At 34.6% G+C, this 72,089-nt stretch overlaps 1 long non-coding RNA gene across 4 annotated transcripts; it reads left to right on the top strand.

Annotated features, from left to right (window-relative positions):
* Positions 1-12,786: 12,786 nt before the first annotated feature.
* LOC140700872 (uncharacterized) lies at positions 12,787-65,248 on the top strand. Of its 4 annotated transcripts, XR_012079596.1 has the most exons (6): positions 12,787-12,890; positions 45,050-45,143; positions 47,803-47,961; positions 48,149-48,390; positions 49,568-49,659; positions 65,032-65,248. It is a non-coding gene; the product is annotated as an uncharacterized lncRNA (long non-coding RNA). The 4 variants fall into 4 exon arrangements; XR_012079593.1 differs by lacking the exon at positions 65,032-65,248 and having other exon boundaries at positions 49,568-49,820; XR_012079594.1 differs by lacking the exon at positions 65,032-65,248 and having other exon boundaries at positions 49,514-49,820.
* Positions 65,249-72,089: the final 6,841 nt, after the last annotated feature.

The following is a 72,089-nucleotide window of genomic DNA, read 5'->3' as shown; positions in this document are numbered from 1 at the left end:
CAAGAACAAATGGGACCTAATGAAACTTACAAGCTTCTGCAGAGCAAAGGAAACCAGAAGTAAAACAAGAAGAAAACCTATGGAATGGGAGAACATTTTTGCAAGTGAAACCGACAAAGGCTTGATCTCCAGAATATGTAAGCAGCTCATACAATTCAACAAGAAAAAAATAAACAACCCAATCCAAAAATGGGCAGAAGACCTAAACAAGCAACTCTCCAAGGAAGACATACAAATGATCAAAAAGCACATGAAAAAATGCTCAATATCACTAATTATCAGAGAAATGCAAATCAAAACTACAATGAGGTATCACCTCACACCAGTCAGAATGGCCGTCATTCAAAAATCCACAAATGACAAATGCTGGAGAGGCTGTGGAGAAAGGGGAACCCTCCTACACTGCTGGTGGGAATGCAGTTTGGTGCAGCCACTATGGAAAACAGTGTGGAGATTCCTCAAAAGACTAGGAATAGACTTACCATATGACCCAGGAATCCCACTCCTGGGCTTGTACCCAGAAGGAAATCTACTTCAGGATGACACCTGCACCCCAATGTTCATAGCAGCACTATTTACAATAGCCAAAACATGGAAACAGCCTAAATGTCCATCAACAGGTGACTGGATAAAGAAGAGGTGGTATATTTATACAATGGAATACTACTCAGCCATAAAACCCGACAACATAATGCCATTTGCAGCAACATGGATGATCCTAGAGAATGTCATTCTAAGTGAAGTAAGCCAGAAAGAAAAAGAGAAAGAAAAATACCATATGAGATCGCTCATATGTGGAATCTAAAAAACAAAAACAAACAAACAAACAAAAACAAAGCATAAATACAGGACAGAAATAGACTCATGGACAGAGAATACAGACTTGTGGTTACCGGAGGGGGGGTAGAGGGTGGGAAGGGATAGACTGGGATTTCAAAGTTGTAGAATAGATAAACAAGATTACACTGTATAGCACAGGGAAATACACACAAAATGTTATGATAAATCGCAGAGAAAAAAATGTGCAAAAAAAAAAAAAAAAGAACAAGACAAGGATGACCACTTTTTCTACTTTGATTCAACATAGTATTGGAAATCCTAGGCACTATTAAAGTTCATCAATAAATTTGGTAAATTTGCAGGATACAAAATTAATATACAGAAATTATTGTATTTCTACACACGTTAGAAATGAATGAACTAGGATACTTGAACTAATAGTGAAATCTCAAATATTTTGAGTGGAAAAGTGAATTGCATTAGACAACTGAGTACAATGAGCTATATTCTGTTCAAATATAAAATTTTAAAGATCTGGTGTAGGGGACATTGTTAAGACAGTTGAATACAGTTATTACAATTAAATATCAATTGTGTATTAGATAATTAAGTGATACATAGTTAAACTGTTTGTTGTTACACAGAAGAATTCACTTTTTCTTTAGAGACAACAGTGTTGAGGTATGAAATTGTCAAGTTCATATTGTCCAAACTAAAGCTTCTTAAAGAGATAAGTAAATTTTATTAAAATGATTATCATAACAGAGCATTTGAACATGACTGTATCAAAAAGAGATAATTACATAAAAGACTATATATTCTATAAGCAGAGAATACAGATGTATCAATCCATCCTTGGAATAGTTTCTCAAAACTGGTCATTCATTTGGTCCAAAATCAAAGCACAATTTATTCCAAAAATATATCTTATAAGTGGAATTCTCTAAACATAATCCAATGAAGAATAACATCAGTAACAACAAAAACAAATAATTATTTAAAAATCAACTAACTAAATCAAATTTAAAGAGAGTCTTCTAATGAAACGTCTTAAGGAGCAAATGAATATAACTATTATTTCATAAATATATACATATTTCTAAAGGAATATACACAACCCAAGAGGTAGAGGAATGGGGGTAAATAGTAACTATTTAAAAAGCGTGAAACATATCTGTAAATCTTGTGAAAATGTGGAAGCCTACCTAGCCATTTGGGGAAAATAAATAAGGCTTTCTGAAAACCTTACAGCAAGGCAAAAAATATGAATGATGAAGAATTTCATACTTTTTATTTTACTTTCTTTTTGCTAGTCACATTCTTAAAAATTAAAATGTAGGATTTTGCATTTTAAAACTAATATCAAAAAACTGCCTGGCAAGGTAGAATTGACCGGAAGTTTAGAAAAATATTACCCAATTGTATTATAGTTTACAAGTATAGAAAAATGATCTCTAGGTGTTACATACACCGTATAGTTTAATCAATTATTTTTCAAGTTGAAAGATTAACTATGTAACAATTGATCAAAAATGTATCAAACTTGTAGAATGCTATTAAACTGATGTCATAATTTATTCATGAGTCCAAGAAACTGACATAGGTATAGTCAGAAAAAAATACATAGAAATGTCTCATAAACTTAAAATTTAGAAGAACATGTACAAAATATGGAAGAAAATATATATATTGAAGGGCAAGCCAAAAACTAAGAAAATAAGCTAACAACAGAGGAAGGAAAGTACTTTAGGAAACAAGCAAAACTCATAGTTATGTTTGAGGTGAAAAGAAAAAAGGAAATGAGGAAAAGTTAGACATTATTTCTAAGTGAAATAATATAATATTAGCAGATGACAGGGAGAAAACAAAGCTGTTCTGCTTCTTTCTTCTCTATCAAAGAAGACAATTTTAAAATTGGTAAGAGTTGGACAAAAATTGTTTGAGTGGACTTTGAAAAACCTAAGGTAACCATTCACACCTGTACCCTACGCATTTCCCGTGGTTTTCTTTCTTTTTATAGCAGTGATGAATTACCAATAGCCATCCATCTTCTCTCATCTACTTCCCATTTTGACCAATGACACTTATTTTTGAGGTGGTTATCTAGAAAAGAATTTGTTTTATATGTGTGCAACACATTTATTGAAAAGTTTAAATTTGTTGAGGAAACAAGGAGGAAACGACTTTTCTGCAACCTCTGCCTTCAGGTGTTCTTGATTTGCTCTCTGTCCTACGACGGCATCCCGAAAAAAATCCCAGAGCTTTCAAGCAAGGTTCCAGTATTAAAACTGCTGGCCGTGTCCACATTGAAGGTGCATTATGCATAATGTGCATCTGATAGTTCTCACTCCTCCACTCCTCCTCTTTACTACCCTAGCTAGTGTCTGAGTCATGGCTTAGGGATCTTCTGTAAATAGGAAAGCTTGATCCATCTTCTTCTAGTTCTGGTTCTTTCAGGATAGAATCGAGTCATGAGAGGAAGCATACAGAGAAAGGGGCAAAAGACATTCTTGATCGGTATTCCATAGGAGCAGTATAGAAATTTTACCTACCACAGGGTACAGCTGCAGTTCTTTTAGAAAACCCCAGGGAATGGTCATAGTTGATGATTCTGTAATTGAGCTATGAATCCTTATTATTATTATTTTTTTCTTTTTGAGAAACTACCAAACTGTTTTCCACAGCACCTGCACCATTTTACATTCCCACCAACAGTACAAAAGGGTTCCAATTTCTTCATATCTTTATCAGTAACTTATTTTCTGTTTTTGTTTGTTTTTAAAATGTCTTTAATTAAAAATATCTTATCATGCTTTTTTGGGGGCAGGTAGTTAGGTAGGTTGGTTGGTTGGTTTGTTTTTAATAGAGGGACTGGGACTGACCCCAGGACCTTGCGCGTGCCGAGCATGCACTCTACCACTGAGCTACACCCTCCCCCCCACAAACCCTCATGACTGCTGCCCCCTGCAGTGCACACTCTACAGAAGCTTACTGCTAGAATTCCTAGGCCCAGTAGTAGATTTTCTTGGGTGCAGTACCATTCAAGATGGCTTTAATCACCTGTCTTCTTGAGTGGCCGTTTTGTACAAGCGGAGAAACCCGTGCATCCGTGTCATGTCAAAGGAAGTTTAGCTCGCTCCTCTACTGCCGTTCTTCCTTAGAACCTAAACTTGTGAGCTGTGGCCGCCAGCCTCCCAGCTGTCCCGAATTACTTAGTTGAGAGGCATGCACCAGTCTCTTCTCACATGTGCTCCAGACTCCAGGGACCAAGCACGGTTTTCTCTAGGAGTTTATGCAGCCCTCCACTCCGGTGCACTGCCATTAGCTCATCAGTTTCTGCAGTTTAGCAAACATCCATTGTGGGGTGGGTAACAAATCTCTTTCTATAGAAAACATTCCCAATGTTTATGAATGGGTCTCTGGAATCTGACTTAGCTGGGGGAGGCTGGCACTCTACCTTACGGAGAGAAGACCAAAAATTACAAAGCATTTTCTTGTAGGCCTACAACTCCACTATGTCAGTTACCCCTTCTGTTTTCCTGTATTGTCCTATATGTGCTTGTAGGGAGCAGTGAGTCTGACAGGCACAGGACAGTGCTGTGATATCTTTTAAGGCATTCTGGACAACAACAACAAAAAAGAGTCTGCAGTTAAGTGTCATCCTCAGAATTTTAGTGCACTTATTTTCTGTTGTCCTTAAAAAAACAAAGACAAATTAATTGCATGCAACATTTCATTGCTGCCTGTGTATCTACATCTACACCGATTTACTTATATCTCTTTCGATATCAAGATGGGAATTGAATTTGTGGTACTAATTGAATGAATACAGAATTCAGTCCGTTTGAACTACTCAATGATAAATTAAAATATGAAAAACTGTAGAGGGACTATAATTTCTTGGTCATTGGATGGCTCTACTTGCCTCTAAAATTAGCTTCTTTTTAATGTTAGGTCTCTAATTTACATGAATATATCAAAAGTTATAAACATTAGAGTTAAGCTAAGCTTTGGACATTCATAAAAATTTCTGGATTTCAATGACTCTTAACTTTGAGCAAAATCCTTTTGGCTATTTTTAAGCCAGAAGCAGGGAATAGGAGCAGTTTTCCAATTTTGTGTTCAATTTAAACTTAGTGTGCTTCAATAATTCAGAAACCAATGAACTTTAAAAACTGAAGATTTCCATGAGTTCCAATTCCTTTCCAGCTAAGATTAGTTCAGAAATTTAGGCAAGGTATTTTTAATTATTTGAAAGCAGTAAGTTATGAAAATATTGATTTGGGATTTGTTTAGTATAAAACCGGGTGATTATATTTTAAATATAGAATATAATATTAAGTAAAGCTTAGGTATTTTACAATACTGTATGAGAAGAAGGGGTTGGACATATATATTCATGATATTAAGATATGGAAAAGTGAGGGTATTTATATTGATTTAGTCAAAATCCTCTAAAAATTAGGTAAGTAATTAGCATAAAATTAGAGCATGCTGATAAATTGTTTTATTATAAACTAATATTACACTGATTTTATCTTATACGTTATTTGTAAATATTTAGAGTTCTTAAAAGATTTTGCATTGAATAAGGTATACATGTTTCATTTTGAAGACTGTAACTCTAGAACATCATGGTCCGATGAACTTTCATTGCAGGAAAGTCTGATATCTGCACTGTTCAGTACAGCAGGTCCTAGCCACATGTGACTGCTGAGAACTTAAATGAGACTGGTGCAGTCGAATAACAGAATGTTTATTTTTATCTAATTTTAGTTCATTGAAAGATTTATTTAGACACATGTGGCTAGTGGTATATTGGACAGCTAAGCTCTAGAATGAAATTATTCTTAACATTCTCCTAATATGTGCTTTTGTATTCTTGAAAATTATATTAACTTTAATACTTTATAATCTTTAAATGCACAATTAGGAGACTCAAAAATTACTTAACAGATACACATATGTATGTTTGTGTGTATAGATATATATATATCCCCGAATAGCGAATACACATTTTTTAAAGTATACATGGAAAGTATAAAAAAAGAACAAATAAATAAACCTAAATGCCTCCCCCCAACAATTTTTAAAAAATTACTATTTCATTATTATCAAAATGGAATTTTATGAAAGTAAATTAATACTGTTTATCAAAGGGCAACATATATCATTCACATCTCTGCTACCAATTATCACTATAAAATAACACTATCACTCCAAGCAATATAAGTTTTTCAGACTTCTTTAATTTCTAAATAAAAACGTACAGGTCAGATGTTTGTCATATGAACCAATTATTTCAAACTGCAAAAATGCAGTCTTTGATATTTTCATTTCACCATTTTCATCTCCCCAACTCTTCATAAATTTCTTTGTGTGTTTTTATATGTCTATAGCTTATTAAATTAGGAAAATAGTAAGGCAGAAAAATTCTAAGATTTGGGAAAATGTAAACAGCTTGTTTCTTCCATGACACATGTGTTCCCCACAAGGGAACTTTGTAGTGCCGACTTGCAAAAGATTCCATAACCAATCTGTCTGGGTCTGTCTGTCCCAGTCTTATTTTTAAAGATGAATGTTTTCTGTAGTCTGCCAAACAGCACAAAGACTGGATTCATTCAAGGACAAATTATTTAAAAGCATACTTTACATACTTCCTTTCAGGGGTAAGACTTTGTTTTTTTCTGTTTTCTTTTTTGGTTCTTGTGTTGTATTCTATAGTGATTTCTGGGATAAAAACTACAAAAACAAATATGAATAGCATTTTTGTTTGTGTTTTTTTGTTTGTTTGTTTTGTTTTGGGTGTGGGTTGTTTTTTTTTTTTTGGTAGGGGGAGAAGGTAATTAGATTTATTTAGTTATTTTAAAGGAGGTGCTGGGGACTGAACCCATGACCTTGTGCATGCTAAGCATGTACTCTAACCACTGAGCTATACCATCCCCCCAATAATAGCATTTTAAGTATTTTATTTAATAATATCTATTAGAAAAGTGTGAAACAAAATTCAATCCATTTTTTTTTAGAATTAATAATAGCAATATTGTCTTTATAGGATTGTCAGTATTAAATAAACTCATAAATTAAGCATTAATAATAGTATATGGCACATACAATTACTACCAATTTTTCATTTGAGGAAAAATTCTTACATACTCACTATTAGATTTTAATCTGAGGAAATTACTAGAAATGAATTAGGACCTTTCCCACAATGTTGTACAGATAATATTTCAAAGGAGAAGTAGTACTTTTCAGAAATGCATAATTTTGTTATAAAAAATCTAAATAACAAAAATTAGTATTCTGTCCGTCATATGCTCAAATAATCTTAGGAAGCCTCCATCACGGGAGTCAGTGCTTTAAGCTGTTTCTCTAATAAGGGAAATGGATTTGCCCTGGTCCACCCACATTTGCCTGCCCAGTCAATGTCATGGTTTTGCAACAGTGCTGACTAGCGTCACGAGAGCATACCCACCCCCAGTAATAATTAACTCCGGTGTCATGGTCAGTTGGCCTAAGTCATTTCAGTCCCCTTCTATCTTTCAGTCCAGGTAGATTGAGAAATCATGACAGGTTTTTAAAATTCTGGTTATTTCTTTTGGTTGGCAAGCTATCTATTGTTTTTCAACTCTTTCTCATGAAACTTTCTTAATTTTAGTAAAGAAATATGTTAAGAGAATAATATTTCTACCTTATAAACTAAAAGAATTCTTGTAGTAATATTCTCATATGACTTACTATTCAAACAAAATTTAAGAGGAAACTGACTGAGTACTTTGCATTTTTAGAATGAATATGGAAGTGCTATTGTAGTAGTTTCTATTTTACCCAAAAGTAAGGTGTTAATTTTTGAAAATAATATATTAATTAACAGTGAAGTAACATTTTCAGAAAGTCAGCTGTTCTAGGACATCTTGGGGAAGTAAAATAATTTTTAAAATCTTTATTTCATTCAAGGAACTTAAAATTACAGTGATACTCAAAAATATTCACAGAAAATACTAAATACAATGTTTTGTGCAATAAGCATCAGTTTCTTGCTTCACAGAGTAAGTACAAAAGAGATAGGACTTTATCTGGGTGGTAAAAGAATCTGAAAACGTGTGTGCAAGAGTAAAGTCAACAGAATTTTATAGCAACAAAATAGTAACAAAAATACCACATTTGGTATACATGCAAAGCAGGGATTTTGTCAGGAAAAAGCATATGTAAGGAAAGCAGACTGGTGTCTTATTACAGGGAGTCTTAAATATCAGTTCTAGGAATTATGGTAAGAAATGGGGAGATGTTGAAATTTAAAATTGGGATTATCTTTAGAAAATCAGTCAGATGGTTAAATGCAGGATGTATTTGACTAGGGAGACACAAAGCAGGGAGACAAGTTAGAATTTGGCAGTGGCCATGGTAGTCATAGTAGTGTGGTCCTAATAGTGTAATAGTGGTAGTAACCATTGTATTTCACTTTAAAGTTATTTGACAGAATTCCTTTACACACTATCTCATGTGATTGAAGCAGGACTGATGAGTGTTCTTGCTTAGAGTTGAAGTAACAGGCACATGAGAGAAGAGATAAGTAGAAGTTTAAAAAAATAGCAAAGACAAAGCATGGCAGCACTGCGATGTGGGAGTAAGCTAGGTACCAGAGATAGCTATGGTAAGAGAAACAGCAAAGGGAAGCAGGAGCTCGTTTGGCAATGACTCCTGTTAGGTTTTTTGAGAGTGTTGAGTTTGAAGTGACAGCAAAACATTAAGATACACATGCTTAGTAAGTAGTTAAAACCTAGCAATGTCTTACATAGTAGAAAGGTCAAGGCAAGGGTTGAAAGTGAGTAATTCTTTACAAATATCTTGAGGAAACAAAGAGTATAGAGAGTTATTTACTTTCAGGACAGGACGAGTGAGAGAATTTGGAAAACCAGGAAAATTTAGTGTCATAGATATAATGAAACAAAAGCTTTAAACAAAGAGAACATGACTAATAACCTGGTCAAAATTTCAAAGATTCTGAATTTCCATCACTGAAAAAGGGCTTTGGGACTGGGGAGATCTTAATGCGTGAGTTTTCAGGTCCCAGTGTGCTGTAAAGATTAAGTGAAGGATGGTAAGAATATTGTGTTAGATGATATCAGAATAAAGACAAAAATAATAAAGAACTAATACACTGGCTTTATGGAGGTGAGAAGGTTTAAAGGCAAAGGGATGAGAGATGAAGATGAGATTCAACATGCTAGGAATAGGGAAACAGATACAGGGTCCTTAAGAGGGCAGAGAAACCAGTTCAAAATCAGAGGGAAGAAGTGCCTTTTTGTCTCACTCACACATTCTTGATACAATTTCCTAATTAAAGCTCATTGCAAGTACAGTACTAATCAAAACTTTTTTTAGGCAGTCACTTCATACAATAATAATGAGTTTTAAAATCATTAACTTTATTGATAATATTTGAACAATATGAAAAAAGGAAAAGGTTGAGCTTCAGTCCTCCTAGAAAAGACATGCTTTCGTAGTGATGAGTTGCACAGTCATTCGTATTTCCACATAGCATCACAGATCCCAAAAGGGAGTTCAAAGGTCAAGTATTCAAACCAGTGGTAAGGAAAATCCAGTTCAAAGGATTCCCATATTAGTAAGTCATTTTTTTTTATGTTCGCATCCGATTTTTACAGCTTATAAAATTGCCTTTTTCAGATAACACACATGAGTGGAATTTATGCTGTTTTGTTCTTAATACAAACCATGCTCTCTGCTTTTACTGGTTCTGTCCCACATTTGTGGCAGTAGTCACTTCGTTTCCTTCTTACCACATAAAGTGAAAAGTCCTTGTAAGGAAGAATGGAAAGGAATACTTAATACAAGTAGAACAAAAAGGTTCTGTGTATCTCAGAAAATAGAAGAATAACTTCTTTAACCTGTAGTAGTTTTCTATCACAGTTAGCTGTATGGTATTCATTTTCCAATATGTTCACACCAGTTTTGTTTCTAAGTAAAACAGCATTGGCAATATTAATAACCTGTTAAGATAGAAAAGTCTGTTTAGAAACAATGAGGTGAGCTTTTATAAGCCAGTAAAATCAAGTTCACTGTTCCAAAAGAAGGCTTAAATAATAGTCAAGGTTGAATTTACCATCTCAGCTTCCCTAGTACCAAAGTCCTTGGAAGATCAATTTTTTAGTCTCTTAGACCAAATTGCCTGTAAGCTAGTCTTTCGTCTTATTCAGAGCTAGATTAGCTAGAGCTCTGGCATGAAAATATAGTTCTTAACTTGCCTTCAAGTCTTCAGGACAATGAGTGTTTACAGGAAAGTGATATTTGTTTTCTTTCCAACAAAGTGTAAAGCATATAATACTGATTTTAAAATGCTGTCTACCCTTACCCAACTAGGATCCACCCACTTATTTTCCCAAGAAACACGAGTCATTCTGTCAATTCATCGTTATTAGAGACACATTTTTCCAGCAAGATTGCTATTACTGGTCATTTTTAGCTCTGGTCTCTAGAACTAAGTAAACGACAAACTTCTCTCAGATTTAACTACATTTAAATACTTTGTTTTGATTTAGTAGCATTGGCAAAACATTGGAACTATGTGCCAGCCCATTTTTCAGAGCTAAAAACAATTCTATGTATTTCACCTACAGTTTGACTAGTACAATAACTTTCAAGAATTACTTGGAAAATAAAGAGAAGGATTGTATTTATGGGCCATTCTTAGTCATAAAGTAATACTTTACTTTTCAGCTTGAAAGGCCTTTGTTTATACCACTATCCTGTGGCAAAATCTTAGTTTCAGTTCAACTGAAAGACCATTAATATTCCACAAAATGATTCAAAAGATGGACAGTGCTTGGCACACAGTAGGTGCTGACTTAGATAGTACTACATTTGAAAAAGAAATTTCAAAGTGATGTCACTTTTCTAGCCTAATCAAATAAAAAACTTTCATTCAATGTTAAGAGATACTGGTCTGAGAGAAAGAATAATTCATAGTATCTACTAAAATTCTACAAAGCAGATATTTTAGATATAATTTTAAGATGGATAATTTTAGATAAAATATACCTTAGGAAAAATAGAATATAACTTCATTCCCTGTTAATTTTGATGAGACATTTGGCTTTTGTCTTTTTAGTATGGAATTACTATAGTAAGGAAGCAAACAATGTAAGAATACACACTCTATGAAACGAACCTGAATAAAATATACTTGATTTCTGTTAAAAATCTGACCAGTTACAACTGACTAAACAGTTAAGAAGCATCCTTATATATGGATTTTCTGTTGATGTAGTTTGTCATTGAAAACATTAAAATGTCAACTGAATGTACCTGGGATCACATAACAGCCCATCTTTGTGCTGAGACTTACAGCCCAAGAAATAAAAATTAATAAATCTAATTAAAATTACACTTGCACTCACAGGACGTAGTGCTAGATACTGTAGATCCTCTACTCTTATTTATTTCCATTTCAATATATTGGTGGCAGCTACTTGTTCCCAATATTTTAATTTTAATGTCATTTCTCCTCATTCTCAGCAGCCAATCCAAATCTTTGTGGAAGCTGAGCATTCCTCCTTCTCTTCCTGTCTTTTTCTCTTTTCCAAAGAGCTCATTTTGCTCTTGAAGCCCAGATCAACTGGTCCGACTTCTCCTCTGCTTTCCTCTCCTCCTCTCTTCTTTTCTTTTTCTCTCTTTTTCGTTCCTCCTTCTCTTTATCCCTTTCATTCTCTGTCCTCATGAGTCACTTCTCTTTATCGAACTCTTAGGAATGCATCTGGCAATGGCAGAATTCTTCATGGAGAGTAAGAGAGAAGAAGAATTTCTGCAGGTGAAGACAGATTTGCCTTTAGAGGGTGAAAAAGGGTAGGGTTGGCATGTCTGTGGATATTGTTAAATGTTTTTGTCTTTCGTTACATAACAACATTGTCAGAGGTCTTACATGGACATGCCTAACTTTGGCCTCAAATTTCAATGCTAAATTTAGGCTAGAAAAAGAAGTAGTATTGGAATTGAGAATTTAACACCACACTTTACATCTCACAGGATTCCCCTACCCAAAATAAGTAAAGCCCGTTAGACATTATGAAATCAATAGCCTCTCTCTCTTTATGGATATTTTATTTAAAGACTGAAAGGGAGCCATTGAAGTTATAACTATATCCATCTCCAGTTCTGGCCACCTAAGGACAATGTTTTCCATGAATAAAATTTATTTTGACTTCTAAAAGGGGGCATAAAAAAAGAATTCCAATTTTATCTACATTTGGTGCCAGAAAAGAGAAACTAGGATTAGTAATACTTATAATACTTTAAACTGTGCTGTACTCTGCAGTTTCCAAAGCCTGTTCACTTACGGTGTCGCATCTGACCCACAGCACCCCGAGAGTTCGCTATTATTATTTCCATTTCATAGACATGGGAACTTGAGCTCAGAGAGGTTAAATAACTCGCCCAAGTTCAGATAGGAAGTGACAACAGGACCTGGAACCTATGACTTCTAAAATTGGCTCCAAAGATATCTATTCATTTTCACAGACAAAAACGGAGTCTAAAACTTATTATGTGGAAAATGGGTTATTCATTGCCTTTTGTGTTTTCTCACGAGGAGGAGACACCAGGACAGAGACACTTGACACGTCGGGAGTGATGGAGAGTAGGGAGATCAAGCAGGTTGGCTGGCTCTTTGGGCCCCGACATTTCCCTTGATGGCGCCTTATGAATACCACAGGCCGCCTGCTGCCAACAGCCCTTGCACCTTGAATTCTTTTAACAAATCATAAAAGGCAGGATGATTGGGTCTCTCTAACCACAGCAAATCGAATGCGAAAGCAAAACTCCCGTTTATTTTTTTCTCCCCAATTTGCTGGGAGTCGTCCTATGATCACACACGCAACGGGGATCGTGCTTGAGTCTCTGATTCCGGTTGTGGCCACATGGATGAGTGGCAGCAGGGCCAAAACCCGCGTGCTCACATTAACAGTTACTCGCTACCGCTGTGTTCTGAGCACAGTGGCTGCCTAAGAAGCGGCTGCCTGACTGAAGCGGGAACCGGACGGAAGAAAGTAGCTTCAGAAGCCCTGTCTACCCTGGCCTCTGGGCCTATTGAAGTGAGTTCCTTGAGATATTTATTCCCTCACATGCACGCTGAGCACTTGCAAGTGCCAGCCTAAGGCTCACTCTCATTAACCAAGTCACAACTCTGCATGACAAGGCTTTCCGGGGTCCCTGTTAGAGACCACACTACAGTGATCAATAGCTGAGTGAGTTACAGGCTTGTCTCAGGTTCCACACGGGACTGCGGCCTACGTTCCCATCAGTTTTTACGGTTTTTCCTCTTATTTATGGAATTGTTACTTTGGAAGCCATTTTTGTATTTCTTTTATTTCCCAAGAATTTTTCTTTTTCTTTTCTTGTTTGAGTGCAGAAATACCTTATCTTGAGAATCCTCAACCCAAATATATGAAGAAAAGGTTATGATAGGAAAAACATTTCCTTTCCATGTTTCTCTTGGGAGCAAAACTGCATTTGGTTCTAATGATTTGGCAGTGCAGTTGGTAAAATAATTGACTTTAAAGCTGTACCTTCCTTGTTCATCAGTTTCTTTTTCTCCTGTAAATCTTTAAAGAATTTGCTTTGAGGCCTGTTGCACCATGTGACTAGGATGCCATAAATTAATAAAAGAAGAATCCTTCCCTTTACAAAGGACTGTGATCAGCCAGCATACCACCCAGAATCTCTCTCTGTAAACAAAAATAATTAAAAATATCATTGAGATGGGTGTTTATGCCTTTTTCTGACTAGTTGAAATTTTATAATTCTGGATAAAAGCGGGAAACCAAACTGATGAATTCATTGTATGAGAGACAAACCTTCATGGACTCATTTATGCAATGAGTTAAAAATACATAGATTATTGTAAACATAACAATGCAGAATGCTTTAATTACTGTGTTAGCATGAGGTAAAATGAAAACATTTTGTGCTATGTTAGAGAAGCACAAATGTTGCCAAATATAAAGATGTTTACCATTTTGTTTAAACAGATGTTTTGTATCCTGATGGCCCCTCATTACTTAAGGAAAGTAATATTTTTGTTACTTAACAACACTTCCATATTACTTAATTATCCCTTAAATAAGAGTTATACATTTGGAACAGAAGCTATTTAGAAGAAAATCTGAGTTTTTAATATATATTATGCATATAATTTTTGTTTAATTCAAATCTTCACGATTTATAATGTGTAAACAATATATAACACATTGTATGTAATTATATGTGTCATTTTAATCATTCATGGTGGGAAAATATTTATAGATTCACATTGCCTTCTAAAGTAGAATAAAATTTGTATCTATATATATATATATATATAATCACACATCAAAAATCTATCCAGAAATTTATTTTTTATTGTGGTATGTTCTTTAACGATGCTTAAATGCTACCTGATTGTTTTCTATTAATCTAATTATGTTTTGGAACTCAGTCTTGATTTTTAAAACTACTTTTATATTATCTTATAATTAAATATCTAGAAAACAATAAAATAAAGACTTCCAGATATTCATTTTTAGGGTTGAAATTATAATGCTAATAGTGAAGTATAATTATTAAAACAAAAATAGGCATATCCATATGACCTTGTAAAGTATTACTTTGAATTGTGATGACATAAGACACTGAAGATTCTCAGCAATGCCTGTGTATGCCTCTGTTCTCCCTAAAACCTCCACCACTTTTCTCTAAATTCTAACTCCAACCTCTCTGCTTCCCTTTATCCTCTTCCCTTTCTCTCTCCCACCTCCTCTATCTCACACACACATATATATATTATATCATATATAAATCTCTCGAATAGAATCTCATATCTATAAATCTCTATGTATAGAATCTTTATTTATAAAAGCTCTCTCCCCTCAGCTGATGACTTTGTGTCATGCTCCATAGAGAAACTATGCCTATTGGACATTAATTCCCTGTACACCTTATCTCATCATCTATATTTATCTCTATTCTTTTTTTTTTCTTTTTAAATAAAGGAAGCAGAGGAATTACTCTCCTGTCTTGGGTTCCTATCTCAAGTTTGTTATTTTTTCTTTTTTTTTTCCCCTGAGTATTGTTTTATCCCATCACATCTCTTCAAGAAAAATCTTGCTATCAGTTAATTCTTTCTCTATCTTCAGTAATATCCCTCCTCTAATTGTTCTGTATGTCATAGAAAGTTGATGAAACATCTTTCATCCCAAAACAATAATCTTTCCCGAATACCCTTGTACTCCAGCTCTAGTCTATTTTATTTCTTTTTATCCATAATTGTTAGAGTCTTCATTTTGCCCTGTGTATTATTTCACCTTGCTATCAGTCAGATAGCACAGATAGATCCACAGTTATCGCATCACATATCATCTTATTAAAGTCACTATGATTGCTAAAAAAAAATGGTCACTTTTAATTCCTAATTTACCTGAACTCTCTGCATGTGTCAAGTTATGACTACAATTTTCTTAATAATTTCTTCTTAGTTTCTATAGTTCTTTTGATTCTTGAACTATTAAGTTTCAGTTTTATTCCCTAAATGTTCTTTCTCATTCTGCTTTTTAAGCATTTTGTATTTTAGAGTTCTACATATTATTCTTTTCTGTTTTATTTCATAGTCAATCCCCTTCAGCTTAAGATTATATTAGCCAACATAGCTGTTCCTTTAACTGAGATCTCTCTCCTATCCAACCAGTATATCTGGTTGTATTCTTTCAAAGAACCAAAAACTGATCTATTTATTTTTTAATTACTTATAGCTAATAATGAGGTATTGATTTTTGAAAATGAATTACAAATGATTTTTTTTATTGAACCACAGTTGATTTACAATATTGTGTTAGTTTCAGGTGTAGCAGTGATCCAGTTATAAGTACATATATAGATTCTTTTCCATTATAGGTTATTACCAGATACTGAATATGATTCCCTGTGCTATATAGCAAATTCTTACTGTTTATCTATTTTATACATACTGGAGTGTATCCCATACTCCTAATTTATCCCTACCCCCTCCTCTTTCCCCATTGGTAACCATAAATTTGTTCTTATGTGAATCTGCTTCTGTTTTGTAAATAAGTTCATTTGTATTATTTTTTTAGATTCCACATAAAATGATATCATATAACATTTGTCTTTGTCTGTCTGTCTTACTTCACTTAGTATTATGAAATAAAATTCATATTTTATGGCAAGATAAGAAAAATTTAAACATAAAATATTTCTTCTCTACCCTTTGGCCTCCTGACTCCCCATTGTGCGTTGTGTGTCTGCATTTTGCTTTGACCAAACCTCCCCCATTGGCAGGAATACCTGCTCATCCATGAAGAGCAACGTTCTCCTAGCATCAACAAGACAGCTCCTTAAAAGATAACATTCCTTCTTGATCTTGTAAAGGGTCACATGACCCACCAGGATGACTCCTAGATCTGAATTATGTAAACTGTCAGTAATACGTCATTTGATGTATAGCCCTCTGTCTCAAAACTCTGTATAACTGTGCCTGGATTTCTAACAGGCAGGATAGTTCTCAGAGCTTTCTGAAATGCTCTTTCCAGGTTATAATCCTCAAATTTGATTCAAATAAAATTTTCTTTCTTAGATGGACAGATTAATTTTTGTGAACAGTATGATAATCTCTGTGTCCATCCATGTTGCTGCAAATGGCAATATTTCATTTTTTATGGCTGAGTAGTATTCCTGTGTGTGTGTGTGTGTGTGTGTGTGTGTGTGTGGACATTTAGGTTGCTCCATGTCTTGGCTGTTGTAAATAGTGCTATGAACATTGTGATGTATCTTTTCAAATTAGAGTTTTTGTCTTTTCCTGATACAGGTCTAGCAATGGGATTGTTGGATCATATGGTAACTATTTTTAGATTTTTAAGGAACTTGCACACTGTTTTTCATAGTGGCTGCACCAGTTTACATACCCACCAACAGTGTAGGAGTGTTTCCTTTTCTCCACACCCTCTCCAGTATTTATTAATTGTAGACGTTTTGATTATGGCCATTATGACTGATATGAAGTGAGACTTCATTGTAGGTTTAATTTGCATTGCTCTAATAATATGAGCATCTTTTCATGTGTGTGTTGGCCATCTGCATGTCTTCTATTTAGGTCTTCTGCTCATTTTTTGACTTTTTTTTTTTTGATATTGAATTGTATGAACTGTCTGTGTATTTTGGAAATTAAGCCCTTGTTGGTTGTGTTGTTTGCACATATTTTCTCCCAGTCCATAGGTTATCTTTTCATTTTGTTTATGGTTTCCTTTGCTGTGCAAAAGCTTGTAAGTTTAAGTCCCATTTGTTTATTTTTGCTTCTATTTCTTTTGTCTTGAGAGACTTATCTAAGAAAACATTGCTACGATTTATGTCAGAGAATGTTTTGCCTATGTTCTTTTCTAGGAGTTTTATGGTGTCATGTCTTCTTTTTAAGGCTTTAAGCCATTTTGAGTTTATTTTGGTGTATGGTGTGAAGTATTTTAACTTCACTGATTTACATGAGGCTGTCCAGATTTCCTAACTCCATTTGCTAAAGAAACTTGTCTTTTCTCCATTGTGTATTTTTGCCTCCTTTGTCGCAGAGTAATTGGCCTTAAGTGTGTGGGTTTATTACTGAACTCTCTATTCTGTTCCATTGGTCTATATATCTGTTTTTGTGCCAATACCATGCTCTTTTGATTATTATAATATTATAGTGTTGTCTGAAGTCTGGGAGGGTTATGCCTCCAGTTTTGTTCTTTTTTCTCAGGATTGCTTTGGCAATTCTGGGTCTTTTGTGATTCCATATAAATTTTAGGATTATTTGTTGTAGTTCTGTGAAATATGGGTAATTTGATAGGGATCAGATTAAATCTTTGATTGCTTACTTTGAGTAGTATAGTGATTTTTAAAACACTAATTCTTCCAGTGCCAAAGCATGGGAAGTCTTTAAATTTCTTTGAATCATCTTCTGTTTCCTTTATCGGTGTTTCATAGTTTTCAATAAAAATGTCTCTCACTTCCTTGGTTACATTTATTCCTAAGTTGTTTTTTTTTTTTTTGATGTGATATTAAACAGGATTTTGTTTTTTAACTTTCTCTTTCTGATGTCTTTATGTGAGGGAATGTAAAGATTTTTGTATATTAATCTTGTATCTTGCTTCCTTGCTGAATACATTTATTCTAATCATTTTTGTGGACCTACAAGTGATTTAAGTCAGCCTGTTGATATGTATTGAATAATGAGTCCTTATACTCAATCTAGGCATTGTTTAATACATTTATTAATTAATTATTGAGTATTACATATAATTTTAGATGATACTGAAATTAGTTTGGTATTGATGCTGGTACAAAAATCTTTAAATAGTAAGATAACAAGTAAAACTTTGTGAACTCAAAATTATTCTCTATATATGGATGTTTCTATTTCTAGAGAAAATGCAATTATAGTGGAGATGCACTAACTTATCATACTGTAGGCATGCAGTTTTATATGTCTAAATGATTAGATTGACACCTCTGAAAACAAAGATAGGTGGTTTATCGTGCCTGTTTAATATGTAAATTCAGACTAGGGTCCTTTGAAGAAATATCTGAAGATAATCTGAGCAATAAACCCAAGAATATTGCTAGCTAATACTTGCTTATTTCATGGAGATTGTTTAGGTTAGATTCTATTATAACAACAAACATCATAAATCTGTATCCCAGGAAAAGTGGACAACCAAATTAAAAAAAAAACAAACAAACAGAAAACAACATTGTTCAGTGGTATACAGGGAATACTTATTGCTCACGTGTGTAGAATTAGCAGGATGTCAGAAAGGTAGCTCTGCAGATTTTAGCTTGGCTCACTCACATTTCTGAGAGCTGGAGGCTATTGTTAAATTAATTAAGCAATGAAGCCATTAGACTGAGGTGGTTCTAATGGCCTGGCAGCTTACCTATGCAAACCAAAGTCTAAGTCTTTGAATGCCTCCAGGTTACAAAACCAAAACCTAAAGACAGTCATCACAAACAGCCAACCAGGCTTTAAATTACAATCAACCAATAATTTCTTTATTTAGCTTCTACCTTTTCTCTATAAAATTCTCTCGTAGAACTCCCGTTGCCTTTTATCATTGGTGCTCCTAACCATTGCTGCTTTATCACTAACCTGTTCAAGTGAATAAATGCTCGAATAAACTTAAAACGTTTAAATATGTCTCAGTTTATCTTTTAACACTGTCAGGTCATCTAAAATGAGGACAATGGAATTATGGGGACAGTCTGGCTCTGCTCTGCGTATCTCTTTTTCCTCCATCAGGTTAGCCTAGGTTTGTCCACATGGCAAAGGCAGAGGCGCAAGAGAACCAACACAGGTGCCTCCCAAGTCCCTTACTGAGTCACACTTGCCAGCCTCTGATTGGCCAAAGCAAGTCACATGGCCAGAGTCAGACTGTTTTAAGACATTTTTTTAAGTAAAATTTTGGTATGTACTTTTATGTACATTAGTTCATTTAAACTTAGCTGCAAATCTGAGATCAGTGTTATTATTCCTATTAATAATTCCTAATATTTCTTATGTTTTATAAATAAGAAATTAGTGTTTAAAGGTTTAAATTAGCCAGAAGTCACATAATTTGCAAATGGAAAACCTAGGTTGTGAACTCCATAGTTTGTGTAACCACTATGTTATGGTGTCACACATGTTTGTTTTTTAAAAGCCCTTGTGGTGATTCTGTGTTCTGCTTATGCATGATTGTAAAATTGTAAATTTTTTTGTTAATAGGTTTATTTATTTAAAAAAAATTTTTTTTTTTAAATGGAGGTACTGGGGATTGAATCCAGGACCTTGTGCTCTACCACTGAGCTAAACCATCCTGCTGCAAAATTGTTATTTTATATGAAGGAAAAATATAAAAACATTAATATACTTACATAGTTATATATGTATTTCAATTCTTTTTTATTAGTGAAATAATTACAGTATTTTTCACATTTTCTTTGTTTCAGGTTTTTTTAATTCAGTTCTGACACTATGAAGCTCCACAGAAATACTTGGGATTTCTAAACGAATCTCAATCATAAGTCTTATAATCTCACGTCTGATGTTAAAATTCACCTGACAAACAGGAACTGCCACAGGCTTCAACTGTTAGTATAAAATACAAAGAAAAAAGGAAATTCATTAAATCCTCACTACAGGCTTTTCACGCTTTAAAGTTGAAAACTAGTTTAAGCCTGAATGCTTCCAGCATTTTATAATTTGGCTTGTAATCAGTTAGAAGAAAAGAAAAGTAATTACCAAAACAGTTTACCATACTGGACTGGGCCAGCAAAAAAATTTGATTTCATGATAGCATCAAAACACAGGAATGTCTAACAAATACAGTAAAACATTCTTTGTAACTGAAAGCTTGTGCTGTGCATAATTATAACTTTAAAATTTATACTCATAAACTCGGACACATTATATAATGATGAGTTTTCATGTAGAAAATTAGATTTTGTTCCTCAAAAAGAACCAAAAGGAAAACAAACAAAAAACAGAAAAAAACTTTGCAATTACATCGCCACATTACATCTTTTTTAAAATCTCTTAAAAAAAAAAGAGTACTAAACATGTAATTTACCAATTCCAAGAATTTACTGAAAACTAAAGAATGGCAGCCACAATTAACTAAGCAGTTTGAAGAACAGGACTAGAACATCCATTGCGGTCGTGTCTACTGTACTAATTGGGCTATGCTTCAGGAGGAAAATGTGTTAATGTCTTTTATAGCATTTGCATGTCTATCAACTCCTTTTAGAAATATCTGCTGTTTGGAAGAATTTTCCAAATGAACTCAGAAAATGATAACCTCTTTTCCTCACATCAGCTAGACTCCTTCCAGTTGAGAAGCAAACTCAAAGCCTGTTACCTTCTTTAAGATGTTTAATTGACTCTTCAAAGATCAAAAGCTAATAAATTGACTGCTGTTAAGTCCTACACAATAGAATTGTTTCTACACCTTGAATTTATGGGGGTTAGCAGCATCATCTCCTTGATGTAAATTTAAGAACATTCCTACCTTATTTTTTCCCCTATTTTGTCTCTGTACCAGCTGGTACATAAGTTTAAAGAATAAATGAAACTTAGCAGTTCGTTGTCACTTCTTCAAAATGAGTAGCAGTGGATAATAGCTTTTTTTTTTCCGATCACCATTTAATTCCCCTGAAACAGAGCTTTCCAAGTGTAATTAGCCGTCCAATTTTTTTCGCATGTATTTTACCTTAAACATGAAAGCACAAAAGACCAGTGATAAAGAGCGTATCTTCATTTCCAATTCGTTCTAACACTGTTCTTTAAGATCACTCTTTTTTTAGGTGTTAGATCACTCAGAAACCCTGCATCTGAGTCTTGGTTTTCTAAATGATAATTTTTAGTAATAGTACTTTAATACTCTGCTACGCTAAATGTTAAAGTAGTTATTATAATGGCTTACAATTGTTTTTTCTCTAGCAACCCATGTAACTTACAAGTGACTTTACCAGAGAATGAGTTTTCCTGTTTTTGTACACCTAGAGCACTAGAGTAGTTTCTGTTAAATTAGTTAATTACTGTGCATTAGGGTTTGCTGTCTAGGTGTTTCACAAGCCAGGAATCCTCTGAGGAAGCAGATTTAAAAATAGATTTTGAAGCTGGATCAATTTCTTGGCTGTTAATGAGGACCTCATCATTTATAGTGGATAGGTGGTAGGTGAAGGAGTCAGCCCATGTCACATTGTAGTAGAGCAACTGTTAACACTTACACTGGTTACAAACTGGAAATGATCCTAGTGTAATAGAACACATTGGTACATTATTTCACTCATTTGAAATGTACAGGAGAAATAGTAACGTTAGGGAGTATGATATTGGATGACTCTTACTGGGGGCTATTGATACATTGGGGGGAGAAAAAAATCAAGGCTGAGGAAGATGAATATGGATCAATGAAAGCCGGAAGACTTCTTTATCAGCTTATAGAGACTCTTACCTTCTAAAGCCAGAGAGCAGGAAAAACTGAGGAACAAACCCGAGACTTTACAAAATGGTAGTAGAGTCCCAATAGTTGAGTTCTCAACTCTGTCAAGTATCTGTACTCCAAGAACAGGGCCCCAGTTGGGAAAGTGTGGTACCCCGAAACTTCAAATGGAGATAATTGAGCCTTGAGAAGTTTGAAAGCAATATTCCCGTGCATCGCCCTATATCCACCCTCTTTTCCATGTTGATGAATTGTTCTCCTCCTTGCTTAAAGCAGAAGTTCTGCTTTTCCAGGCAGATGCACTTGCCCAGTTTTGAGGCTTGAGGTAGTTTTCAGACATGCTACCTACTGACTGAAGGAGAAGTTGAGTCTTCTGGAAAGTACCCTTCAAGGTGTCCTGAGAATTTGACCCACCGAAATGTTATTCCTCATAACACCGCCTACCAAGAGGCACACTTTATAGCAAAGGAAGTGTAACACTGGCTGCTTCGTCATGGGGTCTGTGGTTCTTATCAGTATGTTAGAACAGAATCACTAGCATAATAAAGTGATTGAACAGTTTCTTAAAGATGAAGCTGTGACAACTCAGAGATAATATTCTGTAAGGGTGGAGTATAATTCCCAAGGTATATCCCAATTCAGTGAGTGTAATATGGTGCCATATCTCCACCAGCAGCCTGGGCTGCTGAACCAAGGAATGGATGCTAAGTACTCCTATTTTACTCTCCATAACCATGTGAGGAATTTATGCCTCCAGTCTCCACAACTTCAGGCTTTGTGAGTGTAGAAAATCAGATTCCCAGAGGGAACTTCCACCAGGGGATACAGTATGATTTCCATTAAACTTTAATCTGTGGCCACCCTTTTATCATTTTAAGCTTCTCATGTCATGGAAAAAGTAGTCAAGAAAAACAAATCAACATAGAATTACTCATGGAAATGTGAAATGTTTCTTATGTCTTGGTTTTTGATGAGATTAAGTGAAATAGTTTTCTAAAGATTTTTTAAAATATCAATATAAGGTGTTTTATTTAGCCTTTTTTAATCTCCTATTTTAGTTTCAGTTGCCTAGCAGGAATTACATGATCAAACTTAAATCAAATGTAATCATCAGCAAAAGTTTCTATTGCATCTTCTATATCTCATTCTCTGATAAATCCAACTGCTTGTTTATTTTTAATTTTTATACTAGGACTAACATGGTTGGACAAATATGAAAAAACTCTTCTGATTGGATCCACAAAAAGATATGACTTAAAAATTTATTTATTTAATTTTGGGGGGGGGAGGTAATTAGGTTTATTTATTTGTTTATTTTTAGAGGAGATGCTGGGCACTGAACCCAGGACCTCCTGCAGGCTAAGCATGTGCTCTAGCACTTGAGCTATATCCTCCCCCCAAAAGATATGACTTCTTACTTTAACTGAAACATTAGTCTTTTCAAAAATATTTTGAATCACTCTTTTTAAATTAAAATATAAAATGTGCACAAGTGGACAAATTCTAAATGTAAATTTTACTGAATTTTACATACAAACACATCAGTGCAATCATCACGTATAACAACATAAACAATTCCAACACCAGAATTTTTTCAGGCGCCCCTTCCCAGTCACCTCCCCATCCAGAGGGGGCTGTTATTATGATTTTTATCCCCATAAGTTAGTTTTGTCTACTCCTGAATTTCATGTAAATAGAATCAAAAAGTACATACTCTTTTCCTTGGTTTCTTTACTCATCCCATATCTTTGAGACTTGTTCCATGTTGCTGAGTTTAAAAGTAGTTTTTTCTTTCATATTGCTGTGTTGTTGTGAAGTGTAGAGAGAATACATTTGTTTCTACAGAGTAGAAGCTTTCTGATTAAACTTTACTGGAAACTTGGGGTCCTGGGCAGAGAAAGAGCCATGGGAATTAAATTTACAATTATATGTAAGAGAGAGAATTTCAGAGAGAATTAACTAACTCCATAGGTGTATGTTTATATTTCAAGAGAAAAAGAACCCCAAGACTTTGGAGACATATCTAAGTTGTAAAATTTGAAGACACCTGAGACTGTCTGGTCCCTGGAGAGATTTTGTTTATATTCCAAAAGGATGGAGTGAGAACTCAGAATCCTTTTGATCCTTTTCTCAAGGAGCAAAGTTTTTCTCCATTATTCTGGGAGAAGAGAGATAGTCATACCTCTCCTTCTCCTGGATATAAGCAGATGAAATCAATTTTTCTCCATCTCTCTTCTATAATAAAGACTTTAAAGTTTTTATGTGTAGGACGTTTGACCTGGAGTAATACCTCAGGAGTAATAACTGGATTATGGGAAACCAGAGTCATTATTTGGTTTTTAAGTGAAAAATGATATTCTGTTTATAGTCCGGTTCACCTCCTGTGGGCATTCAGGATAAAATTAGTAAATATCAATATTAAACCTCAATTAGTATTCCATTGTATGAAAAATAAAAATAACATTTATCAATCCTACATTTGATGATATGTAACAACTATGAAATAAGCTGCTATGGACAGTCTTATACATGTATTTTGTGGTCATATGCCTCATTTTTGGAAGAATATACAATTAGGAATGAAATTGCTGGGCTACAGGAAGGTTCCATATTTCACTTTTGAATGTGTTTTCAAATAGCTTTCCAAAGTTATTTTACCAATATATGTCTTCTACTTGCTCCAAGTCCTTACCAACAGTTATTTATTCTACTTCTGATAGATACTTACTTTTCAGTGCTATCAAGATACTATTTCATTATCTTCTGGATTTCACAGTATTTGTTCAGAAATTAGCAAATATACTACTATTGTCTCTTTGAAGGAAATAATTCTTACTTCTCTGGCTACCTTTAAAATGGTCTGTTTGTCTTTGTTTTTCAAAAGTTGAGTTAATGTGTGCTTAGATGTTTGTTTTGGTTTGTTTAATTACTTTTAAAGTTATTCTGCTCATGTTTTTCTGATCTTTTAAAATTTGAGATATGGTGTCTTTGAACACTTTTGGAAAAGCCTCAGCTACTAACTCTAAATGTTGCATTTGATTCAATTCACCTGCCCTTCTCTTCTGAGATTTCAATTTCCAATCATGGTAGACTGTAGAAATGGCTCCATATTTTTCCCCTCATTTAGGCAGGCACACATTTTTAAAAGAGGACTTTGTTGCTCCTCTCATCAAGAGGTCAAATATGTTTCTCCAGACTTTAAATATTGTCTTGACTGTTTGAATGGCTTTACATTGGGCAATCATGGTGCAAGTGAATGCTTAAAAAGCACTTGAGCATTGGAATGTGTCCTCTCTCATGTGCTTAGAACCCTGAAACCATCATGTGGATTAATTTGAGTTAAACTCCTAGAGAAGAAAATGCCAGGAAGAGAAGAACTGAGATGCCTCAGCCAAGAATTGGCCATCCTATAGTCTGCCAAATAATAGATATATAAAGATGTTTTAGATTATCTTGCTACTGAATGATCCACTAGATAACTCCAGATGTGTGAACTCCAGCCTAGAGAGATCACTCAAATCTGCCCAGACCCAAAGAAGCATTCAGTCAACCTACAGAATAGTGAAGAAATAATAACTGGCTATTGTTCAAAGCTTCTAAATTTTGTTGTAGTATGTTACCTAGCAAAATCTAAATTTCTCTGTGATTTATAGGTTTTTATAGGTCTTTTCCTCCTTTCCATTTTTTATTCTGTAATTCACTTTGAATGTTTTTATTGATCTGTCTTTGAGTTCATTAGTCTTTTTTGTTACATCAGTTGTTAAATTCATCAAATGAGGTGTTAAATTTAGATCTTAAACACTTTAATTTTAGAATGTCTTTTTATTCTTTACAGATTTCAGTATATGTTAAAATTATTCATATACCTTATCCATTATTTCCATTTTTTCCATCTTTACTATATTAATGCTGATATTTACTTATTGCTGCTAACTCTGATTTCTGGCCCATGTTAGGGTCTGCTTTAGTTGTGTATTATTTTATTAGTAGTAGTAGTAGTCACAGTTTCTTGTATCTTGCATTCATAGTATTTTTTAAAATTTTAGACTAGATTTCATTATAAAAGACCTGTGTAAGTATAGATAATATCTTCCACTCATAAAAACTTTCTCTTTTCCTCTCCTAGTGAAATATGATGAAGGTGTGATCATCTCTTATTAAACTGGGAATTGATCAAGGATGGAACTGAGTTCCACTTTTAGTACAAATGTAGTGAAGTTTATGTCCTTTAGCTTTCTGCTTCTTTAGCCTCCCAACTTATGAGGGTCCAAAAGCTGGCCAATGTCATGAAGGGAGATTGACAGTGTGTTTGACGAAGTCTGTTTCTCATCCACCTAATCAGTGTGGCTTTCTCTTTTAGCTCCTAGCCTTTCCTACTACCCCAAATTTAAAGTAATCTCATAAGGAAAACCAGCCTTTGTTAGGGGATCTTTTGATTTCCAATCCATGTACCAGTTCTATGACATTAAAGTGACCATTGTTTTAATGGACATTTATGTTTTTAAGGAGGAAGAATGTTTCCCCACTGTCAGGGTTAAACTGTCTGTTAACAGAAATTAGTTTGTCTTCCCTATTGGCACATCAAGCACTTCCCTGTTGGACTAGATTCATGATTGATTGATTTACTGACTGACTGATGACAGATAATAGAGATAGTGTTTTCTTCACTATATCTTTATCTCATTTCATCCTCCTACTTTTTTAAATGTTTGATCTTAGAATTTCTCTCATCTCCTCTTTATTTCTTTTCCACTTTTATTGAATTGTCTGTATATTATTCCTCAGAGAGCTTACACACTTCTCCAGGTTTAGCAATTATCTTTATACATACTTCTAAGTCTTTATTGTAACTTATCCTTTTTAGTTCCACTCTTGATGGCAAAACTATTTATTAAATGTCCCACATAGCTCTGCTGATGTTTTCTCAAATTTGAGCAACTAGGGAATGAGATATACTTGTTAAAAAGATGTCACTGGACATATTTAGGTGTACACCATGCCGCTTACTCTAGAATTTATAATAAGAATAAATTTAGGGGCAGAAACCTGGCTTCAACTTCATTGCAGAGAACAGCAAGCAAATGATCCTAAAACTCAATGTATTTATCAAGCATCTCATTCATTCACTGAAAAATATTAGCACCTATTACCTTACAAATATCCTTACAAGCAATGGTGATACATCACTGAATAAAACAGCCATAAATCTTTTTTCTTGTGAGGCTTACATTGAATTTGAGGAGATAGACAAACTAAATAGAATAAAGAATAAATAAATATGCAACATCAACATTCTGTATAAGAAGTTAACATTTGAACAAAGCCTTAAAGTAGATAAATGAGGAGTCTATCGGATAGTTTTCCACCACAGAAACAGAACCAGTTGTGTGTGGGTGTATGTGTATATTCAGTCCTTTCTGTTCGTGTGTGTGTGTGTGTGTATATGTTCATGGATATATGTGTATAATACTCATAGATGTGTGTTTGTGTTTATGGTGCTCATTATTCATGGATTCCATGTTTTCAAATTTATCTACTTCCTAAATTTAATTGTAACTCACAAACCGATACAAATCAGTAATCATGGCATTTTTGTGGTCATTCACAGACATGCACAGAGCAGTGAAAAATTTGAATCACCCAACACACACATGAAGTCAAACAGGGCAACATTAAGCCTTCTCATTTTAGCTGTCATACTATAAACAAGTCTGCTTTTCATGATCTATTCAGTACTATTTTTCCTTTCACACTTCTGTGCTTTTTCTTGGTGATTTCACTGTTAAAATGGCCCCAAAGCATAACATTAAAGAGCTATCTAGTTTTATTTAGTATAAAAAAGTGTTATGTGCTTTATGGAGAAAATACATGTGTTGGATAATCTTCAGTCAGGCATGAGTTCTAGTGCTGTTTGCTGTGAATTCAATGTCAACGAATCAACAGTGTACATTAAATAAGGGGTCTAAATAGGAACACACATAGCATAGGGTTACGTGTTCATCGGTTGATGAAAATGTTGTGACTAGAACTTATCTTGTGTTTCGCCTAGGAGCAGTGGTGTTCCTGGTGATTTTTTTCATCACTACTATGAATAACAAGAGCTGAATACTTATTTAGTTAGGTTTTGAGGGGCTTTTAAATTTTTTTTTATGGTTTTTGTTTTTGCTATTCATGGTAGTGATGGTTTAGATTCATGGTAGTGATACTTTTTGTTTGTTTGTTTGTTTGGTTTTTGGTTTGTTTTTTTGTTTGTTTGTTTGAGAGATTTATTGCAAGGAATTGGCTTACACACACTCAGACAAGAGCTAATGCTGTAGTCCACAGGCAGGATTTCTCTTCTTTAGGAAAACCTTAGTTCAGCTCATAAGGCCTTTCAACTGATTTGATCAGTCACACTCAGATTATCAAGGATAATCTCCTTTACTTAAAGTCAACTGACTTTAGATGTTAAATACATCTAATAAGTACCATCACAGCAACACTTAGATTAGTGTTTGATTGAATAACTGGGTACGGTAGCCTAGCCAAGCTGACACATAAAACTGAATATCATAACAAGTAAACCTGGATCTACTGTGGAGAGGAGTGTCCCGGGTTGAGATGCATCCAGTGAGCCATTTTAAGGACTCTGGCTTTTACTCTGAGAGAAATAGGAATTTACTGCACATTCTTTGAACAGAAGAGAACTAGAGTTTGATTTAAATTTTAATAGGATCAGTCTGACTCTGGTGTAGATGGTAGACTGAAGGACAGATATTAAGAGCAGAGACAAGAGACTATAGACTTTGATCCGGGTGGTAGCAGTGATGGTGGTAAGAAATGATCAGATTCTGGGTGTATTGTGTAGTTAGCATCACCATGAAGTTGCATTTTACTAAGATGGGGAAGCTCTGAGTAAAGATGGGTTGGGTTGAAGAAGGAATCAGAGGTGCAGCTTTGAAATGTCTAGTAAATAACTGAAATGGAGATTTTGAGAAGCAGTTGGATAAGTGAGTCTAGAATTAAGAATCCTTAATTTGATCTAAATTTTAGAGTCTTCAATTTATATTTGGTGTTTTAATCCATGAAACTGGATTACATAACAAAGAAGGAATAGGCAGAAAGAGAAGCCACCTGTTAACTAACCCCTGGAATACCTCACTGTTAAGAGGTTGGAGAAAATGCACACACAAAAAACAAAATTATGAGAGAGTTGGCATTGATGATGAAAAATCAGAGATGCAGGGTTATTTGGAAACCACGTAAAGAAAGAGTTTAAATGCAGCTTATAGTGAATTTTGGATAAACAATTGCTTATTCAATTTAACAGTGTGGTTGATCTAGTGAAAAGACAGAGACTAATATGGAGTGGTTTTAAGATACAATGGGAAGAGAGGGAAGAAATACAGGGCATGAAAACAACTCTAGTAGTTTTTCTGCAACATGAAGATAATACATTTATTTGGAAAGATAAGGAGAAGTTTGGATTATTGCTTGAGAGAGATAACCTCCTTCCCAGCCAGGCTCAAGTTGCCGTCACTAGATGCTGGTCTTTGAATGTACTCTGTAGTTCAGCCAGAATTATTTTACTCATACAGTTCTGGGTAACTAGAGTTACCTCCATTTTTCAGAGTATCTCTTCCTCACCAGTTCCATCTTGTTCAAACCATCTTATTAGTTAATCCTCTCATAACTGTCCTTTTCAATAGGATCCCCCTTTACCTTCATCTAAATGTTATATTATTTTAAATGTTTATGTCTCTTAGCATTCAATCATATTTTAACCTACACGGTAACTTTTTGTTACTTATCTCTGCTAGACTGAAAGCTCTTTGAAGATAAGAAAATTTTCTCTCTCATCATCGTGTTCTTTTTAGCACCTAGCATGATGCCTCATATACAGTAGGTTTGAGTACTTGTTTACAGACTGAATCAGTAAACATGATAGTTCCTATTTGTTGAATGAATAACCATTCCTAAAAAAAGGCAAAAATTTGGCATAAAAGTTTAGTATGCATTTTAACTAACCCTTATAGAGGTAATTCTAGAACATTGAGTATGAAAAACAGCCATTGTTTTTGAGGTTTTCATTGTTCAATTAATTTGCTATATTTTACTTTCTATGAATATATTCAGTTTGGTTCTTTCTGCCTTTTGAATTTATACAGTCATATTTAACTCAGACTCTCCTTCAATTTGTCATTACAAGAAGTAGCTTTATGGCATAATGAACAACCTAATTTCTTGTAATTTTTAAAATAAACTATTAAATTAAAATCCACTGGTGTGGCTCATTAATAACCATGCTTTTAATATTTTATTACAGCATCTTTGCAGATGATATAAAATGAATGTCCAACAATTATAACCACCTTTTTTTTTCAAATTACATAAAATGTATGATACATATGTGAAAAAAAGCATGAAAGATCTGAAACCACTAGACATGGCAATATGGAATATTTTCGTTATTTAAAAGCATAAAATTAGTCTACTGGGACACTGTCAAAACATGTTTTATCCGTTATTATGTGAATCAAGTTTCTTTTGGTTTCTAGTAATAGAAACAAACCATGGCTAGCTTAACCTAAAAGGGGCATTTATTAGAAGGGTACAGAGAAACTGGAACTCTTGACAGAAAAGAAGTATGACCTTCATCACCTGTTGGAGGACTTTCTCGCTAGAATGCAATCAAATATGATTTACCTCTAACAACACCCCAAATTTCAAGATCTTAGGAGAAAACATCTCATTAGCTTAGTTTGCAAGAGTTAGCTGTAGCAAATTTTGACCATTTAAATTTTGCCTTTATGTGTCCGGAGGAGTTCACAGAAAAGCAGAAATCATTGCTAGCTAGGAAAGCTACTCTCAGGGGTACAATTAAAAATACTGTCTAGAGATGATTTTTTTATTATAAAAATGGATTTACTATCTATGGACTGATTTTATTTCTTTGTTAATATTTTAATGAGATTCTTCTCATTTATCCATTTTTAAAAATTCATTCAATTGTACATCGAACTACTTATGCATATAGCCTTTGCATCATGCATTTACCCACAATGAGGACAGAGGTCAGTGACAAAGTTCTTACTCTCAAGGTACTTTTAGTTGCACAAGTGTGAAAATATGTAACTAATAATTTTTGAGTAATATGCTAAAATTTGTGCAAGTGGATGGATAAACACAGGTGGAAATAAATTTATTTGAGAAGTACATTTAGGTACTCTAAACTGTCAAAAAACATAAAATTTCTTATTTGTCCAATCAATGCTGGGCATTAAATAGCCTTAAGATAATAATAATTTTCAGTCATTTTCACATATTTCATGACTTGGAAGAGTGATCTGAAGTGAAAAGTTTGAAATCCCATTACCATTCTGTAAGCTTCTCAGTCTCTGAAAAAAAATTTTGTGATGGTACTTCTTCAGCTCTACAAAATGATAAATAGCAGAATATTACTGGAGTTTAAATATTTCTGAGAGAGCAATTCTTCACTCCCTGCTGTTTACAAGTAAAACACTGTCTACAAATAATACATTACATTAGCTGTCCTCTTTATCATAAAGCCATGTTGAATACTTGTAACATTTATAAAAAGACACCAACTGATTGCAAGATGAGCGTTACCCTTGAGCAAATTATGAACACATTTATTTCAGTCTTATGCATTTGAAACTAATTTTCTGGTAATATCAAAAGTGTTCATAGAATTAATTTCCTGTCAGTTCAGCAGTATTCAAGTGAATATTTTATGATTTTGCATTAGCTGTATTTGTCTAGAGTTGTGACATGATCGAGTCATTCTCTGAGGGAAACACATTAATAATTAAACTCTGTCCAATGTGGAGTGCTAAAGATGACAGCATAATTGTACATTTCCAGAGACCGTTTCGCAAAGCAGAGGAGAATTGCCCTGCCACCATTTAAACGTCAGTTCAGAATTTCTTTCTAAACTAAAACAGAGCCTCAATAAAAAAAGGGGGCGGGGGGAGTTGATGTCAAATTTGGAAAGTGTTCTCTTTACCTTCTCTTTATTTTAAAATGTGAGCTAAATACAAATAGCCTCCTTCATTCTTTCCTTCTCATGCTGAATAAACTGTCAGTTAGAAGTTCTTTCTTTTGGCAATATAACATTGTCAATGGTCTTTGAACCAGGACTGTTTAAATGATAAATACTGCTTGCATAGATTATCTCCCTAGGAAATAGTGCAGCTGACATGAGAAACTTTGATTGGTTTCAGCTCTTCTATTTGGTTCTTTTTTAACTTAGATAACTTCAGCAATAATTTAAGATTTTAATCTACTTCCCAGTCAAATAGTTGTGGATAGATTGCTTTATATGTCCTTATTTATGTTTTCTATTCTGATCCTTAAAATAAAGTTATTGGGTTTTTAGAAGTGAGATTTAAAAAAATTTCCGAGGCATATATATTCTAAACATTAAAACTCACATTTGTGTTTCCTTCCTAGACAAGTGACTAGAGAAAACTTAAAATTGAATTCAACAGAAACAGTGACTAGAGGCATGGAAATGCTCCCAAAATAATTTAAAATTTGCTGTTGAACAGAGAGCCTAGCAGCTAACCCCTCTTTGAACTTTATTCTATTTTAGAGACATTCCTTAGCAATAATAGATATTTTCTTATTATCTAATATTGGCTGAACAATTATATTGTCTTTGAAAAATCCTACTTCCTGAAATTTATCTTAAAGAAATAATGCCAAGTGATTAACTACAGTGCAGTTCCTAGCAACACTGTTTATAAAAAGAAAATAAATGGAAATTAATTTAGCTTAATGGCTAAAAATAGGAGATTAAAAAGAAGCAAAAAATAAATTATGATGTATTTGTATCATTAAATATTCTAATGCCACAAATAAAAACCTTCCGTGACTAGGAAACTGTTTATTCATCAATTTTTTTTCATTTATTCATTCATTTTACAAATATTCATTTAGTTCTTATTAAGTGCCAGGCAGTGTTCTTGATGTTAAAGATAAAGAGGTGGAGAGAACAATGTTCCCAGTTTCACGGAGCTAGCATTCTAGAAGGGGAAGTCTGATAGTAACCACAGGAGGACAGAATGTGCCACAATGTATTAGAAGCCGTGAAAAGGAATCAAGTGCATTAAGGAATGGATTGGAGGATGGCGCTATTCAGTTAGGTGGCCAGTGAGGACCTTTGAGGACAGGTGGGACTCAAGGCATTTGGAGGGAGAATCTCCTAAGATGAGTGACCAGGAAATTCAGTGCCTTAGCTCTTGAAGGCCAGTTTGCTGTGACTGAGAAACAGCAAGGAAGCCAGAATGACTACCATGGGTGAACAGAGAGAGTCATAGAGCAGCCACCAGCATTTAGGGCCTGGATGCCAGGGGAAGGGATTGGGACTGTATTCTGATCAGATGGGCAATTCACTAGAGGTTCTGAGCAATAGTAGTTGCATGATATATTAAGTAGAAAGTAAGCAGCTAAAAAAGAAGTATGTACAACTAGTATAATGAACTTGTGTTGATTTTTATTTTATTATATCTGTTTTCCCCTTTGAATTCTAAGCTCCAAAGGGGCAGAAACATATGCCTATTTTCTCATCATTATGTAACCAATATTTAGTTTATTGCCTGGTTTATATCATGCATGTAGTAAAATTTGGTGGATGAATAAATGAATAAATGGAAAAATATTATAGAATATTTTTAAAGGTTACATGTAAATCACTTGTTTGTCTTTTATCATCTGTTTATAACATTAATGGTTCTTCTTGCTCTCTTGAACTGGTCAGTACTGGAGTTCCATAAGATTTGGTCCTGGGGAGTATCCAGGAAATATATTTAGTATTAATTCATCTTCAGTGTTTTTGAAAAATTCTTTAAAAAGTTAGTCTATGAGGTCCATTGCAGAATGTGGTATGTGAATGAACTATATTCTACAGTTTCAAAACTTTCTCTGAAAGTTACAGTGTTCTTATATTGACACAATAGAAATAAATCATAAAAAGTATTTTAATGATAACAGGTAATTTAATAAGCTTGAAATTTTAAATTCACCTTAGCGCTGAAATATTTTTAAAAATTTCTCAAAATTCACTTAGAATTCAGAAATTGGATTGATATTTCTTCTTTGCAGTAGACAGCATAAAGAGGCTTGAAAACAAAGGTGAACTATGGAAACAGAAACCCAAGGGACACATCTATGTATTTCTTTTTAACCAGTTCCAAGTACTGTAAAAACCACAATGAAACTTCAATCTCTCAGAATACTCAATTGTGATTGCTATTTTTATTTTGCTTTTTCAGCACCAACTTCTAGAAGAGACAAATGACAATACCCCTGGGCAATTTTTAGAATTTATTCAGAAAAATATCTTCCAGACTATATTATGCTGTCAGAACACTCTTAACTTTTCTCCAAAGTCTGTATCTTCATTTACACAACTTTGCAATGATCACCAATGTTTCAAAAAAAAGAAACTGGAGTTCCTAGATTTCATTTAGATTATTGGATCTGACTAATTTAGAATGAAATGAGAAACTGAATTAGAGAGTCATCTTCTCAGTATGTGGACATTAAACTACATTTTCCAAAAGATTCAATTAATAAGTAGATACTCAATTTTGAAAGCTGCTGTTAAAATTTTTCTATGGTCTATGAGTTTCCCATTCAATATAATATGCACTAGTCACGCAGTTAACTATCACACTTGAAGGACTAACTATCTTACCACTTAATAAAATGATTTGTCTGAAAAGTAACATATATGGTAGTAAGTTAACAATCCTCAGAGTACTCGTATAAAATAAAATCTATAACAATATACCAACCCCAAATATTTACCTGATTATTTATAAGACACCTTAGAAATTAGGCGGCTTATTTTGAAAATTTATCGTGATAGAATCATATTGAAGGAAGCCGTAATAAAAGCAAACAGAACAGACACACGTAGCTACTAGAATGTCTAACAGGCAATATTTTATTAACCAGTTATCAGTTATTGCATGTTCTTGATATCATTGTAAAGTTAGGCTTTCCTTGAATAGAATAATACATTTTATATATATATATATGTCACCCCAAGTCCAAATTAATGACGTTTTGCTCTGTGTGAACTCTATGTTAGCTTTAGAGTAGTCTATATAAGATCATAGTGCTGAAAAGCAGATTCTTTTCGGAGAGCTATTGAAAAATAATGTATTTTATTGACTTTTAAATCCCTCAGGAGGTAGTTTTTTTTAGATTAAAACTATCTTTATAGGTCATAAAAGTATATAAATTTTTATTGTAATGCTAGTGGTGCATTATTAAAGTGTCACTTTTTTTTCTTTTTTTGCTTCTTCCTTTCTTCCTTTTCTTTCTGTTTCTTTTCTTTTGTGTTGCTTGCCACCTTTTTTTTAGGAACAGTATAAGAGCATGTTCTGGACTACAGAACTACCATAGCCATTGTGAGGGCCCAAATGCTGGTCAATTCAGAAAACTACTATCAGTAATTTTCTGTCTTTTTTATTTCCAATGTATTACTTGAATATGTTTTATTTTAGGGCCATTCTAGATACTTTGCTGTTTCTTTGCACTCCCACCACAGTCTCATCTGTGTGTGTGTATATATATATATATATGTACATACACACACATATATACATACACACATACACACACACATATATTAATATTTAATTTTTTAAATGCTAACATGGTTTTTAAAGAATCATAGTTGTCTTAAAAATTAAATATTTCTCTCAACTTCCTATGTGCTGCCCAAATCCCAAGTGAACTCTCCAGAGCTAAACAATGTTACTAGTCTCTTAATAGACTGTTACAGAAATTTTCATATGTATACATATCTGTGGTAAATTAACATCTATACATCTCTTTTCTCTAGATTAATGGGAGTGTAATAAGTATTGCTCTGTACCTTTTTTTTTTCACTTACCACTAAAGCCTGGTTATCATTTCACATAAGTGCATAGAAATCAACCTTAATTATTAACTAGTAGCATAGTATCCCATTGTATGGATGTACTGTGTTTATTCAACCATTTGTTTACTTATGGAATTATAGGATATTTCCAGTCATTGCTATTGAAAGCATTGCTGTAAAAAACTTTAGAATAAAAGGTTTTATGTACATATCCAGCATTAAGTCTTCCTAGCTAAAAACAAAACGTATTCAAGCTTGCCTCTTGTCTGCCTCTCCTGAGTGTTTCTCAGGTAAGAGCTGAACTGTTCATACATACCTCCATACATGGAGTGCCCTATGGCCATTCTATCTAAAAGCTGATTTTTGCTACATAAACGGGTCCTGGAGTTTGACCACTTTGGTTTGTATCCAGTTCTACCAGTCAGTGTTAGAGAATGTTCTATGTGGTGTTAGACAACATTCTAATTTTAATCCTTTTACATGTATTTGTCCAGTTTTCCTTGCACCACTTACTGAAGAGACTGTCTTTTTCCCATTATGTGTTCTTACCTCCTTTGTCATAAATTAATTGACCATAAGCACAGGGGTTTATTTCTAGCTCTCTGTCCTCTTCCATTGAGCTATGCGTCCATTTTTGTGCTATCACCATACTGTTTTGATTACTGTAGCTTTTGTAGTATAGTTTCAAGTCAGGAAGCATGATTCCTCAAGCTCTGTTTTTCTTTCTCAGATTGTTTTGGCTTTTCAGGATATTTTGTGTTTCCATACAAATTTACAAATTTTTTGTTCTAGTTCTGTGAAAAATGCCATTGGTCTTTTGACAGGAATTTCATTGAATCTGTAGATTGCCTTGGATAGTATGGTCATTTTAATAATATTAATTCTTTCAATACAACAACATGGTATGTCTTTACATCTCTGTGTCATCTTCAGTTTCTTTCATTAGCATCTTACAGTTTTCAGAGCACAGGTCTTTTGCCTCCTGAGGTACGTTTATATCTAGGTATTTTATTCTTTTTGATGTGGTAAATGGGATTGTTTCTTTAATTTCTCTTTCTGATAGTTTGTTGTCAGTGTATAGAAATGCAACAGATTTCTAAACATTAATTTTTGTATCCTGCAACTCTACCAAATTCACTGATGAGCTCTAGTATTTTTCTGGTAGTGTCTTTAGGATTTTCTATGTATAGTAGTATGTCATCTGCAAACAGTGACAGTTTTACTTCTTCCTTTCCAATTTGAATTCATTTTATTTATTTTTTTATGTTTATGATTGCTGTGGTTAAGACTTCTAAAACTGTTTAATAGAAGTGGTGATAGTGGATATCATTGTCTTGTTCCTGATCTTCGAATACTTTCAGCTTTTCACTGTTAAGTATGATGTTAGCTCTGGGTTTGTCATATATGACTTTTATTATGTTAAAGTATGTTCCTTCTGTGCTCACTTTCTGGAAAGTTTTTTTTAATCATAAAAGGATGTTGAATTTTATCAAAAGCTTTTTCTGCATCTGTTGAGATGATCATATGGTTTTTATTCTTCAGTTTAAGTGGTATATAACATTGGTTGATTTGTAGATACTGAAAAATCCTTGCCTCTCAGGAATAAATTCTACTTGATCATGGTGTATGATCCTTAGAATGTATTATTGGTGTTGTTTTGCTAGTATTTTGTTGAGGATTTTTGCATCTATGTTCTTCAGTAGTATTGGCCTGTAATTTTCTCTTTTTTGGTGATATTTTTATCTGGTTTTGATATCAGGGTGATAATGGCCTTATAGAATGAGGTTTGAAGTGTTTATTCCTCTGCAATTTTTTGGAATAGTTTGAGAATAGATGCTAATTCTTCTCTAAATGTTTGGTAAACTTTCCTGTGAAGCCACTTAGTCCTAAACTTGTTTGTTGGGAGTTTTTAAATTACTAATTCAATTTCTGTGCTGGTAATTGGTCTGTTCATATTTTGTTTTTCTTCTCGGTTTAGTGTTGGGAGATTGTATCTTTCTAAGAATTTGTCCATTTGTTTTAGGTTGTCCATTCTATTGCCATATAGTTGCTTATAGTAGTCCTGTATGATCCTTTGCATTATGGTGGTGTCATTTGCAACTTCTCCTTTTTCATTTCTGATTTTATTGATTTGGGCCCTCTCCCTTTTTCTCTCAATGATTCTGCTAAAGGTTTATCAATTCTTTTTATCTTTTCATAGAACTAGCTTTTACATTTATTGATCTATTCTATTGTTTTTAGTCTCTATTTTATTCATTTCTTATCTGATCTTTATGATTTCTTTCCTTTTACTAACCTTTCCTTTACTAACCTTTTTTGTTTATTCTTCTTTCTCTAGTCACTTCAGGTATGAGGTTAGGTTGTTTATTTGAGATTTTTTTTGTTTCCCGAGGTAAGCTTTTATTGCTATAAACTTCCCTCTTAGAACTGCTTTTACTGTGTCCCATAGGTTTTGGATCATCATGATTTCATTTCCATTTGTCTTGAGGTATCTTTTTTTAATTTCCTTTTTGATTTCTTCAATAATCCATTGGTTGCTTAGTAGCATTTGACTTAGCCTCCACATGTTTGTGTTTTTTGCAGGTTTTTCTTGTAGTTGATTTCTAGTCTCATAGTGTTGTGGTTGGATAAGATGATTATGATTTCAATTTTCTTAAATTTACTGAGGCTTGTTTTGTGGTCTAACAATTGGTCTATCCTGGAGAATGTTACATATGCACTTGAAAAGAATGTGTATTCTGCTGCCTTCAGATAGAATGTTCGTTCTCTGTATACACATCAGTTGAGCTAATTTGTTCTGAGTTATTTAAGGCCTGTGTTTCCTAATAAGGAATTCCTGGTTTTCTGTCTGGATGATCTGTCCATTGATGTGAGGTGTTAAAGTACCCAGCTATTATTGTGTTACTATAAATTTCTCCTTTTATGTGTGTTAACATTTACTTTATAAATATTGAGATGCTCCTATACTGAGTTTATATGTGTGTGTTTACCATTATTATATCTTCTTTTTGGGTTGACCCCTTGATCATTATGTAGTATCCCTGTCTCTTGTAACAGTCTTTATTTTAAAGTCTGTTTTGCCTGATATAAGTATTGCTTTTGCATTGAGTATCTTTTTCCATCCCCCCCACTTTCTATATGTCTATATGTCTCTAGATCTGAAGTGAGTCTCTCATAGGCAGCATATATACAGGTTTTGTTCTTGTATCCATTTAGCCATTCTATGTCTTTTGCTTGGAGCATTTAGTTCATTTACATTTAAGGGAACTATCAATATGTATGTTCTTACTGCTATTTTGTTCATTGTTTTGGGATTGTTTTTGTAGGTCATTTTTTTCCCTTTCTGCTTTTCTCTTGTGACCTGATGATTACCTTTAGTGTTATACTTGCATTTCTTTTTCTTTTTGTGTGTACATCTATTATAGAGTTTTGGTTTGCAGTTACCATGAGGTTTTAGTATGCCAGTCTCTTTCTCTCCCTCTCTCCCTCTCTCTCTCTCTCTCTCTCTCTCTCTCTCTCTCTCTCTCTCTCTCTCTCTCTCTCTATATATATATATATATATATAAATGTTTTAATTGCTGATCTTTTAATTTTAAATCCATTTTAAAATCCCCGCATCTGTACTATCTTCCACTCACAATTCCTATTTTTGATATCATAGTTAACATTGAATTATTTTGTGTATCTCTTAACTGCTTACTGTGTATACGGGTGATTTTACTACTTTTATCTTTTAACCTCCATATTAGCTTTGTGTATGGATGATTTCTGACCTTTACTGTATGTTTGCTTTTACCAGTGAGCGTTTTTATTTCACACTTTTCTTATTTCTAGTTGTAACTTTTTCTTTTTTGCCTAGAGAAGTTCCTTTAACATTTGTTGTAAAGCTGGTTTGGTGGTACTGAGTTCTTTCCGCTTTCGCTTTTCTGTAAAACTTTTGATGTCTCTTTCAAATCTGAATGAGAGCCTTACTGGATATTCTTGGTTTTAGGTTTTTTTCCTTTCACCACTTTAAATATGCCATGCCACCACCTCCTGGCCTGCAGAGTTTCTGCTGAAACATCAGCTGATGGCCTATGGGAGTTCCTTTGTATGTTATTTGTTGACTTTCCCTTGCTGCTTTTAATATTCTCTTTTTATCTTTAATTTTTAGTAGGGTCCAGTCTTTTTCATTTGATTCTTATTCAGCAGAAAGTTATGATTTTGGTGTGCTCATGAGAGGAGAGGAGCTCAGAGTCTCTCTCTACTCTGCCATCTTGGCCGCTCACTTTTTTTCTTCCTTTTCCTTTATGCTTAGTCTAATTTCCATGATTACTTTTCTTTATCTCCTTAGGACAGTATAAATATTCATAATTTAATTTGTTTGAAATTATTTTTATTTTTAAAGTTACCTTATCAAGGTTTTTGCATTCATGTTATGCTTTCTTTACAAAAAGATGTGGGTTTCTTTTTCTTTGTGTTCCAGAACACATTTAAAAGCATTAGATATACCTGTCTATGGAAATTTTTAACATTCTCTGGAATCTTTTGGTACTTGTACTTTGTGGCTGGCATCTCTGTGATAATTTTCTCAGTATTTTTTTTCATATCACTTGAATCAGTTTAGATGTTCTGCTTTGGTAAACAATTATGAAAAGTTCATTTTCTTAGACAAATATTTGTTTCTTAGTTTATGAAGTAAATCTATTTATATAGGATTGAATTGAATTGATATTCTTTTAATTCTCTTTTTCTGACTTTTTCCTTCTCTTTCTTATTAGTTTTCTATGTTTATATGTTTCTTATTTCAGAGCACTTTCTCAACAAATTTGCTGAGTTCTCTGCAATTTTTTTTTTCTCTTTGAGGAGAGTCAAGATCTGCAAGGCTCTCAGTGAACTCCCCTCACCCTGCAACTAGAAGATAATTTCTGTGCTGATTTATAATTTTGTGGCTCATGCCAAGGACACTGACGATTCAGACAAGGGATTTAGTCACCCCTTTTATGTCTCTAACTTCAGAATACAGCACTTGTTTAAGATTTGTAGAGTCTATTTCTGCTACCTGAGTCTGTCCTTGGTTTGCTCTTTTACAGTATTTGGCAGCTGTTTCTAATAGGTAGAGCTTTAGGGTTATAACTAGCTCTTGATTTTGTTGGTGATAATGAATTTTTAAATATTTCCTTCTTGTTAACTATCTTAATATTTTATTTGGTGTTAAGGAAATGGAATAGAATGGCTATTGTGTCATATTCAACTATCAGTCTTCCTTATTTTTTAGTTATTAAATTTTATGTTTATTCATTTCTTTGAGGAAACTTTCTAAAATCTCACTAGATTAGGAAAGGTAACCTTTAAATTCTTATCATATTTCTCAATAACTTTCTTTTAAATCGCTCATTCCTTACAGTTTTTTATTTGTCTTTTCCCCAGAGTTGCTAAACTGAGAGATCAGGGACAATCATCATGATTATATCCCTAAAATGTAGCTAGCATGTAGTAAGTTCTTAATATTTATTGAATGATTACTTTATCCCATGGTGGTTTGTTATTTCTGTTGCTGTTTAGCAAATTAGTTTTAGTATAATGAGCAATACTTGATTTCACTCTTTGACAATGAAACATTTTCAGTTGTTGATCGATGAATGTTTCAGGTATTAGAGCATAGTCTATTCAGTATAGGAAACTGTCACAGGATTTTGGATGACCAAGGCAGACATCTCACTCCACTTACCAGTATTTCAAAGTACCATCATGTATCATATCACTGCTACAGATATTTTTCCTCTGGATCACCAACACTTTCATCTTCAATAATCGCACACACACATCATATGAATGAGTCCTTTTGCAGTTACAATATTCTGAGTTCAGGTTGTAGAAGCTGATGGATCATTTTTCAACACAACATTGCCACTAATTGGCTCTGTGAACTTAGGTAATTTATTTAACCTCCCTCAATCTTAGATTATTCATTTTTAATAGACATAGTATTCCTACTTCTTGCAATTTTGTGAATTACATATAAAATGCTAAATGCAATGTCCAGCAGATTATTAGTACAAAATAATTTTTTATTGGGAAATGTGTATTTAAAGAATAGCAAACTGACAGAAAGCTCTTGGAAAGGGATTAGATCACAGATAAGCATCACTAAGTTTAGAGGAAAACAATGAAGGAACTTGTTCACCTTGATTTTGCCAAGGGCTGACCCTGTTAGAACAAAGTAAATAGAACAAAAGTAATGGCCTCCAGCAATCTTGAGTTCCCTTTCCTTTCTCACACTTCTAAAGTTCTAGTGTTTTTTAAACAATCGTAACCTTAACCTTCCTTAGTATTACATTAAAACCATTTACTATGCCATGATTTTTTAATGCAAACTTCAAAATGTGCAGAAGGGAAATACACGGCTATAGAAGGTTAAATCATAACAAGAGATGTTGCAGGACATCAAATGGTGTCAGCAGCAGCCAAGCAAATTCCTCTGTCACAGGCTTCTCAGAGCTATCCCTTAGGCTAGTTTCAGCTTTACTCCTCTGACTTCCCTATGCTTTCATTCAAACAGCTATCACTGAATCACTCTGTGGCTGATTGTCCAAAATTTTATCTTCCTTCTTCAGCCTGTAATCTTTTTAAAAAGTTAAACAGTTAGGTGATGTTCCTATTCAGAACAAAGGAGTATAAAAAACAAACTTTTAAATTGGTCTATGTCATCATTTTACCACAGTAGATTGAAACAAATGACAACAAAAAAACAGACTTGAAGTTAATTTATTCATTAATTTCATCACTGCCCAAATGATCGCACGTCGGGGTTTTGGCAATATATTGTGCACTGAAAGCACAGTCCCCATAATCCTGTAGAAGTTGGAGTTGTTTTTTAAATATCTTTTTCTTAGAACCAAGTGAAAAAGAAAACTTTTAATTTCAAAGTCTTACCTAAGAATCTAACAGGGCACAGATTGAAAGTGGTCCAGTTATCACATTGCTAAGTCTTTCTACTAAGCATGAATAGACAGAAAGAGTCCAGGATTGGACGGAAGGGAGAACTGAGAAGAAAGATAGAGATTAGAGACACACAATGACAGGGATTGGCAGCTGAGGATGATACTGTCTAGTAAAGAATTTTTTCTGGTGGCGTGGCTGAAGAGCATTCAACCTATGAGTGTTCCGTAGTCACTTCTAAGCTCGTTACATTTGTTTCCGTCTAAACCTTCATGCTTCCAAACTCAGCAAAGTCTGTTAACACCACATGCCCAGTGAAAGTCCTCAACAGAGGTGCGGAGGTGGGTAGAAAGAACAAGACTAAGGGTTTGAATCCTTCTCTGGGTCAGTGGTGAACAAAAAGAGATAATAATAACTGGAAATGAGGTACTGGTAAAAGCGAGAGTTCACTGAAGCAAAATTCTTAAAACAAGAAATTAGATTTAGAAAAATAAATGAAGATAGAGATCATTGGATACCCCATAGAATATTGGCTAGGGAAATTCTTTAAAACTTGAAAAATAAGATAAAAACCAGATATTTGATATAACATTTTTCTACTTCCTTCCTTTAAAATAAATTAACTATACCATGAGACAGTTTAAAAATAGTATTAATGAAAAGAGAACATTCTTCTTTCTTTTCCTCTCTCCTAATTAATTTTTACATATTTTCCATGTACCAGAATCAACATTTAGAGCAAGTCTAATTGCAAACGATCTTATAAGTACATGAAAGCATCATGTAAATCTCTAGCAAGGATATAGTTAATGATTCATGAAAAGAATGGACTAAAGTAGGTTTAGGAAGTGAAGGTATGGAAAAGAGGTTACCTGTATAATTTTTGGTATGCCGATATTTATCAAAGTATTTCTTTCCTCCCAACCCAAAAATCTGTCTACACAACTCATTCTCCTATAGTTCTGCTTGCCCAACGGATAAACCTGAAAAAGTACACATTGCAAAACAAACACATGACATTTAATTAGACACTATAAAATTGGAGACAATACAAAGTCACATTAATGGTAGTGACAATTACTAGTAATTATTCTGTGCTACAATTTATTTATCCTTTTCCTTTGGATGAATATTGAATTTGCTTCCCATTTGGGTTTATGCATAATTCTTCTATAACCATTTGTGTACATATCATCTGATGAACATACACACTAATACCTTTTGGAAATATACCTAGGAGTATGGCTGGTGGGTCACAGAGTAGGCATATATTTAACTTCAGAAGATAATACCAACTAATTTTCTAAACCAATTTACCATCCCATCAATAGTGTGAGAGTTCCAGTTACCCCACTTCCTCTGCAGTAGATGGCAGTGACAGTTTTTTTAGTCTAGCATGGTGAATATGTATGTAATGGTACGCCACATGGTTTTACATCACATTTCCTTGTTAAGTAATGATGTCAGGCCCTTTTCACATCACTGTAGGCTGAATATCATCTTTTGAGAAGTGTCTGCTCACGTACTCTGCCAGTTTTTTAATTGAGTCACTTGTCTTTTTCATATTGATTATAATTGTTTATATATTGTAAGTTATTTTTTAGTTATAAGTATTGTGAAAATCTTTAGATTAGTGACTTATTTCTCAGTGATGTATATTTGCTAAACAGAGATCTTAATTTTAATTAAATCCATCTTCTTGTTTTTTCTGTCCATTTAAAGAAATATTGCTTACTCTAAAGTAACAAAGACATTATCCTTCTAAACAGTTTATTTTTTCCCCTCACATTTAGTTCTATAATCAACATGCAAGCGAATAAAAATTGTGGATTACTCATAGAATGGGACACTATACGGCAACATGGATGAATCTTACAGATTTCATGTTAATCAAAGGAACCTAGAAATGAAGAGTATGTGCTGTGTGGTTTTGTTTGTATGAAATTCAAGAGTGAGCAAAGCTAATCTATGATTAAAGAAGTCAAAATTGGGGCTATCGAGTAGGAAGAGGTACAAAGGAACCTTCTGTAATGATGGAAATGTTCCATATTTTCATCTGGGAGTAGTTGTCCACACAGGTATATATTTGTCAGGCTATGCATTTATGATTTGTATACTTTATATGTGAATTAACCTCAATTAAATAAATGAGTTCCTCAATTAAAATATGCAGGTGCTTTCTTAGATCATACCATTTACTTCTCAGAATCTTCCTTCAAGTTAAGCATTTTTATATTGATTTTTGCACAACACTGTTTGACTATAAAGTCTGACTTTTCAAAACATTTTGCAAGGAAGAGACCATAAAGAAGAAATTGAAGCCTTTCTATTTCTAAGTATATCTTTAGGTAAAGCTTTTGATAAATCATAATTGATTATTTTCAGGATAAATTTTTTACATGTTAAGTATCATCCATTTAATTTGTTTTGTCATTAGAGACAGCATTTTAATTAGTGATTATTTTTAAAGTTGTGGCATACTGGCAAGACCTCCTCACAAGAGTAGAGAAACTTGGCAAAAGACTATCATTGTGAGTATCTTTAGCTTTATGTTCTTCAATTAAAAATAAAATTACAGGCTAGAGACATGATGTATTAATTAGCAAGGGTTGGGGTAACAAGGTGTTACAAATTGAGTGACTTCATGCAATAGAAATTTGTCTAGCAGCTCAGGAGGTGAGAAGTAACCAAGACCAAGCTGTTTCAGGGTTGGTTCCTTCTGAAGACTGTGAGAGAAAGATAAGTTCTAAGTCTCTTTCCTTGGCTTGCAGATAGCCATCTTTATTATGTTCACCCTGTGTCCAAACTTCTGTTTCTGAGAAGGGCATTCGTCACGTTGGATTAGGTGCCTACGCTTAGTCCAGTATGCCCTCATTTTACCTTATTCAGCTATATCTTCAACAATCCTATTTTCAAAGAAGATCCCATCCTCAGGCTTTGGGGGTTAAGACTTCAACATATGAACTTTGGGAGAGGCAAAATTCAACCCCACATGACCAGTGTCATGAAGTCCACCCAATTCAGAGAAATCATGGTGCATTTTGAGAGAGATTTTATATTAATGTAATATTAACCTATATATTTCATGAAGAAGAAATTGCTTAGATAGATATATTTTTAAACTTTTCCAAAGATGCATCTTAAAATGTGCAAAAGAATAATTTATCAGACTTCTAATTATGAATCATAATCTGTATAGTTCAAATGTCCTTGCATTTTACAAATAGCTACACTGAATTGAGTTTATTCTGACCTTTGATTAAAATGATATATGGAAAATATTAAAAATGCAAATAACTCACATATGCAATTAAGCAGAGATATTTGATTTAACCAGCCAACGAAAGAGCTCTTATATTCCTAATGATTTAATTCCATGAATAAATACCTGATAATATCCTAAAATTTGATTTTGGCATAGGAGTACATAAAACTTATAATACCTTCATATATCCCTTATTGTAAAAAAAAAAAAATACAGGAAAAGTTCTTGCTCAATACTTTTAGTGCTTACTTTGAATTAGATCTAAAGACTTTAAACTTATCCATAATCATAGGCACAGTAGTGTTTTATACAATAAGAATTACATTCTTCAGCAGAATAAATTTCTCACTGTATAGTTTATCTATTGAAGGACAAAAATACTACCATCCATAGTACTACAGTGGTCATGTTATTATCCACTTGTATAAAAATCACAAATTCGTAACTAGAAATAATACAGTTCACTAATGAATGCAATCAGAAAGGCTGTATTTGGCCAAAGCAATGTTTAAAAAAAAACTCTCTAAAACTTATTTAACTATGATCCCACAAAATATAGCCTTTGCATTATTTTCTCAAGTTCTCACATTCATGTGTGTCAAACAACTAAGATGTGTCCACAGCTAAATGTTCAACGTTTATCAAAAATCCGTATTTCCATATTGTAAAACTGTGAATTGGTCTGCTAGACTTTCTTTTAGGGTCATTTTCCATCTTGTTTTATATATATATATATATATACACACACACATATATATATACATCTAACTTCTTTTTTTTTCCTGTGACATACATATCAAGGATTGCACTTACCTCGATTATCTCAGAGTGACAGGAACCAACAGGATAAAACCGTGTAATAGCCAAACAGAAATACAGGCTAGTCATCAGCAACTGGATGAATGTGGAGACGTGGAGGTCCTAGAACAGGCTGCCTATGCTGATTGAGCCAACGGCCCTCCCTTGGAGTATACCCCTCCCCCAAGACACAGTCACTCACTTTCTATTTTTCATTGTCTAGGAGATTTGCCCCAATGATACTGACCTTAGGATGTTGTAGAAAGCCATTTGTTATGGCCTGAATTGTTACTGCCCCAAATTCATATATTGAGGTCCTAAACTTCAGTATCTTTGAATGTAACTGTATTGGGAAATAGGATCTTCAAAGGGACAATTAATTTAAAATACAGTCATACGTGTGGGGCCCTATTCCAGTATAACTAGTGTTCTTATAAGAGGAGATAAGGACAGAGAGAAGGTAGCCATCTTCAAGCCAAGAAAAGAGGCTTTGGAAGAAACCAGACTGAGATCTTGAACTTCTAGCCTCCCAAACTGTGAGAAAATTAATTTCATTGTTTAAGCCACACAGTGTGTGGTATTTTGTTTCGGCAGCCGAAAGAAACTAATACATAGATTCTTTTTTTTTTTTTTCATGGATTCTTGTTATTTTTCATGGCTGAAAAAGACATTAGTAAAACCTCTTCTGTTTTTCTGAAAGCACATACTTACTGGTAAATTATAATTGAACTTTAACTGCACTGTCCCTTACGATTCTCCAGACAGTAATTAGATGTATGTAGCGCTTTCCTTCCCGCAGACTTAGAGCTCCTTCAAGGGAATGTACAGCATTTTACTCAAAGGGAAAAAGAGAAGCTAAATAATTTCTCTGGTCACAGAACATGTGACACACACATATATGATTACGACAAAAAATTAATCCTATTCAGAATTGCTCCTTAATGACACTAGCTTTTTTTAAAAATTATTATTCTTGTAAATTATGTAATCTCTCTAATCCTCAATTTCCAAGAGTGAGATAATATGTAAGGATCCTAAACTAGGTCTAAAAATTCTGAAGCCAGTTTGCTATATTCTGCTCTGATTCACCCTGGCTCATGCTCACACAGGACCATTTGTGTTTTCAGGTCCTTACCAGCCCCACCGCAGAAGCCAGTGTAATTTCTCCTTCTTAAGTCTTCAGGAGAAATCCTCAGTAAATACATGTTGATGCTTTGGGGACTCTCTGTGCTATTCTGTTTACTGACTTCTCAGTTCTACACATCGAACAAAGATACCAACACAAGGTAAAACTATACTAAAGCAAATATCTGAAAACAGTCCACTGCAAGCCTTCCTGACAAAGGGATAGTAACGTATCTAGAAGAGTAACAAAATGCTGGAAGAATTCTAAGATTCCAGTTTACAACAAACACACACATAAGAGATTAGCGCATGTAAATAAGAGCAAAATGTGTTGCTTTTTTATTTCAGGGACATCATTGATATAAAAAATAAAATCTCAAGATGGATATTACTCATTTGAGGTCATTAAAAGCCAGTGCCAGGCCATTTTAAATTGCATACGTCATTCAGAATTGGAAGAAACAAAAGTTCTTGGGTTAAGTGAGGATCTTCTGATGCGTGACTACAAAGTACCTTGGAATATATTGTGTTAAACAAAGGCCAAACAAAAATTAAAACATCTGGTTTGTAAGAGTTCACCGTCTTATAAGGTAGAGCTACTTTATAGATCTGATTGCTTCCTCTCTTAATATGTCTGGGTTGGAATGCTGGTTTATTTATTGGTTCTGTACTATTTAATGGTATTTCAGTTGAGCCAGTACTTTATAAAAATGGTACAATATTTATCCAAGCATCCAATCTGTGTTTAAATCTATGAAATAAAAGGGCTTCTTGTAAATCCTCCATTTGATTTATGGAGCACTTCATCAAGTAAAAGTCTTGTTATAAATATGGGGCGATGGTGGGGATCACTTGGGTGGGTGGCAACAATGGAATGAGAACGTCATGCCTGATCTTTGTTTTTCGACTCATCTAATTTAGTGTAGGCTTTCACAGCTGGACTCCCCACTCTATAAAATAAAGTGGAGGGGAGTAAAGTCATCTAGCTATAAACTAGGGAGGAAGGGAGAACACTTTCCCATGACCCAATATGAGCAGAGCCTGTAATAGTAGCAATACAGAAATAATTACTAACAGTTCTATAGGATTTTACCATTTAAAAGTTTACTTCAAAACGTTACTAATTTCACTTCCACAAATATAGTATGCATATAATTAATCTCACATTGCAGGTAAAAAGATGTGATTTATCTAAAATATGTTACCTTACCTGGTTATGTATGTCGCTTACCTGGTAAGTGGCAGAGCCTCAGATGGAATTTACCAGACTGGTCATACGCAATAAGCATGGACAGGATGAGGGTCTGTTCATAATAAGGCATCAAACCTTTTTCTGGCTGCCATACTGGTTACTAGCTCCTAGGCAACAACTTAAGAGAACACCCTTTCTCCTTGACAAAGTTGGGTGAAATGGAAATAAGGAGAGAAAACCAGAACATCCTTCCCTTGCAAACAGAAAGCCACACTTTTCATTTCCTTTTCTTACCATTATTTGGTTTCTCAGTACTTAAACTGTAGAATGGTTAGAGTAAAAATATAAAGGAATACTGATGCTAGTATCATCTAAAATCTCTCTTATCATAAGGAGCAATTAACATATACAAATACTGTAATATTTTGCATAACTAAAAAGGGAAGAGGGAAGCAGGGTTTGATCATGGCATAAATGTAGATTTGTAGGGATGACAGAATTTGTCCTGTTTTCTTTCACAGATTCTTCGGTTATGCTGAATTAGTTAATGGTTACCCCAGTTCTCTTTTCTCTAGAGACTGCTCAGAAGCATGTGTGATATGTGAGACAGATGATCAACTTTAATAACCTCACACCTGGAACCACCAGGATTCTTAATATGACTATGGTGAGTCTGCACTCACTTTGCTAGACATTTATATTGACTCAAACTTCATGGTGATACAGCCACACTCTGAAATTCTTACAACATATTTCCATTTTAAATACTTGAATCATCAATTGTTTATGTACTAAAAAGAAAAGGAATAAAACCCAATGAGAAGTTGGCTTCTTTGGAAATTCTCATTTGTATGCCATATGCTTTCAAAGAGTAAAATATTTATTATTTAATAAAATATTCCCAAACTGAAACTCATCCATTGCAGATGGAGTTGTTTCTTTATTTAGAATGGTTTACTGAATTTTCATTGAGGGGGAGAGAATTCAGGAAGAAGCCAAGCTTCTCCCAGTAAGAGCACTTTTCTCCTGCATGTTTAAGGCAATTTTATAGCACTCCATTAATGGAAAGATCTAAGCAAGATTAAGAGGCCTCTCCAGGTCCCTCCCACAGCCCAGCATGCACTGAAGTATGTTAAAGGAACTGTCTGCATTGGAATTCTCCCATGCATTAGCACTTAGATCTTTAAAATATCTTTGAAGCCCATCTGCTGCAAAGCTTCATTCTTAATGAAAGTGGAAAGGGGCAGTCACAACTGTCTCTGATACAGTACGTCTTTTTCTGTCATTCTAATCTGTTGTACCTCAGGAGATCTTTGGATCAGAATTATTTTCATTTATAAGAAAGTGAATCTGTTGTAACCAGCTTGTAATAAAAATCATAGGACATGGAACTATATCATCCCATAAACACGCCCTTTCCATCACTTCAGAGTTGTATTCCACAATCCAGAACATAGTGCGAGTTTGTTGCTCGCTGAGAGATTAATATAGACATCTTTACGTGTAGGGCCCAATGATATTTTCATACTCGAATGTGCTAGGTTGTATTCTGAAAGAGACTATTAATTAGGTAAAACATAAACAAGAATAAAACATTGGTGAATCGTTTCCCAATATAGATTTCTAGATATAAAGATAAAAATTTTAGATTTAATTGCTGCAATTTTCCACCCCAAATTTCTCTCTTTAGTTCTGAGTTGGCGTGTTTTAGCTTCTCAAACAAGAAGAGAGCGGCTTCTTGCTTTTGAGGCAGTAGGACAAAGGAGAACGTTTGGGCTTTAAAGGCAAACCGTTCATCCTACTGTTCTGTGAGGCTTGGCTAAGTTACTGCCTTCCCTGAGGCTTAGTTTTAACCTTAGTAAAAGAAGAATGAAAAAGGGATCTAGGCCATAGTGTTGCTGGGAGCTTTAAACATGTTAATACGTGTAGAGAGCTTGGCACGTAAGTAATCCTTGATACGTGTTCTGTACAATCAATACAGTTGCGGGAGTCCGCTTTCCACACTTGTTTCCCCATGCCTGGTTGGCTACAACTCCAGTACACTTACCTGGATAGAGATTACAGAGTGGCACCACGGAATTGGTCCATGGGGCAAGTGCAGACTTCTTAGAGTCCCAGCTCTCTGACTGCAGGCTTCTAAAAGTGCTCTACCTTTCCTTCGTTTTCATGAGCATCAGAAAAGAATATAGAAGGAAGAAACACAGGGTTCTCCTTCATAAAAAATTGAGATGATTTCAGACTCTGCTTCTTAAAGATGATGTAGATTGGGGGATAATTTCAATTTACTTGTTAAAAATGGAAAAGATTACCTAAACTTTTATAATTTATTGTGAGGAATAAATAAAATGGTATATGATTCAGTAGGCATTGAACAAATACTTCTTTTACATATGTATTATATATAAAGAAAACAGTTTCAAGAACTTCTACGTACAGAAAGGTTAAAGGAGCTACTGGCAGACAGACATGCCAACTGAAGAAATGAAAAAAATAAGCCAGAGGGAATGCAGAAAGCATTGCTGCTGAAAACAGTAAGGACTACTGGGCCAGGATCCTAAGGAGACAAGAACTGAAAGGATCGAGCTAAGTTTCTGTAGCTGCATTTTCCTCTGGGGAGTTGCCAAATCTGAGTGCAAGGAATAAATCTGCCAATATGAAAGTTTGCCTGGACAAATGGCCACTGCTAGGGGACAGACAAAACAGCAGTTCATGGTGATCTTTTGAGGCTGAAAGTACAAAATTGGCCAAGATGCCAGAGAGAATGATGGGCAGAATACAGCTTGACATACGGGCAAGCTTTTTCCCGAGACACCTGCCAAGTCCAAAACTTGAGCTACAACAGTCCAAGAAGCTAATCAGAAAAATCTCTTTCCTTTCTAAGATGATTCAGATTAGACTTTAGGAACAGGCAGATGATGAGCTCCAGCAAATATGCAAGGTTCTCAGCTGTAAATGACTATGACCTGGGAGTGCACGTTAACCAGAGCTAGAAGGAGCCTCACTGAAACCAAAACCATAGACCAGCCTCACCTCAGCTTAGTCTCTGCAGGGATTCCAATGATCAGCCTAATAGTAGAAAGGGTAGCGATTCTCTGGAGGACAAGAACATCATCTGGATCCTCTGTAATTTTTATATATAATACCCAATATTTAACTTGAAAAATTATTACAAAAGCCAGGAGATAGGGCCATAGAAATATGTGTCTATGTGAAATTAGGGAAAAAATAATGAACATTTAATGAGATAACTGTATCCAGAAAAAAAATAAAATGGGAATTCTAGAACTAAGAAGGATGATCAACTAATAACTCAAAATAATTTTAACAGCAAACTGGGCATAGCAGAACACGAGATTAGTATACTGGAAGATACATCAATGTGAAATATATAAACTGAAGTAAAGAGGATAAAAATTAATTTTAAAAGAGAAAAAATTTTAAATGATAAGAGCATAAGTGACAAGTGAGATAGTTCCCAAAAGTCTAACCAACGGACAATTAGAATCCATTTGTTAATCAGGCTGGAATAATATATGAAGAAATAACGGCCAAAAACCAACGCAAGACAATAAATTTAATTTGTAGAAGTTCTATCAACCCCCAAAGTATAAATACAAAAGAAAACAACATCTGCACATATAATAACAAAATTGCTTAAAGTGAGGAGGAGGAGCTGTGGGGAGGAGGGGACAGAGAGGAGGCAGGGGAGGAGATTAAGAGGAGCCAAAGGAAGGAAGAATCACACATTCCTTCAAAGGAGCAACAATATGACTAGTCGACTTCTCAACGAAACCAAAGTCAGAAGATAATGGAATGGCTTCTGCAAATGTTTGAAGAAAATAATTGGAAAATAATTGCCAACTGAGACCGCTGTCCCCAACAAAAACACTCTTTAAGACAAAGGCAAAATAAAAACCTTCAGATCAACAAACATGGAGGAAATGTGCCACCAACTGAGCTGCAACAAAAGAAAAATGAAAAATCATTCTTCAAGTAGAAGGAAGATAATGTCTGTGAAATTCAAGGTGTAGTCAGAATTTCACCTTGATTTCTATTCTGCCTGATAGTAATAATTCTTTGCTTCTATTATGGTTTGTCTGCTAAATACTTTCCCCACCTCTTTAAATACAATCTTTTGTATGTCTTTAAGTGTCTCTTGTAAGCAGCATATATCTAGCTTTGAGCTTTGTGTTTGCTGTCGATTATCCCTGCTCCCTGCAACGTGTATTTCAGGAGTCCCAGTCATTTCAAGAGTGTTTTCCTCCTCACATTTTTTGGGCATTCATCATATAATTCAGTAGGATTTTTTCCTTCTAGTTTTCTTAGTATTTATTTGTTTATATTTTATTTCAGGGATTTGAAATATATGTGTGTTGTGTATATGTATGACATTCATATAATTTCTTCAAATGATCATCCTTTAATATGTAATACACTAATTTAAGAATATTTTATCGCTGTTTAGACTTTTTCATGACACTCGATATATACATCTTGGAAACAGCTTCCGATTTCCTTTTTTCTCTTGTTCCAATAGTTCCATGTTGATATTATGTGATATTCTAGTTTCATGTTCTTTCAGGGTTTTAGTATCATGTGCCAACAAGTGTTGGATTTAACTGTAAGTTTTGTTGGCCTCTGTACACTAATCCTCATCTTACGTGTTCGTTATTTCAGATTCATTTTTTTCATTTTCTTGTGTTACAATCTGCACCATTTCTTTTGGTAGGTTATGACTAAATGCTGCCTTTCCATGTTCCTGTTCAAATGTGTCTGGGATGCTAGCTTTGCTTCTATTTTTACTTTCAGACCTGGGCAAGGGTTCAAGTTATGTACAAATGATTAGCAATTTATCTTGCTCTAGAATTGAGATAATATGTAGGTATTCCCAAAGCATAAAAGAGAAAATCAAATCAAATCAATATTGGAACAGTATGCTACTTTATGGTATGTCATAAAAAAATAGTACTAGCAGGCCACAAAATTACATTGACAGTTTTCTAATTGACAGAAAATGTAATTTTAGAGTAAGTAAAATGGTGCTATGGACCTTATTATGGTCCATATAAGTGATCCTCTTCTCTGATCTTCCGTAGTGCTTGCTGTCCATTAGGAAGTTTAATTCACGTGTATTTTTTGCATATATATTTTTACTCTTTGAAAATTTCAAATAATTTATAGCAGAGCCTATTTCTCCACTGTCTGGTAAATATTGGTTTAAATGAATTTACTATCTAAAGATATTTTCACACAAACAGGTCATTTTTTTCCCTTTTTTAGGCTGGTCAGCATGACTGGTTTCTTAGAACCTATTTTTAGTTGCCAGCCGTAAAGCATCACTATTTATTTTTTTCTTCTCACTACACTGCTTTCTCTGTCCATTCCAAATGTTATATTCCCTAACTCTCTGATTAGGACCTCTGTGGTTTCCCCACACCCTCCTTTCACTTGGCATACCTCCTCTGAGACACATCCAGCTGCAGTGCTCAAGATAAACCTACGTCCATTTCTGTCTGTCCATCCATCCTTCGGTATTTGTAAGAGCTTCATGCTGAATCTATAGATGTCTGTGAGTTGCATGATCCAGACTAATGGCAGAGAGACAAAGGATAATCCAGCCAAATAACACTCTTAGGCTAAAGTAAAATAAACTAAACCTTTCCAGAATTGGGTGACCCTGTTTTAGGTTTAACTCAATATTGATCCACATTTCCTAAGAGGTACCCATGGAAGGGTTGATAGAATAAGGCAGATGGATGGGAAATTTGAGTGGTCACAGGTAAGAAGAGGTTCAAAGCAGGCAACAAAGAAACTAAGCATGTGATCAAGGCCCAGGGAGATAATATGGCAGAGGAAAGACCCTCTTTATGCATAGCAGTTGTTTAGGATGCAACACAATAGTAGTTAGCTGAAGATGATGAAGGTCTGTAGCTTTGAGGCCTCGATCTGAGTTAAAAACCCCCACTCCAGAATGTAAGAGCTGTATCTTTGAAAGCTTCTGTCTTCTCATCTGCAATGTGAGGGTAGTAATAAAATCTGGTTTAGAGAGTTATTATAAGGATTAAATGTGATAATGCAGGTAAATAATGTTACTTCTTCTTAGCTATTACCATTATAAGCCATCTAAGCCAGACAAGGTGAGAATAAAATGTGAACAACTAGGCTTAGACAGTAACAGATAATTGGTTCTAACTGGGAATAAAAACAAGAGAGTTAGTAAATAAACTCATACAGTTGGAGCCCAAATTACTATATTTCAGACCTCTAGGGAAACTACATCAAGTCAGAGTTAACGTGAAAGGCACCTAATGGATTAATACAGTGAACACTTTATATAGTTACACCTAGTGGCCCTGGCACAAGATGCTAATATGAATCTGTCATTAATCTAGGTAATTAGAAACAAAGGCACTTACACAAAACATACAATTTGGTCATCCATTTGCACGTTCAGTATGAACTGAGACTAAAAATTCCTTCTAATCCAAAATCGGTGGAAAACACACTATATCATAATGAGAAGTATGGTTTTTGGAAATTTACCATGAGTTGAGAACAACTGTAAATACCCCAAGAGAAGAAAGATGCTCTTAAATGTGAGAGGGAGTACCTTCTCAGAGTGGCGTCTGTCAGCCCCTGGGATGGCCCCTGTAGGATTCTTAATGGGATGAACACTGTTGGGAAACCTGGCCCTCAGAATTAATGGTATGGAAACAGTACAGACTCAATTCTTGCTCTCAGGACTTACCTACCTATAGCTCTAAATTCTCTTCTTTAAAATAATGCTTCTCCTTATGTCTTTCACCAACTCACCACTTGAAGTTCAGCCCTCTTAAGCATCCCCCCGGTAGCAAGCTTGGACTTCTGTGATGTTTGACACTTGGCACAAGACTGACTGGAAGTTTGGCTGTTTAGTTCAACTTGCAAATATAAGGGGACGCTTGCTACGTAAGGCAGCTTTATTCTTTCTACCATCCTTAATATAGGTGGAAGGAAACAGGGTCTCTCAGGCAACCGTGATGAATGTTTGCCATAAATTAGCTAAAAGCCCAATATGTAATTTATTCCTGGTTGGAATTTTCTCCAAGTTATGCTATATACTGCACAGACATACATACAAGGAGAAAAAAAAGTCAAGAGTTATAATTACATTCACATGTTGGCTAATTGGGCCCTTCGGGGCCTTCTCCCTAATTATAAGAGGGCATACAAAGAAGAAATATCACAAAAAGTGAGTACGTATAGAATGAATATGAGTTTAAATGGGTTGTGCTGGCCATATAAAAGCTGTAAAACTTGATAGGAAAGGAATGCTATTACTTGCCAAACATCTACACATTAAAAAAAAATCAGGCTCACAGCAGTGTCACTCACAGAATATAAGATGAGAAAAAAATTATGCTATGTTAGCTTTAAAGAGGACACACTGAAAAAAGGAAGGCTCCTAATCTTTATTTTAGATATATTATTTTATATCTGTTTTAGAAATGCAAGGAGATTATGAACTTATGATACCACTTGAAATAAGAAGTAATATATTTTTGTGGCAAATTGAGTATATGTAAGATTTTTGTAAGGCTTCTGAAAAGAATATTATAGATGTATTACATAAATATAAGCTTGAAAATCTTCAGAGAATTTATTCGTTTGTAACAGGTAACCTTTGATGATATTATTTCATAATAAAAGCAAAGGTAGATTTTAATCCCTGACATTGGAAAGCTATACCTTATTGCTCTGATAACTCTTAAAGTAAAATTTCCAGTTGTTTCTCTTCAGTTTCTCCTGGGTATTTAAGATGGCAGAAAGGGTGGAGAAAGAGTGGACTCACGTTAGAGTGAATCATGGAACTTTTTACAAGGTCGTAATTCATTTTATTTTACATCAAGTGGTACCATTTCGACATGTCTATAAAAGTCTGAATGTTTGTAGTAGATGTGTATATAATATTACATTACACCTCATAACTGAGATAAAGTGGCAAGAACCCTAAAGCTCAATAGGAACAAGATTGCCTTTATCTCTTAAAAACGTCATTTTAATTTTCCACACTAGACAACGCTATGGAGGCAAGATGACTTAAGATCCTGGTGGCAGTTAGACCGCAATCTTGTAATGTTTTGAATTTAGTACCTAATCAAATTGCTTTGCTTTTAGTATTCTTATCTTGATTTATGTGAATCGGTGTTTGGTACCCTCCTTCGTATACCCAAAGGAACAGTGTATTGTTCCAGCATTCTGAATGCAAATCCCACTCCCAGATTTACACCATGGACAATGCAACTGCACGATTTAAAAATAACGTACAATGAAACCCAGGAAAATTGCAACGACAATTTTTGAGTCAAACCCGTCTTGCGCGAGTGGCCCTGAAGCTCCGTGCGCTGCCCTGACTGAGGCAGAGCGCTCGAGCAGGGCACAGTCCACAGCCTGCAACTTCAGAGTTACTTTCTGTGGCGCTGGAATTAAATGCCCAGTTAATACAAGGGAAAATTTCCCTCGTGCAAAATCTAATCAAATGTAATATGTCTACATTATAACTACCATTTCTATGACTATTATAATTCAAGTTTCTAATTATGAGTTCAGTTCATAAAAAGAAAATTGGCTTTCATCTGAGCAGCATTTTCAGTCAGAAATGGGAAATACACATTTCAGTACACAGGTTTTCAATTCATTATTCTTTTTATTTCAATACCCATTATGGGCCCAATTGTACCCTCAAATACTGATGTTCAACTCCCTACGCACTCAGGTTTAGACACAAATCTTGGGCTCAGCATAAGTTGGAAAAGCACAAACAATTCCAGGGGAAGAGGGGGAAATGAAACTATTCAGATGGTAGATTAAGAAGAAGAAGAAGAAAAAAAAGGCTTCTCTGAAGCAAGATGACATATACCTGGTTCAATAGTCTCAGACTAGGTGTGTTTCACAAAGTGATCAACTCCTTAGTTCCCACTGCTTTCCATCCAATGTTCCAGTATCTCCATAGATACATCTGTGTCATAGCTAGATCTCCATTTATCTCAGTGTTGTTAGCATAGTTTGAGATCGTTTCACTTGGGACCATAGACTATACAAACAGGCCCACCACTTTGTCAAACTCACAGAATTATTATTTTAGGCAAACTTACACCATCCAATTTAAAAATCAGTCAAATCCAAAATTTTTCACATATAGTTTTTTGGGGGGTGTGTTTGTTTTTTAAAATCTCAAATCACACTTCCACAGAAGACTAAAGGCAAAAATGTTTTCATTCTGAAGCCAGGCTATAAAATCTGATTTAACTTTTCACATCTGAAATATGTCAGAGCGAGCCTGAACTCCAGGGACTCCAAGTGGTCTGCACATGAACCACGAGTCCCAAGTATCTAGGGACCCAGATTCTTTCTGGCTCTAAACCAGGGCACTGATTTTAACTAAAAGTTAAGTGGAATTGTCCACTTGCTTGAAGATGAGGTGAAAAGCTCACCTTGCAGCTTGCAAAACACTAAGCGGTGTTGCTCCAGCAGGACAGGAGACAGGGGCAGAGAGTGGCTACGAGTGAGTGTCTTTGGCTCCCTAAAGAATATTAGAATAAGAAATTCATGAAAACTCGATCAGGAGATCGGAAGGCACACCATCCGTAGTGCTAAGCAATATGCGTAACAAGGGAAGACGAGGAAAGATCGTTAAAACATAAAAAGCCGTCTTTGCGTTTGTGAAATATAAAGTTGTAGACTTTCAGCTGTCAAAAAGGGAGTGTTTTCTGCAAAACCCACACATGCCTGTGTGACAGAGTTTGGCAACATCCAGAAAAGGAAGGATCTCTGTGACTGAATTCAGTGACTGAACACACACAAAAAAGGCCCACTTGGATATTCTTATTAAAGTCAAACAAGGTTCACTCGAGTTTCCGGTTTGTGAGAAATGTAATCCTGATCTAAAAGGAAACCTTTCCCCTGATTCATCTATTTGTTTTTGTAGAGTGTGTTTTCCATCGAAATGGAATATATGAAGACATGAACTGTGTCTAACTTTGCTAGCCATCGTGCTCACAATCTCCAGAACGTAATAGCCTTCAATAAATATTTGTTAAGTGAATTTACCCATTAGATGGTATCAGTCTTGAACTTCTATTTTCTTTGATCAAGCATGTTAAATATATACTTTTTTCAGTGATTTGTAGGGATGCTCATCAAAGGAAATTAAGTGAAAGTAAAACTTACTAAAGTGCTCACACTTAATGTACTAAGTACTAAGCACTATGGTTTGGACACTAAACATACTGAACTTAATATTTCAGGGCTCAGTAGGAAAAACACAATGAGACATTTCAAGAATTGAACGGCTTACTAAATGAGGCTGGAAAGGGAAACGTCAGGAACTCTGCCATGAGCATCTAAGTCACGCCTCTATCCTGAGATCAGAAAGTTGCTGCTGCTACTCAGAAATCAGAAAACATTAGGCATCCACGTCCAGTGTCATAGTTTTCTTTCAGCTCCGAGGCTGGTATCTGGGAGTGGAACTCCTACAGATACACTGAAGTGCTTTTAGAAAAATGGTAAGCAGCATAGGACAGTTCTCAGAATAGGTCACGTGAAAAGTAACTGAAGAAAACAAGGACAGTTAACTTGGAAAAGAGAAAATTGAAAGAGGACTAGATTCTGAATGAAATGAACATTCAAAGCAGTTAATAGATATTTTTATATTACAGTATTTTTGTGATGTAGCTATTTTGTGGAAAATAATTTAAAATAAATAGTTTATTAATCTGTCCCCAGCATGGTTCCTAGAGTCATAAGTAATGGGCTCAAGTCAGAATTCTACCTACTAGTTATTTGATGTTGTACAATTGATCTAACTTTTTCAGCCTCAATTTCCTACCCTGTAAAATAAATGTTTGTCCTACCTAACTCACTGTGAAGAGAATTCAATGATGTAAACTATATACAGCTGATAAATATATGTGTAAATCATAATAACCACCAGTAATTACTGAACAGTTATCAAATGTTAGCTACTTTGCTGGTGAGTTATATGCATTGTTTCATTTAATATTCACAATTGTCTTACTAATGCTATTTGGATTTTAGAAATATCCTATGAAGTAAATACTATTATTATTTTCATTTAACAGATAGGCAAACCAAGGCTTAGAAATCTATGTATTTGGCTGAAAGTCAGTTACTAAGTAGTTATGGGGTACTTAACCATAGATCCTTACCTTCTAAGCTATATAAATTTTACTCATTATTAGTGTTCTGTTTATATTAATCTATAAATAGGCATGATACTAGTTAAATTTTTATTTGATATTCTCAAAGCTATAGAAGAATTCAAAGAACACACATACATACTTTTCACCCTCTGCAATTTTAAGTAGATTAGGAAAAAAATAAACTATTACATAGTGTACTGAATTTAACTGAGGTTAATAACAGATTCAGGTTACATGGAAAGGCATCACATTTACTACCACTGAGAGACTGTCGGTCAGGTTCTTTTGTTTCTAAGGAATCCCAACCCGTTACTCGTATTTAGATACAAGAGTTTCTGAATTACTCATGTTTTTATCTGTGGGGCATTATCACATGTCCCCAGACCACACCATAATGATCTTCTCCGTATTCTTTGCAGAGAAGTTTCACTGAATAGAAGTTGGTGAACTTTTGGTATTTATGCTTAATCCACACAATTTCCACAAAGATAAAAGTTATAACATTCTGGTGGTTCAAATAATAATGGTATCCTTGACCATGAGAGATTCTACAAGAGGAAGTTCAAAGAATGTCATCACAGTAGAAATTGCGTTTTCAGGAAGTAACAGAGACGGGTATACCTTGTTTAAAGGAAAGAAGAACATTTGAGTTTTGAGAAAATGAACATAGTGTAAAGGAGATCATAATTTACCCTTACGTTAGCAAATAGTTTCACTGTGACCCCCAAACTCACATAGTCTCTGTTCTTCACTGGCTAGTCTATGAGGTGCCTGTACATTTGGAAACTATGCATTAACCTAGAAATGCATGTCCTTCAATGCTTGGGGGAAATTAATGCTAGGAATTTAAGCACTTACGGCATTTCAAAGTGCTAAAAAAAAAAAAAAAAAACCACAAAACTCTCTCTGGAAAAGCCCAGAGTCTATGCTTCTTAGGAGAGAAGACATAACTTGGTTGGCACTCAAAAGTCTTTGGATACATGATTCAAAATGAAATCTTAAAACAGTGGTGACACCGCAGGACTTAATCTTTTATATCACTTTGAAATCAAATACATACACACAAAACAGAAATTAAAATGGAAAACATTAAATGGGAAGTAATTTAATGCCAAATCCCATCAATTCAAAGTACAAGCTTGAAATAAAAGAGAGAGAAGAGAGGAGGAGGAGGAAGATGGAGAAAAGAAGAAAAGAGAAAAAAAGAGAACCATCTGAAGCTGGCCAGTGTAGGAGAGAGACTGAAGGACATAAAGTCTCACATCTGAATGAATGGACCATCTTAATTTGTATCTATCTGCATTTATGTTTATCTATAATAAAATAAGGTTATGTGATACAAGTTCAATTTCAAATAAACCAAACACCATGTACAAAATCAGGAATTAGCTTTAACTTCAAGTAGCTCTCTCTTTCAATTTAGGAAACTCAGATTATTAGTATGCAAAAAAAATTCAAATTTCAGCAAGAGAACAAAGAGAACTTACTTTAAGATGTATTCTCTTGTAATAATTTCTAAAACCAAAATTTAAAGATTGATTTTTCTCTTAGATTTCTATGCAGAGAATGTATTTCTGCAGTCAACCATTTTTAACCTGAATACATGAAACAAGAACATGTGCTTGTCAGATTAGTACACTGTATCTCAAACCCGATCTTTAGGTGTCTCTGAGGGTTGTTCCTTTTTCTGTTACAGTGTTTTGAGGTTCACTACAAATTTTAAGATAGTATATTTTAAACTGAATTTTGTAAATATTTCCTGATGCAACTGAATCACGTATTTCAAGGCCTTATGACAAAAGTTTTAGAATTAATTGTAAAATGTACCATGATCTGCAATAACATAGCTCTTTAATTTTATATCAGTGACAGAATAAAAACATCAGGAAATATTCAAAGTGCTATTTCATTGGTATAAGAGCTTAAAACACTATTCATTAATGAGAAAATTTTGATGATGCATGTCTTTATTCTCTTGTCATGGTGGTAATAATTTAGATTGTATCGAAAACTTCTAATAGTCCAACAATAAGAAATGAAACTCTTTTAATCACTTCAGATTATTCACTGCATCTTTTAATTCCAGATACAAGATACAGAGACTACATTTTATTCATAAACTTCTCTAGAAAAATGATAGTTTTGTTACATGAAAAAATACACATGAATACAAATAATAAATTTGCCTTTACCTCTCATATGACCCATAAAAACATATTTATACTTAGCCTTTTGTATGGGAACAAATATTCCTTCCTCTTACACCTGAAGATATTTCTTTAGCACGTCATTTCTTTTTTGCTGAGGCCAACTCTTTTCTACAGAAATATGAGAAGAATGGACTTGGAAGCGAGATTTGTCATAGCACTGCCAGTTCCTGGCTGTGTGCCCTTTGGAAATTCACTCACCCTCTTCCACATCAGTTACTCATCTGTATAATGGGGAAAATGCTGGCCCTACCTACCGAGTGTCTTGACGGTTACATGAATTAACATATGTAAAGTCAGATCTATGCTGATCATACAAGAAGTATTGTGTGTTAGGTGTTATTATTCAGAAACTTAAATTATTTATTGAGAGATTACTATGTGCTAGGCACTTCTCATTGTGCAGAGAGACTTAGTTCCTGAGGTTGATCTGAAATGCCATTATTACTGAAGAAGCAGTCACTCTACTAGGAACTGAGTTTGTCACGATAAACACTCTCTAATCTCAAAAGATTTACAGTCAAGGGAGTAAAATGCTTATAACACATTGTGGTAAGTGAGAAATATGCACAAGGCACCCTTAAAAGCATGAAGAAGAAAGATAATGCAGACCAGTTTAAGTCAGGTAGGACAAAATGTGCCCATATATGGAAGAGGTAGTATGTGTCCTGATTGATGTAGGCTAAAGGGATATTTCTTGAAAAACGTGAGCAACCTTAAAGCACATATGCCAAAAGTAATTTTCCCATAAGAAATAATGAGAAAAGATTACATTGCTTCATTTCTAGGACACCGGCTACAGTTACAGGTTAATTGCTGATTCTGGTACTGATTAAAAGAGCAGCATAGGTCTCCTCTATTGGCCCCCCAGGGCTAAAACTGCAAATGCTACAAGGCCCCCCTAGGAAAGGCTGGTCAATAGAACAGCTTCTACTCTGCCCTGTGGAATGGCACACAGCAAAGGCTTTATACAGCTTATTAGGAATAGAGATTCCTTATTGACCTTGATTACTAAAAGGCTGCGCTCCTGGATGTAATTCCTGAATAGTTACAGCACAAAAAAAAAAAAAAAAAAGCAAAACAACAATAACAAGAAAGAAAGAAACAAGGAAGGAAGGAAAAAGAAAAGAAAGTGTAACACATTCAAAGCAAAAATCATAAAGGTAAAAAAAAAAAAAGAAGCAATAAGCAACTGTTTACCAACAACTCGCTTAAGATGGAATCAACAACATGGGTGACTAGTAGTGTATCTTAAAGAGTCTAGATGAAAGGCGTATGTATATTTCAACTAACAAATGCCACTATGATTCAACCACAGAAGTTCAAATTAGTTTAATGCATTCTTACCTGATCTGGAAGAGTCTTAACAGCATGAAAGCAAGGAGCTCCTTAGAGAACCTAGGAAACCTATTAAAAAAAAACAAGTAAAGGAAAACTTAAGAAAGAAAGTCAAAAATAAAAGGTGACAAAAATATATTAGCTATTAGGGGTTTTAAACATATTTGAAGAAAAAATATTAACATACGTCTGGCATGCTACTATTTTTAATGAAACAATATACTTCAGCATTTATCTGCCTCACTAAGTATGTAATTTTATTTTTTAGAGGAAAAAGAAACAGCCTGGATTTTAATACTTGAAATTAGACAGTATGAATGAGCACGTAAAAATTCTCATCTGAAACATTTCATATAATGACTGTGGGGGCAAGTGCATATTTAATTGTATGATATTCCTTTAGTGAGGTCTCTAAATGAAACAAGTTTCATTCTTCCTGTAAGGGAAGCAACGTGGTTCCCAGAGTAAGGAGGTGTAGAAACCATGTACGTCCAATGACTGCCCGTAGCCTGAATTTAGCTTGTATTAAAATAGTCATTTAATTTGATTTATCTTAAGGACATTGGTGTCAGTCTTTCTCTGACATGTCCTCAAGAAGACGTATCTAAGAGTGAGAAAAGCCTGATTTCCTTTTGAAAACTAGTTCCTGTAAAGTGGTTACTCCTCTCAGATGGCATAATGGAAGCAGAGCAGGGGAAATAACAACCAGGAAGGACACCAGCCTTTCCTTCCTTCCACTCAGCACCACGTCAGCCTCCTACTTAGTAAGTCCTGTCAGTTCACTCTGTGTTCTTAACCAGCTGTTGGAGGGAGATATGCGTCGCTAACCACTATCACAATACCTACCATCACATCTGTGCTACTGATAATGCCACTAGCAAAAAGCCTGGAGCATTACTTTTTTCTGGCCCGCTGATGTCAGGCCGATTTTGCAGCATAGGGACCTCTGGTATGTGGCTTCAGTGGCATTCAGCTCCGGGATGACCGTGGGAAGGATTTAGAGGGACAGATAATGCTACTGCTATTCCTCATCCTTTAACACTGCACAAGTCCCTTCTCTCCTAAGGTGTAAAGCAGACATATACCCTGACACTGTGGTGGTTCAGCACACTGTGGTGTAATCTGCTGAGTAAACAGTCTTCAGGGGATCGAGTCTCTGCCTTCATGGAGCGTCTATGCAGAGTCTCAAATAGGAAAACTAAATAATATTTGTGGCAACACGAGGGCTAGCATACTTTGCATATCTTTGTATAACCACAGTCTATACCTTACTAATTTAAAATTTTTTTACAGGAGAGTTTTAATGCTCCAGCTTTGGAACGCTTACCTCCCCCAAGTAGATATAAGACTCCTAGTGACAGAATAGATATGTGGCTTTGTCGCAGAACCTGCTATGTCGAGTGGATCTTCATAAACACCTTGTGGATTGGTTAACTTATTTATACATGCTAAGTAAGCATTTAACAGTTTGATGACACTGAATGTTATGGTTCCTACTATAAATATGTTGATTAATTTACACAAAACTCTTTTTAAATTATTCCTCCAACAAATATTTACTTAGTGTTCACACTTTGCCAGACCCTAGGAAACAAGAAATATCAGAGCAAAAAAAAAAAAAAAAAAAAAGAAATGAGCTCTTCCTTTCCAGAGCATATGTTTTAGTAGGGGAATCGGAGATTGATTTAATATGTGTGCAATAGTTTTCTCAAACATAAACACAATTTTGTAAATGCTAAGAAGGAGTAAAGAATTAGGTCATTCTTAACGACACCAGGCCCTCCCTTCAGATGGGGAGGCTTTTCTAGATTGTGACTGGATACAAAAGCTCAATACAGTATGACTTAGAGAGGTTTAAGTGAGGGAAAATGTCCAGGTGCAGGGAAGATCACACAAAAGCATCTGTGACAGAAATGAGTATCTGGACACCAACAAAATTTCCATTGCTGTACTACGCAGTCTCCACTAGAGGGAGCCTTGACTGGACAGGAGTCGTTTCCTCCCCTCTTGCATGCACAGGGGGCTGTGCGACTATTTCCCATCCAAAGAGTTTGAATGAAAGTGGTTGTGCGTCATTTCTCCTCCCTGATGGAGCCCTGGGGTGGAAGAAACCAGACTACCTGAAATACCCAAGAAACACCCAAATCAGATTGTTAGATGAGTAAACAAAAAGCATCTCTCCTTTGTAAGCTGCTACAATTTCAGAGTTTACTTTGATAGCTGTAATATGGTTAAATCTTACCCTAACCAAAAGTGGATTAGAAAGTGATGAAGGCTTTTGAAAGATGTAAAGTGTGACTACAGCATGGAAAGAGAAGAGAACACAAATTGAACTGCGTGCTTACATTTCTGGCACTGTGGCAAGATAAATATCCTGAAAAATATCTCACTATGATACAGAGAGAAGTTCTGGAGGAAATATAATTAATAAACCTTATTTAGAACATACAGTTAAGCTCAACCTTGCTGCCCCCACCTTCCCTAGTAAGAAAAACACATAAAGCCAAATCAAAGAAAATGGTGAAAATTAGAATGATGGGCTGAAAGCTCCATCTCTACCAATGTCAGAAATCAAATTTGAATGGGGAATGTAGACCATGAACTCTGGGGCATGCGATCAGGATGTAAGGCAGGGAGAAAAGACGGTGGAACTGAAACTTCTGTATAACACTGTTTCCCAGACCAGGGAAGAGCTATGTATCCTGTGAAAGACTGTGGAAGAAAATAAGACAATAAACATGCATGAAAAGCCTATGCACCTGGCTTGACCTGTGCTGTGGTGAAGCAACTTTACAAGAATACAAGCCCGCTCTTGAATCAGAGTTTTGATGATCAGACGTACACTATGTACCTTGCAGAGAAGCATATGGGTGTAAATTAACATAAAATATTCATGAGTTAAGGACATTTCCAGAGCATCTGTATTTTGAAATATTATCTTTCAAAATATAATCCAAATATGGCCCAATTTGATTCTCACCAAAACAGACCACCAAATCTAAACCCACAATCCAAAATTATGTTTTAAAAAAATGGCATCATAAGTGCTATTCAGCAGAATCAAAGCAGAATTACACCCCTAAGTTTTTTAGATATCTGAATTAATAGATGTAGAATAAAAAATGATCTTTAAAACATTTAAAGAAAGAAAAGATAGAATCAAAGATCTATAAAATTAACGATAATACAAAATGTGAAAAACAATCAAATAGATAACCTATAAATTGAAATCATGTAATCAGTGAAACAAAATAATAGATGGGTAAATAGAACAATAAATTGTGGAAAGAACTGGTGAACTAGAATATTTGAAAAATATTGATTAGAATGCATCACCAAAATTCAAAAGATAGAAAACACAGAAGACTAAGAGACATGAACGACAGAAGTGTCTAAATTTCATCTAATCCGATTTGCAGAATATAATAGAGAATATAAGAGAGGTAATGTTGGAAAATATAATGGATGAGAATTTTACAGAATTGATGAAAAATAAAAATATTCTGGCTCCGAAAATACATATACTTCCAAGAAGAATAAACAAAGGAAATCCACACCAAGACACATTATAATCATAATTAAGAATATCAAGTACAAGGAGAAAAACTTAAAAATATCCAAAGAGAACAGAAAGATTACTTAACAGAATTTGCAACACCACAATGAATGTAAACAGCCAGAGAATCATGTCCTCAAAGTTCTGAGAGAGGGGTGGGGGGAGAAGCCTGTCCATTTAGAATGAGATACCAAACAAAACTGCCACTGAGAAGTTTGGAGAAAAAAAGAAAACAAAGAATTTGCCTCTAATTTACTCTCTCTAAAGGAAATCTTAAAAGATTATATCAGAAGGAAGGATTATGTCACAAAAGGAAGGTCTGAGATTAAAAAGAAAAAGGTATGCATTGAAGTTGAGAAATGTATGAATAGGTTTAAACAAATGTTAACTATATGAAGTACTTCAAATAATATTTTGGGGTTAAAAAACAAGACGGACTAAAACACCTGACAGCAATTCTACGTGAGGAAGAAACTGAGAACAACTGAACTAGTCTCAGCCAGCGCCCCTCGTACATGACATGATCAGTGCCAGTGCACGAGCCGCCTTCTACTCGTCTGTAACAAGAAGTAGACACTGAGATTTAGACTTTAGAAACTTTAAAAGCATTTTGACAGAGTAATTTTGTTATCTGTTAAATCTAATAATCAAAAACGGAGGCTTGTATTTAATGTGTATTACATCATTTCACTTTTCTAGTGATACACGCTTGTTTTATTTTACAGATTTATCAGTTCATCAAGAATTGGAAATTTTGAGAAAAAAATATCCTTTGCCACTGATAGTTTGAGAATTATTGTCCTCACGTCCTGAACGTTTGGGGAAGGAGTACAGAAATTAGACAAAATTAGATCAAATGGAATTTTAAAATACCATAGGCAACAACTTAAAAACATGTTTTTAAGTCAAGTAGCAGGAAAAATGCAGAATTAAAAATCAAATTGCCAATTTAAAAGAAAGGAAGAAAATTAAAAAGAGAAATAAGGAAGTATTGAAAAGGGAAGGTAATGTGGCAATACAATATAGGATACAAAATCCAACTATTCTGTCTTTAGATTTTAAATGAAATATAAGTGTAAACAAAATAAATTTTTATTCTTTCAATGATAATGTTAACAGAATACATTAAAAAAAATCCAATTATATGTTGTTAGTAAGCAATCTAACAAATTGAAAAGTAGTTAGCACGTAAAATGATGGAAATGTAAAAACTCAATACCAGGTAAACACATATTAAGAAAACACCAGTGTTTATTTAAGGCAAAATGGGATTCTTAGGGTTAAGTCACTATATATATATATATATATATATATATATATATATATACACACACACACACACACGCACATATATATATATGGATCGAAATGCACCAAAAAGAATTTTACTAGAGAATATACAGAGAAAGTTTCAGGATTAAATGCTTACAGTAAAACAGAAAGGTTAAACATTTATAAGCTTAGCATCCAACTTAAGATGTTAGAAAAAATAGAATATACTTAAATAATTCATAAAGGAAGAAAATACAAAGATTACAAAAAGTAACAATAGCGAACACAAAATGGAGAGGGTCAGCAAGGCCTGTATTTAGTGATCTGTAAAGACTAATAAGATAGAAAATATTTTTGAGGACTGATCAAGAAAAAATGCAGAAAGATCAACTAAATAATTTTAGAGATTAAAAAAAGGTAATAATACAGATATAATTGAGGATTTTTAAATGATGAAAGACTAATACAGATAATTTCAGGTAAGTAAATTATAAAATTAGAAGCCTCGATCCACTCTACATTGCTAATACCTGGCACCGAAACACACACACATACCCAAAATTATTTAAAATTGACTCAAGGAAAAATTAATGAAAAATCTGAATTGACTTATAACAGTGAACAAAATTGAATCAGAAGAATCAATAGCAATATGTCTACACCATACATACTACAGAACCGTCAGGCCCAGAAAATTTTATAAGAAATTTCTGTTGAACACTAAGCATTTACAATCTTTGCAAAAAAAAAAAAAAAAGAAAAGAAAGAAAAAGAAAAATTGGAATACCTTTTTAACTGACAAACCAAAGAGGAAATTGTATAAATGTGTAAATTCAAATATATTAAAGTGAAAACCTACTATGCACCAAAATAAATCACAGTCAAAGTGAAAGACAAGGCACAGACTTAGAATTTATACATAATGTGTAAAAACCACAAAGTCTATGAGAATAGGTAGTAAATGTCCCTACAATTCAGCATGAAAACAAGCCAGTTTAAAATGTGAAAAAAAATCCAAACTACAATTCAGAGAAAAAGAGCTAAAAGATACTTAAAAAAATTTTTAAACATGATGAAGTATAGATGTGTTCTCGATTTCAGCAGAACCCATTATAGGAGGAAATAGTCATTAATCCATGTGGAGGATGCCGTGTGGCATGAACCAGATCCCCCTCAGGGATGAAGGACTTTCATGACGTCAGTGGCAGGAAACACTGCCATTGGAAATCCCTTAGCTGCCTACTTCCTTTAGGGAAACTAAGGGAACACATCAACTGAAAAGAAATGCCTTATGCAAGCGTTCATTCAGAAACCAATGACTGTCTGATGCAGGGACACAGAGGTCTGGATTCTCTGTTCCAACTCAGGACAACAGTGAAGAGTTACTCCAGCTTCCGAGTCCCCAGTCAGGTTGGGTAAGGCCTCTGTTAAAGCTGCATCAGAACTGTTCCCCATCCTATTTACTCGCCTCCCCTTTCATAGGTGTTCGTAGGTGTTGGGAGAAATCCCTAACACATCTGCTTCCTAATCTCCAGCGGCTTCAGGGGAACTCAGCTCTCAACAGAGAGTGCCAGGCACGGTGTGAGAATGGCGAGAATGGAAAGGGACTTGGGAACTTCACTGTCTGCCATCTGGCTGGTAACAAAAGCTCCATCACTGGTGGTGAGGGTAACAGATAACTCCAGGCACAAGGTACTAGTGTAATTGCTAAAACATTCATTAATATGCATAAGATTTCCCTAGAATTTGCCCTTACCTCCCCTACTGCGCACTGAGACAATACCTAAGGTTAATCACAACAACATGACCAACACAGGGATGTATTAGACCTGATAAGGGAGGAAAATGATACCTAAATGGAGCTGCAGGACTAGTTAACTGGGTCAGGATAGTGAGCACAGAACTGGATTCTGTGGGTCCATAATTAAGAGGACAGAACATAAGCAAATATGTGCAGTATTTTTTTAAAAATCACACTTATGGGAACATCAAAGTAAAAAATTTTTGATCCCTGTGAGGGGTACACCACTATATTATGCAAATAATTACATTTCCATCAACACATCATAACCATAACAGTACATGGTGAAGTTCAGCAAAGAGCATTTCTTAAAAAGTCAAAATAACGTATTCTAAATATGCAAAAATCTCTGCTGGATTGGCATGACTTTAGGATAAGTGTTGTGACATCGAAGAGTAGATAAGGCACATCTGACTTAGGGAAAACTCCACGCATGTTATTTCTCAAAATGAAATTTTTGAAAAACAACAACAGCAACAACACACATGAAGAGCAAAGAAGGCAAGACTGTATCATCTGGTCAAGTACCCAGAGCCTGCAATTTCACCGTCACTGAAAAAGGGCTGCTGCGTCTGCTTTGTAGATGAAGTAAGGTGTTACCTTATGGTTGGAAAGAACGCCAGCTGGGATGGTTGCCTGAATGGAACACCATCCGGTATCCGCAGAAGCTGGTGCAGAGCATCTGGAGGAGCAAGCAGACACCTGCCTCAGGTAACTGCTCTGGGTCCAGTCTAACAGTTGGCAGGTGCACAGTTCACAACCGAAGATCTACTACCTTAGGAATAGCTAAGGTAATTTAGTCTAGAAATATTTAAAGCAGATATGATGAGCCTTCCATCATAACCTTAAAAAAAGGCACTAATACCATTTTTTAACAACCAAACTATATGGTGAGCTCCATAATAGGAACTGGAGGCAACTAATTTTGCCCTGATAGCGAAGATTATTAGCTATAAATAATTAAATATTGAATACTATACATCAATGAATATGTTAACTTTAGAATAGTTAATAAAATTTTAAATAATTATGTAATAGAACAAGTACTCAATTCTAATATGTCATAGTCAAATCAGTTATTGGAATCCATAAGGAAAAACATTCAAAAGAATCTGTAAAGTTGTCTCGTCATAAGGAGACATTATTTTTAATCACGGGTCAAAAATAGTTGCATTTTGCTTAATTGCTACCTGGTTTGTTTTTTTTTTAAATTGCTTTGTTTTTCTATCCTAACTTTCATGGCAGTGGATGAACATCAGTATGAAGGGAACTGAAAAACAAATGCTCCCTCTGAAAGGAAACTATTTCAAACCATTCATTTAAAGACAAGGTAACTAGTCTACTAAGTCTGCCACACTGCATCTTTTTTGTCATGAATAGAGGCTACATTTCTATTTTTCCTGCCCTTCAAATAACTGAAATCTGAAATACTGAAAGAGCTCAGATTTGAATGAGCATCGGAAGAGAGTTAGGGTTAGGAACTACATGCCCTTGACAGTTACTGTTGTATTTATGTCTTGGTGGACGTCTAGAAAAGAGATCAATGACTTTGCTGAGGAACCATAATGGAAGGGAACACCAGTCATCCCACGATTCCACTTGACATTGTCCAAGAGAACATCCTATGGAGCCCACATTCTTGACTAAAACAAAACTCCAGTTGCCCTTGCCATGCACAATTTCGAGAAGGTTCAAGAGGATTTTAATAAGAAATAGGAGAAA

This window comes from Vicugna pacos, chromosome 13 (genome assembly GCF_048564905.1).
Source record: "Vicugna pacos chromosome 13, VicPac4, whole genome shotgun sequence".
NCBI classification, from domain to species: domain Eukaryota; kingdom Metazoa; phylum Chordata; class Mammalia; order Artiodactyla; family Camelidae; genus Vicugna; species Vicugna pacos.
The sequence above is the reverse complement of the archived record's forward strand: the minus strand, read 5'-3'. Positions and strand labels throughout refer to the sequence as shown.